General features: G+C 35.1%; 1 protein-coding gene across 2 annotated transcripts; it reads left to right on the top strand.

Moving 5' to 3' along the window:
- The first annotated feature begins 30,540 nt into the window (after nt 1–30,540).
- Nucleotides 30,541–37,218, top strand: LOC127084692 (protein EMBRYONIC FLOWER 1). Of its 2 annotated transcripts, none has more exons than XM_051025187.1 (7): nt 30,541–30,830; nt 31,813–32,013; nt 32,689–33,065; nt 33,145–33,249; nt 33,409–34,730; nt 34,979–36,637; nt 36,741–37,218. In XM_051025187.1, the coding sequence occupies exons 2-6, from the start codon at nt 31,916–31,918 to the stop codon at nt 36,611–36,613; spliced, it is 3,537 nt and encodes a 1,178-aa protein (XP_050881144.1). In that variant the 5' UTR covers nt 30,541–30,830; nt 31,813–31,915; the 3' UTR covers nt 36,614–36,637; nt 36,741–37,218. The 2 variants fall into 2 exon arrangements, with proteins under 2 accessions (XP_050881144.1, XP_050881145.1); XM_051025188.1 differs by having other exon boundaries at nt 32,684–33,065.
- The last annotated feature ends 34,871 nt before the right edge of the window (nt 37,219–72,089 follow it).

The raw sequence follows: 72,089 nt of genomic DNA, 5'->3' as shown, positions 1-72,089 counted from the left end.
CTAAAACATCCATTAATGTGTCTAGAATCAGCATGTAAAATTTCAAGTCCATTGGATTAAAAACAAGCATTTCATGATAGAAAGAGCAAGGCAAGGTCACAAATGTACACATGATCAAAGATTATAGCACAATCCAAAATTCATCCATGCACAACTTTAGAAAAAATCATCATAAAAAACTAGACATCTCAAGGAACAATTAGCAAAAAACCAGGTATTTTTTGGATCATTTTCCAATTTGTTATGAATTTTACAAGTTGGATGAAAAAAGAAAAATCAAATGAAGCATAGTATGTGAAATATGGAGGGAAAGCAAAAAATGAAATGAACATTTGAAATAATGCTGGCGCTGGGAATCGACCTGTGTAACGATTTGAATGTGGCGCGCCAGGTGCATGAAACGCACCGTTTCATTAAACCCTAAGCCTGCGCAGTTTTGGACAGTTCAAACCGTCACTATTTGCCAAAACCGACGCAATTTTTCCAGAAACCGTCACAATGCATGCATCTTCATCTTCTTCATGATGAAGATGATGAATGTTCATCCTCAAATTTCCAGAAATTCCAGAAACTTCCAGAAATCCACAAAAAGCATATCATTCAAATCCTTATTCCATGTACATCATAGATCAACTAACAATTCATTCTAAAACATCATAACAATTGTGAATCGAGCATGAACATTTTTGGATGCAAAACTTCAAATGCACATAACTCAGTCAATAATGCTCCATTTCACACGATTTTTGGCTCAGAATTCTCAACAAACAAAGATCTACACGAATATACTCATGAATTGAAGAATTATGAAGGTCGAAAATCCTACCTCTTGAAGAGCAGGTTCTTGTTTTGCACGTTCCACAGCTTGTAATGATCCAAATTCACTCCACAATGCTTGCAATGATGTTTGATGAAGAAAAGGAAGCTTGAACACGTGTAGATCTAGCTTAATCTTGAATTTCCATTTTCAACTTTATGAGCTTCAACCGCTTGATTCTTCCACGAATTCAACAAACCAGCACTTGATCTGCACTAAATCAAAGCTAGGGAACAAGAATATGAAGTAAAATTGCAATGCTATTTGAAGAAAATTTGAATTATGAATGGAAGAAAATTTTGGAGGGAGAGAGAATTTTGGATCTAGAAATGTGAATTGTGATTAACCTCCTTCAATTCTGTTATGATTAGAGTATTTATATCCTTTCCTAATCACCTTGCTAATCCATGTTTAATTTGGTTAAGTGAAATAAGGTGTTTTTGCAAATTCCAAAAATGCATAGTGCATGGGATAATTACACGTGAACAGTACCAATCCCTTGATCATTTTCACTTAAAATTATCTTTTAAACTCAATGGCAATGGTAGAAAGTCCATACAATGCACCATTTTTAAATTTTGCAATTTCCCTCCAAAAAAGGCATGGATATGCAAGTGATTATGTGATGAGATTTTATGTAATGTGATGCATGATTTGGAAATTAGAGGTCAAGAGAAGAAAAGTGAAAAAAGAACCACCAAATTTGGAGCTTTGGTTCAAAAGATATGGCCATTTGAAGTTCCATGTACACTTGGCAATGATTGGATCATATCTCCTCAACCATTCATTAGATGCTCTTGATCTTGGACTTTTTAAAAATGGGAGAGAGAGATCTTCAACTTTCATGTTGGACAAAATTTCATTTGAAGCTTCTTTGATGTTGGAAAGTTGAGTTGAAGTTGGATCAAAAACTTGCCATTTTTGGAAAGTTGAAATTATAGGTCACTTTCCATTTTTGGAAACTTTTGACTTGACCTCAAATTCTTCAACCTTGATCTTTGAAATGATGAATAAGCATAATTTGGACATGAATGGGATGAAGAAACTCAATTTCCACATTCAAAACCCACAGTTGACTTTTCAGTTGACTGCATAGGCCCTTAGATGACCTGAAAATTGCTCTGATGAATTTGGGGCCTTTGCCACTTAGGAACTTACTTCCAAAATGAACCTATAGCTCAAATAAGCTCAATGAAATGATCACATGATCCATTTCTCAATGGAAACTATCTGCTCTTGTACACAAGATTCACTTGAATTGCCTTGACTGTTGATTGCTTAAGCTGCAAGTAACAAAGGTTAATGACATATTTTTGTACATTTTGGTTAGTGATAAAAAGAAATGCAATGACATACAAATGCAAGCAATGCTTGGTGATCAAAAACCACTCTCAAGGAGATATCCCACCCACAGGGAAGGAAGCAAGGTGTCCAATGATCCTTGAGGCAATGCTATGTTATGATATGATGCCATGAGGGATCTTAGGGACAAAATTGGGGTCTTACACATAGAAGTATAAAATTAAGGATGGACACTTGCTGTTACAACACTTGTCTCACCTTCCTTCTTCTTAGAAAAGCCACCATGTGGCTTCCTAGCTATTACCTACTAAGGAACAGTACTTGCAATCTTTCCCGACTTAACCCCATTCTCAATTCTTTCTCTCATAGTCACGATATCTACGAAATTGGATGAGGAACCGCCAATCATTTTTTCAAAATAGAGACCCTGCAAGGTACCCATGAATATATCAAACAGTTCATTATCAAACAATGTCGGTCTGGCTTAAGAAGTCATCTCGTCCATCTGTACGCGTACTCTTTAAATGTTTTACTAGACTTCTGAGATTGATTATGCAATTTCAACCTAGTATGAGCCATATCCAAGTTGTATTTATATAGTTTCATAAAGGCTTCAAATAAATCTCTCCACAACCTGATCTTAGTACGTTCCAAACTCATGTACCCGTCCAGGGAAGCCCCATATAGGCTATCCTTGAAGCAATGTATCAGCAAATCATCATTACCCATGTAGGATGCCATTTTCCTATAGTACAATGTAACATGACTCTGAGAACAACTTAAGCCCTTGTACTTTGTTAAGTTTGATAACTTGAACTTTTGAGGAATCACTACACTGGCAACCAAACACATATCTTTGGCATCCATGCCAAAAGTCGAGAAACCTTCTATAGCTCTGATTTTGTCATCCAGTAACTGATAATCCATGGCCTATCCAGATTAGCATTCAGAACAACACCCTGACTGGCAAGCCGAGGAACATCTTGAGCATAAGCCTGAACAAGCACAAACTGAGGAGAAAAATGAGAAAACAACATCTGAGGTGGATATGTAAAAACAGGAGGGATAATTTGAGCAACTGGGTTTACAATATGAGGTAATTTCCCTCCAGCTTGAGAATTGGGAGCGAGAGGTGCCCTTGATTGCACATACTGGAATGCAGGATTGACTGGCATATATGGCATCACAATAGTAGATTCCCTAGGATAGGCAGTAGGTATCCTAGAGTAGGTATTATGACTAGCTTGGTACGAATTCTGGACCACAGGCTGAGCAGTCTGGGAAGGAATTTGGAAATGGAGTCGTGAGCCTCAATATTTAGTATCATTGTTGTCAAGAGTTTGAGCATCGATTGGACCAGAAGTATGATGATCATGATCTTGAAGAGTCTCAAGGTTGCCAGCATCAACCATTTGAGGAGACTGAAGCGTGGGCATGCCCCAGGAAAAAAATTCTAGCAGCAGAAGGGACATCAAAGGATTGGTGCAAAATGAAGGCACCTCCATTGGGGAACTGAGAAGCATAATTAGGAGGTAATCCCTAAGGATATGCAGCAACATGCCTATTGATAGCAGCTTAGAAAATAGGTTGAATAATAGTTGGTTGAACCACAATCTCGATAGTGGTAGCAACATCAACAACAGAGGTAGTCACATCAGTAACATTGGTGATGATAGCAACAATAGTGGGATTAACAGAGGTAGTAGTCTTATGTGCCTGAAGGTACTCCATTATGACTTCTATGTTGCCATGGAAGATATCCATTTTTCCTTGGAGTTGAGTCAAGGTTTCTTTGACAACAACATTCTCATATTCGATATTATCAATGATTCTGGATTTGTTAGCTTTGGTATAGTATCTGTGATTAGTCACCGTTACTGCGACACATCATAAGGTAATAACTTTGTTTTCTATAAGCAAAAATGCATGAATGCGTGAATGTATGCGGAATTTTTTAAATTTTTAGGTGGGTAAGAATGTCAAATTGCATATATAGTCATACAGTTACTAAAAGTAAAACAAACAGAATCATATCACAACAAAATCTTTTTTTATTCATTTGAGGAACAAATAGTACAATTTATTACAGCTTGAGAGTCTGCTCAATGAGCTACAAGAATATCATCCATAAATCTCCCAAACACAACTCTATACACTGATAAAAAATGGAAAATAGTCCAAGGAGTGTTGTGAGGAAACATGTCAGCATGAGCCTCCTTCAACAATCGGGGAAGGTCTTCAAGTGCATGGTCGACAAACTTGGTCAAGCATGCGTGACTATCACTCCAATATTGTGCATCCTTTAGAAGGTTGTGTAGCAAGGTGTAATTAGGCCCACTTAGGAGATCCTACAAAAATGTCTCCTTCTGATCCACGAGGATTTAAAGGTGACACCTATGGGTCTCCCAATGAGTGGTTTCCTACTTAAGTTGTTTCTTGTCTTCCAAATTCTTGTGTGCTTGATATTTTAATTCTAGAATCTCTTTAAACCTCTCATCGAGCTCACTCTACCATTGAGAAAGAGTAACTTCCAGCTATTTGATACAACCTTGTTCTTTTTTCAACCCCTTATGGCAATTCTCCAATTGGTATTGCAGATTTATGATCTGATCTTGATAGTTGATTTCCATTTTACAGGTTTGGTATTGGGCTTCAGCTAACTGTTTCTTCTTGGCTGCAAGGTTCTCATAGTTTCCCTTCAAAACTTCTTTTACCTTCCTCCTCTTATGTTGTTCAATCTGAATGTCAGTATCTGCTTTGAGAGCTCGTTCCCTCTTTTGATTAAGGTTGAGCTTCAAAGTTTCCTTCTCTAGTGTGACTTTTCCAAGACTATATCGAAGAACAACATTCTCTTTTTCTAGCGCTTTGATGGTCTCTTTGAGTCGACCCACTTCAGAAATAACAACAATAGGAGGTATATTAGTCTTGAAACTCATAGAGGGCTCCCATGGATACAGTAGCCTGATGGTCTTGACTATTGACTTGACCCAAGATGAACATGGTGTCATTGTAACGCAATTATTTTTACCTATCTCTTTCTTCCCAATATGATGAATCTTGCCCCAGGCGCGGCGTACTCTCTTTACCATGTTGGAATCCTTAACCCCTTCATCCATAAGCAATTCTTCCAACTGTCGGTCTTCCGTTTTTTCCTTCAACGGGTACCCCAACTAACGAAGCGAGAGAACGGGATTGTAGTTAATCAACCCCCCTTTGGCACTGATAAGAGAGACATTTTGGAAATCCCCACAGTTGAAAGTAGGCTCAACCCCACTGTAGTCACAGTTATACCAAATAACATCATCGGAATTCAAGTACATCAGTCTCTGCGACCATTTTAAAGCTCCAGCATTATCAACAAACCTCTCCTTGAAAAATGGGTTAGGATCCATTTGTGGAGTAAAAGGATACATCAATTAATAGTCCCATATTTCTTCATGTTCCTCCAATGGAAGGATAAAAATACACCAACTAACAAAGTGGGTACCAGATTCTTAGAAATGAAAGTGGTAATAGCGACCTTGCTGATAAAACCTTCAATGTTTGGGAACAACACAAAACCGTAGATAAGCAGGGAAAGATGACATATAAAGCATCCCAGCTTCCACTATTAGAAAACAAGGTGGCTTTCTTTGAAAGAAACTTCGAAGGAAAAACCTTATGTTACCCTTGGTCCAAAAGTTAGAATCAATCAAATCCTAGAGCACGTGCAATCATAGTGGAGTCTGAAAAACTATCATCATTCATGTAGGGAACCTGATCTCTGATTGGAAAATGAAGTGTGTGAGCAAATTCCTCTAGCGTCGGAGCCAAAAGGAAATCTCGTAACGTAAAACAATGCAAAGTAGGATCATAGAATTGTATAAAGGTGATAATCAGTCATGTATCCTCCTTGGTTGACAGACCCCTACCAAATTACCATATGCCTTCTTAAAGGAAATCATGTGGTCATTAATCAAAAGATCCCCAAGCTTCCTTAGTTCATCAAACTTGGACTCTCTGAGCTTGTACTGATAAGTGTTCCTCCTGTCATACTTCTCCATAATTGAATGGACTACTGCAAATGACAGACTGATAGTCCCCTAAAAATGCACATGCAAAAAATCAAATTTATGATGCCATAATGCTATATGATCCAATGAAGATGAGATATCATAGAATCAAAGCTTTGGCATATTCTAATTAACCGTATATTATGCTCGATGTAGGTTCAATGGTCCGATGTATACATCAGAAACAAGGTATGAAGGGTCTTGGTTCCCTACAAAAACCCAATATCCCCCTCACAGGTGTGTACTCTCCTTCAAGGGCAATCCTAAAACGGTTCCTAGAGTTAATGACCCATTTCGAGATACTATTGCCTGAGACGACTGACACGTCGGACAATGATGCTCTCAAAAGGATCTACTCTAGGTGTGATGTCTTGTGTCAACCGTGATTGCAGACTAACTCCACGAAGGTCAAACACAAATCTAGTCACATTAATATCATGTGTTTGCGCTCTAGATCGGGTATAAAGTTTTTCCCTTATGTAATATCTGTTGGTGTAAGCCCTAGAGGCCAATAGTTTTGGTATTTGTATCGAATTATTTATTAATAATAAAAGGCTTTTTCTTTATTATGTTTGTTTAATAAAGTCCCAAGAATAGCTAGTCCATTTAATGTTTCAAGTGTGACTTAATCATGAGATCCCATTAAACATAAGGACACTATTCTTAAAGTATCCGTAGTCGAGCTTTATTGTGAAGTGGGATAACATTAAAGCATTAAGACAATTATGTATATAGACTGATGATCACATCTTATGGATCATGGATAAGGAGTTATCAAATCTTTAAACATAAGTATGAATATTGAGAGTAATATTTATACTGGATTGATCCGCTATGGGAATACTATATAGAATGTTATGCTAAGTGTCCTAAGTTATTCTCATAGTGATAATGGTGTATACCACCCATTGACCTGAAACCACTATGTACCCTAGATGTAGAGTCGAGTGCCTTATTGCTGATCAAACATTGTCCGTAACTGGATGACTATAAAGACATTTGATGGGTACTCCACGAAGCATGCTGAGGGACATGAGTGACCTAGATGGAATTTGCCCATCCTGCGTAACAGGATAAATGTCTACGGGCCCAATATTGAACTGGACAAGGATGACACAGTCTATGCCTTGTGTTCAATATAGACATAAAGGAAAAAGGGTAATTATACACATAAGTATTATAACAAAAGGATTTGTCAGATCACATGACATTTTCGTGTCTTGGATAGTAGTGATGTGTTGCTAGATACCGCTCACTGTTTATTATGTTAAATACGTGATTTAATATAATTGCTAATGTCGCGAAAACCTACAGGGTCACACACAAAAGGACGGATTGATGAGAGATAGAGTAACTAAGGAACACCGTAAGGTACGGTGCACTTAAGTGAATTGTAAAAATTGTAAGGTACGGTGTACTTAAGTAGAATATGAAATATGGTAAGGTACCACACACTTAAGTGACTTTGGCATATCATAAGATATGGGCCACATATACTTAAGTGGGTTTTTTAGCTTGCAGCCCACACAAGTGGTTCTATAAATAGAACCCTTGTGCAGAAGCATTTGTGCAGTTGCAATTTCGTTTCTCTCTTTCTCTCTCTCTCTCTCTCTCTCTCTCTCTCTCTCTCTCTCTCTCTCTCTTTCTCTCACTCTCACTCAAAGCCTTCATTCGTAGCAGCTAGCACTGACATTAAAGGAATTCGTTTGTGTTGACTGAGTAGAGGCGTTATAACCATTCAACGTTTGTGGTCGCTCCGTGGATCTGCATCAAAGGTTTCAATCGCCATAAGAGGTAACGATTCTATCACTGATCATGCTCATTCTTAAGGATCACTAAAGGAGATTTTTTTTTAAAATTCCGCTGCGTTTTCGATCACTCTTCTCCTTCAGTGGTATCAGAGCCACTTACGAAACCATGCATCTAATTGTTGTTTATTTTCTGTATTTTATGTATTAATACGATTAAAAGACAGAATGAATCAAAGAATAAACGAGTAATTAAATTTGGCATCATGTGTGTACGATTTGGATGATTGATGTTGACTATGCTTCGGAATCCGACGTTAGTATGGTGAAGCAGCGATACATCGATCATCCATAGGTTATGCAATTGAGAATGATCAAGTTATATATATGATATAAGTAATCCTTATGCAAAATATGGTATATATGATATACTGTTTCTGTTTCGTTCATTCAAACACTTAATGGTTATTTTCCTTTGAGCGATCAATGGTCATTTGCTTCTTGATCTGACATTAGTATGGTGAAGCAATGGCGTGTTGATCAATCATACTGAATTAACAATCGAGGTGTGTTTGCCGATCGGAAATTGGTGCATTAGGGTTCATGACGGCATAAGGGTTATGCTGTCAAAGAGTTATGCGATTAGGGTTGTGACTACACAAGAGTTGTGCTTTAAAGTATCAAGTGTTGATGCGAAAAATGACGTCGATTCCAAATGAATTGTTCATTAAAATTTTGCATCGGGGCGCTGCCCCTGCAACCCCGCAAGGGGGCGCTGCCCCCTTGACCCCCGTCCGCTGAACGGTCAGCGGAACCACCGTCCACTGACCGGACAGCGAAACCCCCCGCTAACTCTACGGAGTATGATCGTTCGTTGAAATTTAATTTGGTTTTAATAAATTAACAGAATTTAAATTAATAATAATAATGCATTTATTATTATTATCTTGTGGTGATCGGTTATGGCCTTAGTTTTCCTTTATTTTGTTTTGGGATTTTAAAATATGACCTGCATGTCGTGCCTCTCTTTTAATTTCTTAATGTAACTTCTTTTCTCATCTCACTCCCTCGTATGTAAAACGAGTTTCTTTCATGTAATGTAATGTTATGAAGAAAGAGAAGAATATAATATCAAAGGAGGACAACCTTGAAGATCTTGCTTGGAGAAGCTTATATCGTTATTAGGTTAGCTTAGGTTCTCTCATTGGCTTGGGAGAACAATTGCGCTAGGGGCCATAACTGTTTCATTGTGTATATTGATGCATATGAATGTATGTTGATGCATGTGAGAGACGATTTATATGATAAATAAGCCTGTGAGATCAGAATAATTGCAAATTCCCTCAAATTAAATATTAAGTTTATGCTTTCCAAGTTTTAGCACTCATCAAGACTAGTATCAAATAATGTAGGTTTCGCCTACGCGAGGTGCATATTCTATATTAGTAAGGTGCGATGGGATAATTGTAATATCAAACTGCTAAAACAATGGGTCAAACTTAACTAAATAAATTATAATAAGATTATATATGTTTAGAAGCAAGAGTTGGAAATGATCCATGTGATGGATTGGAATAAGGAGTTATTCACCCAACTAAAATATTCGAGAGTTATATTAGATACAATTGGAAGGGGTTCCTACCTAAATAATCTAGTTTTGTGTAATCCTCCTACGCGGACTTAAAACAAAGTGAAATGTGGATCTCGACCCACTAGAAAATCTTCCAACAGGATTTTCCGAATCAAATGGCAAGGGTCATTTGTTTTGAGTAAAATAGTGGGAGCATATTTAATTAAAGGCCTAATTAAATATGTTATTGATACTTATATTTTCATTATTTTCATGTAGGTTACCATGACAACAAACACCTCTAACAACATTTTGCAATCAATCCTTGACAAGGAAATATTGTCTCGGACAAATTTTCTGGATTGGCACCGAAATTTGAGGATTATCCTCAAACATGATAGAAAGTTGTATGTCTTGGAGAAACCTGTTCTTGAAGAGGAACCTCCTAGTTCTGCACCTAAGGCAGAAATAGATGCTTATAAAAAGCATGTCGATGATGCCAATGAAACTGCTTGCCTCATGCTAGCTACCATGAACTCATAGTTGCAAAAGCAACATGAGAATATGGCAGCGTTCGATATGATCGAACACCTGAAGATGCTCTATCAAAAGCAAGCAAGGCATGAAAGGTTTGAAGTTTCAAAAGCCATTTTTCAAGCCAAGTTAGCTGAAGGAGCCCATGTAGGTAGGTCCCTATGTGCTCAAGATGATTGGGTATATGGAGAACCTTGAGAGTTTGGGTTTTCCCCTCGGAAAGGAACTTGCGACTGATTTGATCTTGCAATCGTTGCCAGATAGATTCAGTCAATTTGTCCTTAATTTCAATATGAATGACATGGACAAATCTCTTCCTGAACTGCTATCCATGTTAAGAACTGCTGAGCAGAATCTGAAGTCAAAAGGGAAGTCCATTCTGATGATCGGAAATGGAAAGAGACAGAACAAAAAAACCACCAAGCAGGGTGATAAAGGGAAAGGCAATGAAGTTGCCAAATCCAAACCCATTGTTCCTGCTTTGAAGCCTAGTTGAGGCATAGCAAAGGAAGGCACCTACTTCCATTGTGGTAAGATCGGACACTGGAAGAGAAACTGCCCAAAGTACCTAGAATATAAGAAGAATGGAGTAGAGACTTCAACTTCGGGTATTTTTGTTATTGAAATTAATTTATCTACTTCTGCATCATGGGTATTAGATACTGGATACAGTTCTCACATTTGTACCAATGTGCAGGGGCTAAAAAGGAGTAGAGATTTGGCAAAAGATGAAGTTGACCTACGAGTTGGCAATGGAACAAAGGTTACTGATTTAGCCGTAGGAACTTATGTATTGACTTTACCTAGTGGTTTAATAATTCAGTTAGACAACTGTTATTATGTACCTGCAATTAGCAGGAATATTATTTTTGTTTCTTGTTTAGACAAGTTTGGTTTTTCATTTATAATAAAGAACAATTATTGCTCCATTTATTTGAATAATATATTCTATGCTACTGCGCAAATGAACAATGGACTATATGTCCTTGATCTTGAAATTCTAATTTATAACATTAATACTAAAAGGATGAAACCTAATGAGTTAAATCCAACTTACCTTTGGCATTGTCGATTAGGCCACATAAATGAGAAACACATTTCCAAACTCCATAAAGATGGACTCTTGGACTCTTTTGATTATGAATCATATGAGACATGCAGATCTTGTTTAACTGGATAGATGACAAAGTCTCCATTCACAGGAAAAGGTGAAAGAGCTAATGGTCTTTTGTCCCTCATACATACTGATGTATGTGGACCACTAAACATACCATCTAGAGGAGGTTTTCAGTACTTCATCATATTTACTGATGATTTCAGTAGATATGGTTATGTGTATTTAATGAAACACAAATCAGAGTCCTTTGAAAAGTTCAAGGAATTCAAGAATGAAGTACAAAACCAACTAGGTAAGAATATTAAAACTCTTCGATCAGATCGAGGTGGTGAGTATTTAAGCCTAGATTTTGATGACCATCTAAAAGAGTGTGAGATCATATCCCAACTTACTCCTCCTGGAACACCCCAATGGAATGGTGTATCTGAGAGAAGAAATCGAACCTTGTTAGACATGGTCCGATCCATGATGAGTCACGTTGATCTTCCGAACTCCTTTTGGGGACATGCACTATTGACAGCAGCTTACACACTTAACCGTGTTCCATCCAAAAAGGTTGAGAAGACACCATATGAGATATGGAGTGGTAAGAAACCACATATGTCTTACATAAAGAGTTGGGGTTGCGAAGTTTATGTGAAATGAGAAATTTTAACTAAGCTTTAGCCCAAATCTGACAAATGCTTATTTGTGGGGTATCCTAAAGAAACAATAGGGTATTATTTCTACAATCCTTCTGCAGGAAAAGTGTTTGTCGCTCGAACTGGAGTTTTCCTAGAAAAGGATTTTATTTCCAAAGGAATCAGTGGGAGGAAAGTAGAGCTTGAAGAAATTCAAGAATCACAAAGCATTGATACACCTATAGAGGAATTAGAGCAGGAAACACAAGTAGTTGTGGAAGAGTAACCTGCTCAAGTAGAACAAGACCAGCGTAGGTCAAGCAGGATACGTCACCTACCTGAGAGATATGGATATCTCATAACTGATCAAGGTGATGTATTACTCATGGATCAAGATGAGCATGTGACCTACCAAGAGGCCATAACTGGTCCCGAGTCTGAGAAGTGGCTAGAAGCCATGAAATCTGAAATGGATTCCATGTACACAAACCAAGTTTGGACCTTGGTAGAGCCTCCTGTAGGAGTTAACCCTATATGATGCAAGTGGATCTTCAAAAATAAGACTGGCATGGATGGTAAGATACATACCTATAAGGCAAGACTGGTTGCAAAAGGATATAAACAAATTCATGGGGTTGACTATGATGAAACCTTTTCACCAGTTGCAATGCTTGAATCTGTTCGGATTTTACTTGCTATCCTTGCATATCATGATTATGAAATATGGCAGATGGATGTGAAAACTACTTTTCTTAATGGGAATCTTCTTGAGGATGTGTACATGACATAGCCTGAAGGATTTGACATACCAGAAGAAGCCCAAAAGATATGTAAGTTACAAAGATCAACCTATGGATTGAAGCAAGCTTCCAGAAGCTGGAATCTTCGTTTTGATGAAACAGTAAAACAATATGGACTCATCAAGAACGAAGATGAGCCTTGTGTTACAAGAAGGTTAGTGGGAGCATGATCTTTTTCCTGGTATTATATGTAGATGACATATTACTCATTGGAAACGATATCCCTACCCTGCAACAAGTAAAGTCTTGGTTGGGGAAATGCTTTTATATGAAGGACCTAGGTGAAGCAGCCTATATATTAGGAATCAGGATCTATAGAGATAGATCACAGAAACTACTTGGCCTAAGTCATAGTACATACATAGACAAAGTGCTGAGACGCTTTAATATGCATGATTCCAAGAAAGGATCCATACCTATGCAACATGGCTTGTGTCTATCAAAAACACAATCCCCTTCAACTAAGGAAGAAAGGGATCGTATGAATAAGATTCCATATGCATCTGCAATAGGATCTATCATGTATGCCATGTTATGTACTCGACCAGATGTCTCATATGCTTTAAGTGCAACGAGTAGGTACCAATCTGATCCAGATGATGCTCATTGGGTAGCTGTCAAGAATATCCTTAAGTATTTGAGAAGGACTAAGGACTCTTTCTTGATATATGGAGGTCAGGAAGAGCTTGCTGTAATTGGATACATCGATGCTAGCTTCCAGACAGATAAGGATGACTTTAGATCGCAATCTGGTTATATGTTTTACTTAAGCGTTGGCGTTGTGAGCTGGAAAAGTTCAAAGCAATATATAGTTGCTGATTCTACAATCGAGGCCGAGTATATTGCTGCCTCAAGTGAAGCAAAGGAAGTTGTTTGGATCAAAAAGTTCATTAGTGAACTTGGCATAGTTCCTAGCATTGTGGATCCCATTGGTCTCTATTGTGATAACAATGGTGCTATCGCATAAGCTAAGGAGCCTAGATCTCACCAACAATCCAAACACATACTTAGGTGTTATCACCTCATTCGAGAGATAATAGATATAGAAGATATGAAAAATATGCAGAGTACCTACACTTGACAATATTGCTGACCCACTGATAAAGCCTCTTGTGCAGCAGAAGCATGATGGCCATACTAGATCTATGGGCATTAGGGGTATGCCTGATTGGCTCTAGTGCTAGTGGGAGATTGTTGGTGTAAGCCCTAGAGGCCAATACTTTTGGTACTTATATCAAATTATTTATTAATAATAAAAGGCTTTTTCTTTATTATGTTTGTTTAATAAAGTCCCTAGAATAGCTAGTCCGTTTAATGTATCAAGTGTGACTTAATCATGAGATCTCATTAAACATAAGGACATTATTCTTAAAGTATATGTAGTTGAGCTTTGTTGTGAAGAGGGATAACATTAAAGCATTAAGACTATTATGTATATAGACTGATGATCACATCTCATGGATCATGGATAAGAAGTTATCAAGTCTTAAACATAAGTATGAATATTGAGAGTAATATTTATACTTGATTGACCCGCTATGAGAATACTATATAGAATGTTATGCTAAGTGTCATAAGTTATTCTCATGGTGATAATGGTGTATACCACCCATTGACCTGAAACCACTATGTACCCTAGATGTAGAGTCGAGTTCCTTATTGCTGATCAAACATTGTCCGTAATTGGATGACTATAAAGACAATTGATGGGTACTCCACGAAGCATGCTGAGGGACATGAGTGACCTAGATGGAATTTGCCCATCCTGCGTAACAGGATAAATGTCTACGGGCCCAATATTGAACTGGACAAGGATGACACGGTTTATGCCTTGTGTTCAATATAGACATAAGGGCAAAAGGGTAATTATACACATAAGTATTATCACAAAAGGATTTGTCAAATCACATGACATTTTCGTGTCTTCGGTAGTAGTGATGTGTTGCTAGATACCACTCACTGTTTATTATGTTAAATACGTGATTTAATATAATTGCTAATGTCACGAAAACCTACAGGGTCACACACAAAAGGACGGATTGATGAGAGATAGAGTAACTAAGGAACACCGTAAGGTACGGTGCACTTAAGTGAATTGTAGAACATCGTAAGGTACGGTGTACTTAAGTAGAATACGAAATATGGTAAGGTACCACACGCTTAAATGATTTTGGCATATCATAAGATATGGCCCACATACACTTAAGTGGACTTTTTAGCTTGCAACCCACACAAGTGGCTCTATAAATAGAACCCTTGTGCAGAGGCATTTGTACAGTTGCAATTTTGTTTCTCTCTCTCTCTCACTCAAAGCCTTCATTCGTAGCAGCTAGCACTGAGATTGAAGGAATCCGTTCATGTGGACTGAGTAGAGGCGTTGTAACCATTCAACGTTTCTGATTGCTCAGTAGATCTGCATCTAAGGTTTCAATCGCCACAAAAGGTAACGATTCTATCACTGATCATGCCCATTAGTAAGGATCACTAAAGGAGATTTTTTTAAAATTCCGCTGCATTTTGGATTGCTCTTCTCCTTCAATATCATCCTAACCCAACAACAACAAATATATAGATATCCAAAATAGTAGGATAATGCATATGCCAGACAATAAAGGAAAGTGATAAATAATATAAAACAAAGTGAGTAAAGCGTAAAGGTAAACACCTAAATAAACGAAGAAACCAAACAAAACTAGGCTCGACTCCTTTAAGAAACTAGGTTACAATCCCCAGCAGAGTCGCCAACGGAACCTAGCAGAAATATACCCGAATGCATCGCACGCTCGAAGGTACAACAGAGTCGCCATCGAACTTTATTTATTCTCGAAGGAAAGGGAAAACATCAATAAAACCCAGGGGAAAGAGAAAATGGATAACGAAGTCGGTTATCTAAGGGGGAGGTATTAACATCCCTCACATCTGTTGTACTCAACGTGAACCGTTTTGATTATTCTAGGCTAGAATAGGTGTTATCTAAGGATTACTTGCGAAAGAATAAAGGGAATGGGAAAGAAGAATATATAAAGTGCTCTGAGAGGATTAAGGCCCTCATGGCTCCGTATCCTTATAGTGCAACAAGGGATTCAGAGATCTGTAGTTCATAGAACTAATGGTGGGAGATGAAATAAGAGTGATAAAGGTATGGTTTGAACCAAAGGATAATATGGTTTGCACCCCAAAAGGTATGGAATATGAACTAGAGAGTAAAACAGACATGAACCATATGTGGGGGGCCCGAGGCATGATACCACTATATAGAAGAGCCGATAACAAAGGGAATTAAGTGCTTGGTAATAAGCCAAACAACTCTCGATTCAAAGGCAGACACTGGATGGAGCTCAATGCAATTGTATATTTGGCTCAAAAAGAGAATATATCACATGGAATGAATGAATATAGAAGATTTTGAATGAATGTAGCAAAAAGTGAATAATGGAAATGAATGGAGTGATATAGAATAATAACCCAAGTAGAAAGAATTGAAAGCTTGGGTAAAAGTGACTGAAAAGGTATAATTTGGAACCATGGGTAAGGGTATTATTGGAACCCATAGAGGAAATGGTGTTTGAAACCAAGAGTAAAGGTGGCATGAACCAATAATTGGGGGCCCTGAGACATAGTACCACTATATATGGATGGGCTGAAAACAAAGAGAATTAAGTGTTTGGCATCAAGGCAAACATCTCTTGGTACAAAGGTGGACAATTGTCCTAAAAGGGTATATGTGGAATCCTAAAGAGATATAGTGTTTGGTTCCAAAGAAAGGCAGTAAGTCACTGATATGAATGGTTCTGACTGAAGATAGATGATCGGTCATGACAAATATGAGTGATTCCCTAAGGCAGAAGAAAGAATAATTATGCTTTCCAAGGGTTCGAAGCCTTGTGCCTACATATTCTCATTGTGCAATGAGAAATTCAGAGCTCCATAGTTCGTGGAACTATGAAAACAAAGAAAGATTGATTTGATGGAAGTGATGAAAAGTATAACTTGAGCCAAAATACAATGGTAGCATGGGAACCCATAAAGGTAAATGAACTTTGAACCAAAGAGTAAAGGTGTCATGAACCAATATATGGGGGGGCCTAAGGCATGGTACCACTATATTGGAAGGTCAAAAAACAAAGAGAATTAAGTGTTTGACGATGAGACAAACAACTCTTGGTTCACAAGGTGGATAGTGATAAATTTCCCTAAAATGATATGTATGGGACCCAAATGAATATGGTGTTTGGTCCAAGGAAACAATATATCACTGCAGGGGAACAAGCAGTATGAAACCAAAGGAGAATGGCGTATTGAATCCATGAAGGAATAAACTCTGAATCAAAGAGTAAACATGAATATACCAATATGTGGGGGGCCTAAGGCATGGTACCATTAGATTAGAAGGGCCGAAAACAAAGACAATTAAATGTTTAGCAATAAGCCAAACAACTCTTGGTTCACAAGATGGGCACTTGAATTATCCTAAAAGGATATGTATGTACTCCAAAGGGATAAGGTACTTGGTTTCCAAAGATAAGTCTGTAAATCACTGATGAGGGATAATAATGATTGATGAACAAGAAAGAATAAATATGCGTGCTCGTGGAGGATCTTAATCCTCATGCCTACGTATTCTCACCATGTAATGAGAAAGTCAGAGCTCTGTAGTTCTTGGAACTAATGCAGAACAAATACAATAAGAGACTGCTAAGGAAAAAGATATGGTAATGAAAGATGAAGAAGACTTGACAGTCATCGAATGTGAACCACACTAAAGTCTATGAACAAAGGCGAATGCTTTGAGTAGATAGGGACTACGCCCCATACGCAAAGTTACTCTAGACAATGGTAGGAGAAACTCCATCTCATCATTATTCGTTACTTAAGGCTCATGGTATGTGATATTCATCATGACTAACAAGCTACTGAAGAAGAACCTCCTTGCTGAGGAAGAAGAAGACGTGACAATCATTTGATTCGCGTTGTATTAAAGTCTACAAAAGAAGATGAATGGTTTGAATAGCTAGGTCCTACGCCCCGTATGCAAAGTCACTCTAAACAAGGGTAGGAGGAACTCCATCTCATCATTCTTCGTTGCTTAAGACTTATGGCATGCAACTAGAATCAAGATTGACAATTGTTAAACTTTGTTGTGCTTGAGAAGTAGTCCATTATGTTTGCTATGCTTGACTTGTATTAGCTTTGAAGTCTTGAACTTGGATTTGAATCTTGAGGTCTTGAGCTCCTGAGATCCAACATATCCAATACAACTTGAATACAAGGGACTTGCCTTATCAAGTGATCAATGATCTTTTGATCACTTGAATATGCTTGGGGAATTGAGCATAATGCGAAGGATTTGGTTGATCAAAGTGAATTTGATCAACACTAATCAATATGAAAAGATAAGTTAATTTATGTATAAACTAATGGATGCATTAGTCAGCCTAAACCAAATGGTTCTATGCAAAACCTTAGACTAAGGGAGCATAAAAATCAATCAATTAACAAAATTCACATGAAGGACAAATGACCAATGTCTAATCAAAACCTTGATATAAGGGATCATGCATTTCAAGTTTTAAAACCCTAAGTACTAAAGTTAATGGCACAATTATGAATCAAAATCTAGTTGATAACTAAACAAACCTATTTATCTAATTAGAACTACCACTAATCAATTAAAAAATGTAATATTTCTAATTATATTCTAATAATTAAAAAATATAATTATCATTAATCTAACTAAAATTTTAAAATCTAACCAAGCTCTAAAAACTAATTAATCTAATTAATTTCTAAAATCTAATCAAGTTCTAAAATCAATTTCTAATCACAACCTAAAATAATAGGGAAAACAATTAACTAAGTGAATAAGAAATTAAAGGAGTTGTAGGCCCAGACTTGGGGATACAGTGTAGAAAGAAGCTCAATCAGATGGGCCCAGCGTTGTTGGCCCAATGATTAGGCCTGAGGTGAGTTGGGGGTGTACTGCAGGAATCAATGTGCATCAAGGAAATGCCATTGGCTTGCGTGAAGAGAGGCCCAAACCAAATTTATGAGGGGGAACTCAGTCCAATGCAAAGGGTGGAGAAGCCATTCAACATCCAATTCACTCACGTTTTCACGTGTTTCACAAGGTCAAACAAATCCAGTTTAAACTTTAATTTTCCCTCCACCTAAACAAAACCATTTTTCATTTTTATAATTGTTGTTAATAGAGTCAATGCATATGTTGTCGAGTCTTTAAGTGTGGATTCATGTTGTTTATTGAGTCTCCCTTTTTCTTGAGCCATAACAACAAATGTTGACTTTGAAAATCATTGCATGATTAGAAAGTATTAGTCTACATATGAAATTGATGATGGATTGTAGAGACTTGGGAAAATCTTACAAAATCGATATCGTTTTAACACCTTAAGTCTCCTGAATATGGAAGCCGATTTGAGTACTTATTATGTCATAGCCTTGAATATTCATCCTTTAGTAGTCCTTAAGTAGTTTATTTAGCAATCAACACCATCCTAAACACACATTACACAAGAAGTCAATGTAAATTAGTGTATGATCTTAGGCTTAAAAGAGAAAAAAGAAAGAAAAAAATGAATGAAAAAGAGTGTTCCTTCTAAGTTAGGTGACCCTCTCTCGGTCATTTAATCCAACGGTGCAAACCTCTTTAGTTGTTAATATTTGAGCTAAAGTGCAAGAAAAAGAAAAAAAAAATAACGAGATCATAGTCACTAACAAATTATCTTGCTATGAGTGTGAAAGGATAACATGCTTAAGGAGTGTGAATGTTACACACAGAAGACTCTGCCTAAAGATACTATATTTAATTTTTTTATACTTTCTTAATTAGCAGAAAATTGTTTAGAAAATACTTGTTGATAAGGTAAAATATATAGACTCGCACTTTAGAAGACACAATAAATTTTATCTCATATAACATGATAATATATCGTAACCATATTCATGAGTTCCATCCTTTTGATTTATATATTATTCTACTTATATACAACTCAAATTAACAAAATTTTAGAAAAATCATCCAAAATTTGAAAAAATAAATTGCTTTTATTAAAATTACATGTTAAATGTATTTTAATTTGTCTATATTTCATTAATTTTAAGAATCAAAATAAAATCATGTATGGAAATTTAATTATCTTTTTTATTGCCATGAGATGTTTTATGAATTAGGTTATACATATATCTCAACCAATTAATTATCCTTACATAAAAAATATTTCCCTTTCTATTGCTTTGGGAGTTTCATTAATTCTCTTTAAGATATAATATTTTCTCTAATATTGATCCGAACAACATACCTTGAATTTTTTTTACCAAAATACCTCAAATTTTAAAAAAAATCCCCAAAATAATCCTGATTTCAAAAAAAATCTCAATCTACCCCACTTTTAAGAAAAGGCGCCATACCAATTGGCGTCTCCTCTTAAACTTAGAGAGGGGGCATCAATTAGATTGACTAGGGCTCCATGTGTTGCCAATCCAATTGGCGCCCATGTGCAAAGCTTAAAGGGAGACGCCAATTGGATTGACACCTTTGTGTGTTTTGTGATTTTTTTTTGAAAAAAAGTCTATGTGATAGATAAATTTGAAATCAGACCAATTCGTATTAATATTAATTTCCGTTTACACAAAAAAGACTAATGTTGATGATCAGGATCACCTAACCGACCTACGGTCTCACATCCCCTAGCTACCCAAACCCATGGCCCTAACCCACGTTGATGATTCACCCCAGGTGTTTGAGTATCTGAGGGCCCAAGAACATCACTACCAACTGCAGGAATCGCCTGTTGAGATAGTCAGATAAATCAGCATAGTCCCGTGTATGCATCGAAGGTGTACCGCCATAGCTGAGTTCATAACCCATGCCAGAGTAGTTAGGTTGTGTTTGAGTTGTGGCAGGGCGACCGAGACAATTGAAGGGAGACATTGGTGTGAATGATGCGTCGAGGAAAGGTTGAAAAGATTGTTGTGGTGTTTGGTAGACATATGGTTGTTGAAGGTTTCAGTTTTGAGATGTTTGGGCTTCTTAGCTATGGTAGGAGGAGGGACGGTTTGTGTTAAATGATCGTTGAGTGTTTTGGCTAAGGCGGCTTTGGCAGGTTGATGTGTTGGGTGCAAAGCGACGTTGGGTCTCTAGATGATGATCTAGTTGTTGGTGGTGGTACGGGGTATGCTCTTGGTATTGTAGTTAGGTGAATGGCATGTTAGGGTTGTATGTTTGTGGAACGAAAAGTTTGACAGATATGGGATTGTGAGTACCCGGTCTGACAATGTTGTTAGGGGTTAGATGTTGAGGCCTCTGGTGTGTAAGTTTCCTGGCGTGGGTCATATAGGTACATATCATCGACGATGAACTCAAAACCAACGGATCTGTACCAAGCCATATAATTATGACTTGGTTTTTCTTCAGTTGGCATCATAGCGTCAGTTAAGACATGGTCATGACGGTGCTTCCATTTACGACACTCAGATCTAGCGAAGCTTTGCCACGGATTAAAGTTCCATTGGTCATTAACTTTGCGTAGATGCCATTCTCCTAGGGTTGCTGGGGGATCTGGGATATGTTGAAGCATATCGAACTGCAACTTTACACGATCATTATTATGTATCTCCGCAGTGGTGAATCTTATGATCGGTGTGCATGCATTCCAAACGACTGCGTCTTGTTCGTTGATTTCATGGTCATGATCCAAATTTAGATATGGACGCCAAATGAACTGAAATGTGAACATATGTTAGATTATAAATTTGGTAGAAGAAACTAAAAAATTATTACAAAATAGTTAGGTTAATAGCCATGCATTTGCCGGTCGAAGGTGATCCAAGAGATTGTGATATCGGGTAATACAGTGTCTAGGACATTTGTTATAACTCATACCACGCGCCGACCATCTGCACCATAAAGGTAAAAATATTATTTAGAGATAATAACCGGTAAAGTAAGTAAATATAGTCCATTTTTAAGAACTTACTTTTGTGCATACGGGAATGTGAATGGGTTGTTGTTGACGGGCGTTAGGGATGGTAGTCTGGACCAACCCCATGCTTGGAGCAAAACAGCATATCCAGAAAAGCTAGATGTGTCTTTGTGTGAATTTTTACACAAAGAGCTATAAAGATAAGCCAGACAAGCGGATCCCCAACTGTAACTTCCTATTCTATCTACATGTCTTAGTAAAGGTAAATACATAACATGCATACTAGAACCACTACCTTCGGGAAATAAAAATGAACCAATTAAAAGAATAATGTAAACCTATTTTTTATTATTCGATCCTCTTCGGTCGAATTCTCATCTAATTGTAAGTTGTTATAATATGCCTTAAGGCGTGAAAGGTCCATGCAAATTGAATTCGCATTGTTGGTTTTACCATTTACCGCCTTACCTTTGATAGGTCGTCCCAATAGCATGTAGACGTCTTCTAACGTCACGGTACACTCACCGGTTGGAAACCAGAATGTGTGTGTCTCGAGACGCCATCTTTCACATAATACAAGAATGAATTTATTATCCACCGACCAAAACATTATTTTGCTTATATGCCCAAAACCGATGAGTTCGACATACAGTTGAATCATCGGGTCCATGTGTACATATTCGTGGACCCGAGTTCGAAACCTTGAAACATCCTGTAAAAGAAACAACAAAACACGTTACTTTATAAAAGATAAACGAAAAATTAAGTATCGTTATTAAAAGGTATTCTATACAAATAACAAAAGAATTAAACGCTTACATAAGTTGCTATATTTGCAACGGTTCCTCTGTGTGATTCACCCATTGTGAGGATAAACATTTTGTCGAAGATGAAAAAGGTTGTTGCAAATGAAAGAGGTTGTTGCAGATGAAAGAGTTGATATTGTTGAGGAAGAAGTGAGTGTTGGTGTGGGAAAAATATGAGAGTTTGATGCTTATTTATAAGGTGTGGCATGCAAAAGTGTGGAAGCTTGGAAAGTTGTGATTGCATGTGCTAGCCAAATGAATTAGCACCCATGTGCATTTGCTACATGCTAGCGCCAATCAAATTGGCGCCTCCCCTAGGCTCATGCATGCTACATCTTGACCTAGTCTGGCACATGTATGACTCTGCATGCTTGGCTACGAGGTCTGCATGCAAGACACGGTGTCGCCAATTGGACTGGCGCCCATGTGTAGGCATTACAAGCTAGTGCCAATTGGATTGGCGCTAGGGCTTGCATGTTTGACACGTGGCTTCCCTCTGACTTTCATGCTTGATACATCACTTCCGTCTAGCTTGCATGTTTGACACATCACTTCTGACTTGCTTGCATGTTTGACAAATCACTTCTGTCTAGCTTTGCATCTTTGACAAATCACTTACCTATTTAAGTGTCTTACTATCTACATCCAACAACCAACACAAATTCATCTACACCCAAACATTAATTTTCATCTGCACAAGAAATATTACAATGTCATCTTCACCAAAATATAGGATCAATGTTCACTGCAATAGTGAGACATATGAGTCTGAGTTATACTGGTTTTGTTTTCGAAACATCGATACCATCCGACTTACGATCAAGAGAAATTCAAATTTCTTGCATTTGAAAAAACGAATTGAATCCTGCATAGGATCTGGTATTGTGTCAAAGATCACGTATCAAAATCCAATTATTTTTTAGAACAGTCAATGCAAAATTTTCCCGCTAAAGGTACGAGATGATGAAGATGTTGAATATATGTTTGTTAGTCACGAACATTATGGTTCAACTCTATTGAGTTGTATATTACTCTTCAATCAAGTATACCATCTCAACAATCTCAGTTAACTAATCAAGTTGAATCTGATGAATTTGATTCAGAAAACTCAGATGACGCCGACCTAGAAGCAGAAGCAGAAGTCAATGTCGTTGATGAAGAATAAGAAGAGATCGAGACATATATCGATCATATGTTGAACAACAACATTGAAGATGATGATCAACCAGCGTCATTACCTCCAAGTCATGTATATAATCTGCCTGAATATATGACAAACATGGATTTGAATGACGATGAAACATCCAACAGTGTTTTTTATAACCTGTATCCACGATCAGAAGGTGAGTTAAAGGTGGGAGACATGTTCCGCACTAAAGAAGAATGTGTGCGAGCAATCAAAAAATTTCACATGAATAACTCTGCTGATTCCACTGTGAAGCGCACTGATTCGAGAAGATATGTCATCGAATGTCGCAACATCCTTTGTAAGTTTCAGTTGGATGCGTCTCACAAAAAGAAAAGCGACTCTTGGGAGATAGCTTCAATAGACCCACCTCACAGTTGCATTGCAACTAACATTGAACAAGATCACCGTAAATTAAGTGCTGCATTGATATGTCAAGACATTTCGCCGCTTGTTAACAAAGACCCATCAGTGAAGGTGAGTATAATAATATCTCATATAAGAACAAGATATAATTATACTCCATCTTACAAGAAAGCGTGGATTGTGAGGACAAAGGTTGTTGAACAGGTATTCGACAACTGGGAGGATTCATACAAAGAATTGCCACGGTTTTTATGGGCCCTAAAAACATACGTACCAAGAACTATTGTAATTATGGAGACATTTCCAGCATTTACGCCAGACGGAACCTGTGTTGCTGGAAATAGAATCTTTCACCTCCTCTTTTGGGCGTTTGATCCGTGCATCAAAGGTTTTTCATTCTGCTAACCTATTATTAAAATTGATGGAACATGGTTATACGACAAATACAAGGGTACTTTGCTTATGACGGTTTCACAAGACGACAACAACAATGTCTTTCTCATTTCCTTTGCTCTGATTGAAGGTGAAACTGCTGGTGGTTGGGGTTTCTTTCTTCGACATCTCAGAACACATGTGGCTCCAAAATCCAATCTCTGTTTGATTTATGATAGACATGCTTCCATTGAGAGTGCTTACAATAACCATGACAACGAATGGCATGATCCTCCTTCTACCCATGTCTATTGCATTAGACATATCGCACAAAACTTCATGCGTGCAATCAAAGATAAGAACCTTCTCAAAAAAGTGGTGAATGCTGGGTATGCTCTAACTCAATCGTCATTTCAATATTACCGTGATGAAATTAGACTGTCTAATGCAAATGCAGGAATATGGGTGGATAACATACCAGTAGAGCAGTGGACAAGGGCATTTGGCGGAGGTTGTCGATGGGGCCACATGACAATAAACTTTGTGGAATGCATGGACGACGTATTCAAAGGCATTAGAAATCTACCAATAACCGCTTTGGTCAAAACAACCTATTATAAGTTGGCTTCTACCTTCGCAACCAGAGGTGAAAGATGGAGTGTAGTGTTAATGTAGGGTCAAGTATTCAGTGAATGTTATATAAAAGTGATGAAAGAGGAGAGTATCAAAGCTAGCACACACGGGATAATAATCTTTGAGCGTCATAGGCAAAGTTTCAGCGTACATGAAAATAATGGACCACAATGAGGGGAGGCCAAATTTATCCTATGCTATCAAACTAAACAGAAGTTGGTGCGACTGTGGAAAGTTCCAGGCCTTCCGTATTCCTTGCTCCTATCTCATTGCGGCATGCGCACATACTCTCCAGGATGCTTAAAGCCATCTATCTGATGTTTACAAGGCCATTACCGTCATGAATATGTATAACAAAAGCTTCTCAATGATACCAATGGAGGAATACTGGCCTCCATATGAAGGTGACATAGTTTGGCACAACGAGGAGATGCGAAGAAAGAAAAAAGGACATCCAAACAACACGCGTATTAGAACAAAAATAAATACGACTGATAAAATGATTAGACTATGTAGTATATATTGTCAACCAGGACACAATAAGAATAACTGTCCCAATCTAGGAGCAACATCTGCATCATAAGATAGTATCTCCTTTTAAATTTTGTAACCTTGGATTTTTATATATCATTATCTTTTTGTTACAATAAGGTCAACAACAAACATCACTACAACATAAGCAAACTTAATACAGAACATTCCTAATTGATTACAACAATCAAATTAATGTCATCTCGTCCAAACATCATTTCTCTAGCATCCTTATCAGTTTTGACTCGTACCCAACCAAATATACTATCGAGCCTATCAATAATTCTATTTGTTCCCCCTTCTGGTATTTTTCCATCTAACCAACAAACCAACTCCCTCTTCAGTTGATCGAAACTAGTGATGTTCCAGAAGAGCATCAACATCAAAGGTTTGTCTCTCGAATAAACCACATTTCCATAGCGACGACGAACACCAAACATGTTTGCAAAATGATGAAATGAGATATGGAAAAATGATTCACACAACACCTTTATCTATAACACAAAAAATTGCACTTTACACTGAGGCGTCAGACCAATTGGCGCCTCCTCTTCAAACTAACACATGGGCGCCAATTGGATTGGGCAGCACCATATGCTATAGCCAATCCAATTGGCGCCTCCTCTCTAACTTTAGGAGCTAGCGCCAATTGGTCTGACGCCTCCTCTAAAAGGTGGGGTAAAAGTGGGGTAGATTGGGAATTGTTTTGAAATCAGGGTTATTTTGTTTTTTTATTTAAAAATAGGGGTACTTTGGTAAAAAATTCACATACCTTTACCCTAAAATTTTAATAACAACTATTCATCTATGTATTTTCTATGCGATAATGGTTCTTCTCTCTCTTTCTCAACATATATATGGGCTTATGTATCTTATAATAGTATTTTTTTTAATAAATGAATTATGAAACTGTAGTGTAGTTAGTTATGATTGGAGGACAATATGTTTTCTTAATAAAAAAGCATATTCACAAAGTATAATTCTTTTATTAATCGAAAAAATCATTAACATTTTTTCTATTACTACCACTATTGATTTAGGAAAGAATATAAATACCATTAATCGAAAAAATCATTAACATTTTTTCATTAACAAGTTTAATGTGATTGCGCTAGAAAGAAAAATGACGAAAAACAGGATGAGTAAGTTAGACTTGATTATAATAATATGATTCAGATTGGTTTGCATATGAATATTTGAATGTTTGAATGCAATTGTTTTTCATAAGTCTTGACATCAGATGCTGCAGTTTTCAAAAGTTTTTTCATATGCGTAGCAACATTGCTTGAGGACAAGCAAATGTTTAAGTATGAGGGAGTTTGATAATACTGGAATTTATATCATTTTCCGACTCAATACACATGCATTTTTATCCATTTTTACATCCATTTTATGTTTGTATGTAGTGTTATGTTGGTGTTTTGATTGTGTTGCAAAGATTTCCCATTTGGAGTTGGCGTGAGATAAAATGAAACAAAATTGGCCTAAAAATGGAGAAAGGGACACATAAGTATGAAGCATTCAAAAATGAGCGTTTTTAGCTTGTGGCATTCACCACAGGGGCATGACGCTTGCTATGGCCCTCTCACTTTCCACGTCACCCACGCTGAACTCATGGAAAATGCCATGAGGCAATGATGAGCGCCATGGACTTCGTGCCCAGATTTTTAGCAACTGCATGAAATGAGTTTCTTCCACTTCCCATACTTTTCTCTCACTTCCTTAGCACGAATTCTGGACGTTTTCTACTAGTTGAAGCACTATAATAGGTTTAATTTTTAGGTTTTAGGAATCCAAGTTCCTTAGTGTGAAGTAGTCAGATAAATCACTTATTGTAAAAGTGGTTAATTGCTCACATTGAGTAATAAGCACATCATAGTTGTTTGTACTTAGATCATTCATTGTTTAAACTTACCGTCAATTTAATTCCAGAAGTTTTCATTCAAGTTTTTTGATTTTTAATTTCCGCACTATGTTTATTTTTCGTAAGCACTTTCTGCTTTAATTTTCTGTACTTATTTATTTTAAGTTTTTAATATTGCAATTGTTATTTTTAATTGTTCTGTCCATTCCTATTGTTATTGTTTTTAGTTTCTAACTGCTACATATCCTTGCCATCTAATATATATATATATATATATATATATATATATATATATATATATATATATATATATTATATATATATATATATATATATATATATATATATATATATATATATATATATATATATATATATATATATATATATATATATATTGCATTGCTACTATTTGTATTCATTATTACTATCTTATCCATGTGTCTTTTTTGCATGCATAATAATAATAATAATAATAATAATAATAATGAGTTTTGTTTCAATTATGTCCCATTAAAATTCTTAGAGTCCGAATGTGAGGACCATCATTCTGACGAAATTCAATAAATCAAATTTGTGTATAATTTCAATATTATTTTAATTTTTCGGTTCTGATTTTTCAAGTGCTGGTCAACAACGCGACAGTGTGAGATCGGTCACCCAATCGTAAAAATTGGATTTAATTTCTAAAAATAGTGACAACGTTTTAGTCATTAGTTATGATTTATTAGTTTTAAAAAAATATTTCAAAGTTGTAATCTGTGGAACAACAACATGACTTTTACGATTTCGAAACATAACACAGGTTAGGTGAAAGTGAGTAGTGTTTTTAAATTAATAATTTATTTCGAAAAAATATTTTAAAAAACAAAATAAACGCCAAAGATTTATTGAGTCTTAGAAAAATGATTGGAAATTACATTTTGATCTCATTTTTATTAATATTTTTTTAAACAAGCTTTATTTTATATTTTAATTCAACTTCTCATTCAAAATCTGATTAGCCTTGGAGTTACAAAGAACAATAGACAATGAAAAGAGTGACTATCGTTTATAGTGTTAATTTGGTTGACTTGATTCAACTTAGATTTTTGAGTGTGTTTCTTACCTTTGAGCACTATTGTTCTCTTTGTTCCAAATGTACCCTTTGTAAACTTGTACTCCACTTTTTTATTTATATGATTTCGTCTTTGTTATTTAGAGAAACTGCATGCGTATTATCTATAGATAGTAACTAAAAGATTATCTTGGATTGAAAATTAAAAATGACTATTATTTGTGTTCAAAAACTATACAAAAACTGTGTGATAAATTATTGAAAAGAAAGAGAAAAAGCCAAAATGCATGGACCTTTTCGGATGTAATCTTTTTTACACAAGTTTTTAAAGTGGAAATAATCATATCCTAAATGCTTCTCCATATTTCACTATATTGTATGAGTTTAACTCATTCCACAAAACCCAGCTACTATACCGTGCATTCATTGTTTTAATCACTCTTTGATATTTAATTTAGTGTCAAGACAATCTTATGAATATATTTGATATTTGATTTTGTGGATTGGTTATATATATATATATATATATATATATATATATATATATATATATATATATATATATATATATATGGATTAAATGAGAATACTGATCAGAAGCAAAGTTGTACAAATTAAAGTGACAGAGAAAAGCATAAGATTCCACTATAGGATAAATATAAATTATATCAAGGACAAAATAAATGAAACTTTTGGGTTATATAGATGGGTCGTTTTATTTGGGTATAATATGATGGTATGTGGGGTAGGTGTAGAGGTTTTTGACAAGTGTGAAATTTTTTGTACTGCTTTCTTTAATTACATTGGTTTCATTTCATGTATGTCACATGGGCCATGCAGCCACTTCCTTGTATTTTTGTATGTACATATATTTTTTTAAGTAAAACAATATTATTTTACACTTACCATTAAAATCAAGATTGATTGTAATTTATCTAAGGCTAGGTAACTTTTTTTAGCATTAGGAAATTAAAGTGATGTATGAGTGATTTATATATGTATTGCATTTTAAATTTTATATAGAAATTGTAGTTTAATTAGTAGTATTTGAGTGTGAATGTTACATACAGAAGACTCTGCCAAAAAAAATATTATTATATTAAATTTTTTTATATTTTTTAATTAGCAAAAAATTGTTTAGAAAAAATTTGTTGATAAAGTAAAATATACACTCATTGGAAGACACAGTAAATTTTATCTCATGTTATATAATATAGGGTAATCATATTCAGTATTCCGTCCTTTTGATTTATATATTATTCTACTTGTATACAACTCAAACTAACAAAATTTTAGAAAAATCATCAGAAATTTGGAAAAATAATTTTTTTAATGAAAATTACATGTTAAATGATTTAATTTGTTTATATTTCATTAATTTTAAGAATCAAAATAAAATTATGTATGAAAATTTAATTATCTTTTTTATTGTCATGAGATGTTTTATGAATTAGGTTTACATATATCTCAACCGATTAAATATCCTTACATAAAAAATATTTACCTTTCTATTATTTCGGAAGTTTTATTAATTCTCTTTAAGATCTGAGATTTTCTCCCAACATGATACCTTTATCCTAAATTTTTAATAAGGACAACTATTCATCTATATATTTTCTCTCTCTTTCTCAACGTATATGGGCTTATGTATCTTGTAATAGTAATATTTTTTATAATAAATGAATTATGAAACTGTAGTGTAGTTAATTATGATTTGAGGACAATATATTTTCTTAATAAAAAAGCATACTCAGAGTATGATTCTTTTATTAATCGAAAAAATCATTAACATTTTTTCTATTACTACCACCACTGGTTTAGGACAGAATATAAATACTATGTGCTGGAACATGTTTAGGGTTAAACGTGCCTTAGCCTCCGTTACCCTCTAAAAGTAATACCAAAATTTTATCTAGGGTTTCAAATAAAGTCTAGAACACTACCCATACCCACTCTCAGAGAGAGGCGGTGAAAAAAGAATCGCGTGAGATCAACGCGCGAATACTTTTTTTTACCCTTCTATCTAGGGTTTCCTCGCCGTCCACAACACAAAGTCCATTATAAATTGTTAGTGATAAGAGCCGCACATACCGACACGTGGGAGTTTTTCATTGGATCTAATCTTCTCTCTCTTTCTACATAGACATGGTGTTTCCCTTTTCTCTCTTTTTTCTATTATTTTCTTTCTTTTTTCTAATTTTATATTTCATTTATTACAAAATATTACAAAATACAAACACATCTTCTTACAAGATAAAAATTCTCTCTCATCTATATCTTCACTCACTCTCTCTCTCTTTCTCTCTCTATACCGAAAGAATCGAAAGCCCTCTCTTTTCTCTCTAGGGTTTCTGCATATTTCGCCCTCAAATTATGCCGGCGGTGTAGCGAATCACAGCTCCGAGCTGAGCTTTATTGCTTCTCTGGCGAATGGTCTTTCATTCGGTGTTATTTTCATGGGAAGCCGTTGAGAATCGGTTAAGCAGCTGGAAGAGATCGTGTACGGTGATCCACAGGTGAGTTCGCGTGTGCCTTCTTCTTTAGATCAATCGTTTTCGCTTTCTGTTCATAATTTGGTGATTGATTCCGTGGTGATCGGGAACTTGTTCTCTGATAAATCTCTGAGATTTTGGTTTGATAATATTAAGCTCACTGTACTGTTTACGGTGTGTCCACTTCAGCTTTTACTTTGCATTTTTCCTTTTTTTTCTCTCTTCTGCTTTATTGCTACCGTTTCATGCTCTTTTTTTTTCAAATTCTTTTCTTCTCTCGTTTTCTATACTTGTTAATTCGAACCGAGTTAATTAATTTTTTCCTATTGATGAGAGAGAAATTCACTTTGAACGGTGAACCCTAGGATATTAATTGGCTTCTTGGATATTTGTGCATCGTTTCATCATCTGGTTTCTCAGCTCCTTATTACATGCGATTTTTGCGGTTAGTTTCTCGCCACGCATCAATTCTTAAAATTCGATGATATTTTTGCTATAAGATGACCATTTTCTCCTCTAGTAAAACCCTAATCTTTGCTTGGTTTTGTTAACTGTCTCTATCGTTGAACTAATCATAATGGTTGGCATGGTTACTCGTTATTGCAGTTGCGTTACAATTGTTCTATTATTAACTTTGAGAGTTTTTTTGGTTGGTTTTATTATATTAGACCTAGGGTTTAGGAACTTTCATAAAGTTTAGTTTTGTCATTTTATGTGATTAATAACTGTGTTTTGAGTTTTCATTGCTTCTATATTGCTTTATCTTGGACTTTGACTTTGTTGACCTTGTCTTTCATTTCCACATGTTACTAAATTTGCATGAACCCTAATAGTTTTCTTCAAAGCTTGATTAAGATGTTATCATGTTACTAGTGTTTTATTTACATTGGCACATGCCTGCAACTATTTGTTTGACTAAAAATAATAATTTGACTTGAGCGTTTGACATTTTGACCAATTGTTTACATTTTGAACTTTAATTTGAGTTTAATATTTGTGTAAATAGGAAGCATATTGGTGCTTCTAGCTGCTGTTACTTGTGCTGTGCAGATGTGCATGCACAGTAGTGGAGAATTATTTGCCAGGTGATTCTAATATTGTCAGAGTTCATGGGATCGTCATATATCGAGATCGACTCAATCACTATTGATCTTGCCAGTTCTATTAGTAAGAGGGATGCGGGAAAATGTGAACATTTCTCAATACGGTAAGTGTTGAGGCCACATATATTTTTTTAAAAACATATTATACTTCTGTTAGTTTATAGTATAGAATCAGTACAGTGTAGTTTATAGTATAGAGTTCCTTATAGTTTATCTTCGTTAATCCTTAACATAGTATACCTTATAGTACTATCTTGTAGCTGATGTCTATTGTTGATTACACTGCCTGAATTAGAGGAGCTCCTACTATATTTTTATCCACTGTAAGACAATACTGTAATGTGTATGTTTTATGCTTGAAGTTGGAACCCTTTCAGTTTTTATTGCATGCAATTATGACTTATCAAGAGAAACCTGGTTGTTTTGGTGCCTTGTCTGGCTGTATAGTTTTATGTTTTCCCTAAATTCTTTTGTAATTTGTGCTGGAGTATCTATGCTACTCTCTCACATTTCTTTTTTTGAATATATTCAATTTCTTTTGCTGTAAAGAAAAAAAGAGAAAATAGTTGGTTGGTTGATGCATAAATTTAGAAAGTTCTGGATATTGTCCGAATTATGTTAAGAAGGGTTCGGTTATGTAATTAATTTAGGAGGGGTTGATATGCCATACTTTCTCTTTGGAATAAAACTAAAGATTAGAGTATTTTAAGTGGAATGATAAACTGTCTCTTGATTTCCTTTCAGAATCTTTAACACTATCTTAATTATTGTTAGTGCAGTGAATATGTCTCGGAAGTTCGAAAAAAAGACTGGAAACTTTGTTGGCCATTTCCAATAGACGAGTCTGAAAAGCAACCATCATTTCCACCATTAGACGTCCCAAAACACCGTAGTCCAAACTCTCAAATAGAAAATGCTGCCAAAGACTTTCCTAAAGATAACCAAGCAGACAATAATTGCTGTATTACTGGATGCAGATCTGATACCAACTGTAGTAATACAGCTCTCAAACCTTGTATTCAGAAAGATCCAATGTCTAGCATTATTGTGAGAAGAGATATTGATCTTAATACCAAACTGAGTGGTTTCGATGGCTGTCTATCAATTAGTATTGAGAAAGAAAAGAAAGTCGGAGTTGAACTCAATAGAAGAACCGGTAATGTCAATATCAGTTATATAAGAGTATCTTGTTTATTGTTTTAAGTAGATGGTTTAATTTTGTTTATTTCCTTCAGACCTTGAGAACGGATTGGAGGATAATCTCAATCACCAAGTAGAAAATGTTTTATCCCCAAAAGTTTATCCAAGCTTTGCACAAGAAGAGCACACAACTAAAAGAGGTAGTTTCAACTGAATAGGATATTTAAATGTAAAACATCAGTACTCTTATTTTATTTTATTTGGAATTATTGGAATGACAAGTTTGTATTAATTATAGTAATTATGTTCTTGATTTCAAAAAGTTCAATTCAGCTAAAAGTTTTTTTTTATTGGGACAGGCTGTGAAAGTAATGGAGTTTCTAATGTTCAGTTTTCTAACAATCTTACATACACGGATAAGAATTCTGCTGAGGTTTGTAATGGAGGAACACCTTCTGCAGATCAAAGACAGAAAGAATTAGTAGCAACAGCCGTGGAGGCAGATGATAAATGTGATCACACAACTGGACCACCTATTGAATCATTTGCTTGTAATCAAGAAGTGCCTGCAGGAAGTACAGACAATATGGCTGAAGATGATTTTCAGGATAATCATTCAGAAAAGTCCATGGGTGTGTCTCGTAGGAGACCTAGGAAGGTGCGTTTGATGACTGACTTGTTGCGTGAAAATGCTGAATCAAAGACAGAAAAAACTGCTATACAAGAATCCCCATTCTATGGCATTTCCAATACTTCTGTAGCTTCACAGGCACACTTAGTTTTTCCAGGAAAGGTGGATTTTCAAGGAGATCTGACTTTAACAAATATGGGTCAGAGTAGAAAAAGGAAAATTGTCCTAGATGAAGTACGGAGTACGGAAAATATGCATTTTCAGAGGGATGGATTTGAAGCTCAAAATTTAGAGGGGAATGCAAAAACAACTGTTACGCTTTTCAATAAGAAGTCCAATTCCAAAGGTGTACTAGCAGGAACAGGTTCACAGGTTGCTGAGAAAGGCAACTGGTGTAAATCTGAACCTGAAAGAAGCCATAATGTGGGTAAGAAGAAGAACAAAAGGAATAAAGTTGTAGACAATTACTTGATTCCTGAGCCACAAGGACAGAGAAGACAAAATGAGGACACCGTGTATACTACAGATAATGCATTTGGATCTAAAACTATTTCTTCTAGATTAACTCCTTCCGTGTTTACAAAGAAAGGGATGGATAATTTTCCTCTCCACACCCTAAGAATAGAAAATGAGTTCAATCCATCCAAAGAAAAAGGGAAAATGCTGCAAACCGATGAAGAACTTAATTCTTTTTCCTGCTACAGAAATGACATGATTGTCAGAGATTCATTTGCATATTCAGGCATAAAAATTAGGTCTAATGTGCCTGCAGATGTTCCAATTCCTTCGGTCCAAGGGGTGATGAATGGAAAAGGACTGGAGGAGGGGTTGCATCTTTCTTTAAACAATCATATGTCAGAACATGGTTACAACAAAAAATGCATCCATCAAATAGAAAATCGCCTTCCCTTCTCATTGCCTTTTCAAGAGAGCACTTCAAGAGTGCCTAATCTTAATAGAAAAGACAGTGAAACCAATGTTTTTGGAGGACCAAGCATTCCTTTCATGCACACAACAAATACTAATTCTGGAAAGGGAAATCACTATGAAGTAAGTTGCGTAAAAAGTCATCAGAGAATATTTTTCATGATTAGTTGAATAAGTATGCCTCTTGGATAATGATGAAATCATTTATATGACCAGCTAATGGTATTCTGTAATTTTTAATTTGTGTGAGCATTTCCCACTGACCAGAGTCTAGTGTTTTAATCAGTATTGCAGTTCTATAGATTTTCTATTTGAATCATTTTGACTTCTTTAAACATGTTTCTGGGAAGATCATGATTTCTTTTTTGCAGGAAATTACTGGTGCAAGAGATACAGGAAAAACTGTTGAAGCTGCGGAACAGCTAGGTATTAATAAAACATACAATGAGCAAGCAGCTGAGGTGTCTGAGCAGGGAACACTAGATGATATACCCATGGAAATTGTGGAACTCATGGCAAAGAATCAGTATGAGAGGTGTCTTCCTGACGTAGAAAATAGATGCTCAATATTTGAAAAATCCTCTAACAGTAGGAATGCACAGATGACATCTGGTACTGCTGTTTACGGCAAAGGGAAGATGAACTTGTTAAAAGAAGGGCAGAAGGAGAAATCAAAGGGAAGACCTAAGAAAAATAACATGGTCATAAGAGGAGAGAATGTGAAACCTTGCAAAAGAAAGCCAAATCATTACTTTTCTCCATTCAATGGAAGTAATTTGGGAGTGAATAATCCGTATCCACCGCAACCATCCTTTGGATTCGAAGTTCCGCAGTCCCAAAAGAAGCTATCGAATGAATTCCAGTTTTCGCCTATGATTTCTAACCAGCTTGGTAGTGCACGAAATATCAAGTTTAATGGGAATCTTGAAGAGCGTGCACCCTCTAGTGCTACTTTGCAAGCCCTGGGAGGATGTAGCTTACACAAGAATATATTACAGCAGGATAATGAAGCTTCTCGCATTTGGGCATCCTTGGCCTCGAATCGCACTTCCTTAGGGTATGATGTATCACAAAAGGTTGCTTCTCAACCTAGTAGTAATAGCAACATGGACATAACTTCACTCCGATCTGGTGCAGTACATATGCAGAACTCGGGGAGGGATATTGATCTTAACTACACAAATATCAATGCTACATGCCAAGACAAGCAAGGTAGTAGGAATACAGGTGCTGGAGTCTTCAGCAGGATGAATGGAGAATACTCATTTCCTTGCAAGCATAATGGAATAGAGCCTCATCAAAATTTGAGGGGATCTTTGGATTTGTATTCTAATGAGACAATACCTGCCATGCATTTACTTAGCCTTATGGATGCCGGAATGCAGTCGCGTACACCCTTCAATGTTGGTGTTAATGCCCAAATGCTCAATAGACCCTCTTATCCTGGTGATTGCAATACCAAGATGGAGATAAGTTCTAAGGCCAATGGTACCCTGAAAAGGCAGTCATCTGATTATTACAACAGAAGCTACTTATCGGATAAATCCCATGGCTGTTTAATTGGCTCTCAAACCTTTGGCGGGTCTTCGTCAGCTCAGCATGGAAAGAAGTTTACAAAAGATGCGGGATCCAATGATCAAAACTCAACAAAGTTTGGAAAGAAAGAAAAGATGAGGAGTTCCAACGCACCCCTGCAGAGTAGATTTCTTAAGCAGTGTAGCTTGTCTTATAACGAAACAAAAACTTCCCAGCAACACAGATTGGAAGCTCACGGTACTCATACCTCTGTGCAATTAAAGATCACACCCGGTGTCTCATGTACAGTGAACAGAAATCCAGCTGAGTTCACCATTCCGGAAACAGGGAATGTCTATATGATCAGAGGAGAGGATCTCAAATTTTTTAATAGTATTCCCCAAAACAAACATTTTTTCCCTATTCCATGTGGACACAAGCAGCAGAGGAGTTTAAAAGGAACTAAAATGAAAGAACATTCACAACATTGAAGTCCTCCTTTATTCAGTGATTTGGTAGCTCTTTAGAATCTTCTGAGTTTTACTGTTAAGCTACGAATTTGCAATTCAGTATTTCTTTGATAAACCTTGTTTTTTCTGTCTTTCTCAAATATTTCAGTAGGCCGAGTCTTTAATGCAATGCAAGAATAGCAAATGATTTTCATCTCAGTTTAGAAGGTGATCTTTGACTTGGAATCTGAAATTGATTGACTCGGGAAGGAGTTAGCGAGATGCCACGGTGAAAGCTGAATAGAAAGACAATCATGCAACTAACCTGTTGTATTTAGGAAAAGTTACGTGCTTCATATGTAATGTTGGGTGTTGTAAAATTTATGGGGGGAGCCTATCTATAGCCCCTTAATATTTTAATGTTGTAAGATGTCATAAAGTTTATGGGGAAAACTCAAAATAGTCCCGTATAGACTTAATATACTATGGTTACAATTCATACAAGTGCCTCTACTAAGGCAAAAGATCCTGTATGTTGCTGCGATGTAAGTTTTTCCCACAAAACCTGGAAGGAAAATAATGTATGTCTCTGACAAAAATTTACAAAAGGATTCGGAAGAATGTGGTTCATCTCTTTCAACCTCTAACTTACGTGGTTTCTACCAAAGACTGAATTAAATGCTGGTTGTACTTTTAAAAAATGTACATGCAGAGTTTGGTGCATTTCTTTCTTTGTAAAATTATTTCATAACAAATAACATGGCTAAACCTATAACATAAGGATACTATTAATATCGGGGCTAAAGCAGATTTTCCCTATTTGCTCATTGCATTTTTATTAATTCTCCTGTGTGCGTGACAAAATTACGAGCTACTCTGGGTGATGCTAAAAAGGAAGTTCTATATACTAGAAGATATCATACCTGACTTTTATTTCTAAAGAAAAATTATGCCGACCACTTAATTGCCATTGAAAATAATGTTGGTGATGATACATATTAGAGTGAAAGAAAGGAAGAAGAGAAAATAGAGAGAGAGAAGAGAGAGAAAGTAGATCTGAATTCTGTTATTGTATTGATTCTATTTGTTATATATTTCTGTTACAGTGAATAGGATATATATAAGTATCCTAACCTGTGTCACGACTAGACTAACATGCACCACACACGCTAACTAACTACACCTTAGTTATGATGACATGGCACTCTAGAATATACACTAATACTCCCCCACAAGTTCAAGGTGGCTACAAAGTCAGACTTGAGGCAGACGGGTTGAGCTTGCTTTTGAGCTCCAGAAATCTTAAACTTGAGAAAGGCTTCGTGAGGATGTCAACTTTTTGGTCAAGACCTGGAATATGGCAAACAACGAGAGTCTTGTTGAGGACCTTTTCTCTCACAAAGAAGAGGTCAATCTCCATGCATTTGGTTCTTGCATGAAGAACAGGGTTATGTGCCATAACAACAGTACTTTGATTGTCACAGAAAATAGATGGAGTTGTAAATGGAACCTTCAGCTCTACTAGTAGTGTTTGAACCCACAAAACCTCTGTTGTTGTTTGTGCTAAACCGCAATATTCTGCCTCTGCACTAGAACGAGCAACAACAATTTTCTTTTTGGACCACCAAGAAATCAAATTAGGACATAAGTACACTGTTGACCCGGAAGTGGATCTTCTATCATTGGGATCAGCAACCCAGTCTGCATCACAATAGGCTTAAAGAGGAAAGGTTGAACAGGGGAAGCAGGGGTGAATAATAACCCAGAGGAAACAATGCCTTTAAGATAACGCAGAATGCGTTTAACAACAAGCCAATGAGAATCCAACGAGTGTGCCATAAACTGACACACTTTATTAATTGCATAGTAGATCTCAGGACGAGTAATAGTGGCATACTGCAGGGCCCCTACAATGGACTTATAGTGGAAGGGATCAGAGAAGGCATCAAAACCAATTTTGGGGAGTTTGGTAGTGGAAGCCATATGAGTAGCAACGAGATTGGAATCACACATGTCAGTTTTGATAAGCAAATCTCTGAGATATTTGGATTGAGTGAGAAGCATATTGCCATTAGGCAACTTCGTTACTTCAAGGCCAATAAAATAATCTAAGTCCCCAAGTTGCTTGAGAGAAAACACATGATTAAGCTTTTGAGTGACCTGCTGAATGAGAGCAGTAGAGTTACCTATGATGATTATATCATCAACATAAACGAACATGTAGACAACAACACTTTGGTGTTTGTAGATAAACAGAGAAGTGTCACACTTGCTGTTCAGAAAACCAAAGGACAGAAGGGTTGTTTTGAGTCTCTCAAACCACTGTCTTGGGGCCTACTTGAGGCCATACAAGGCCTTGTGTAGGTGACATACCAAGGATGAGTTGTTTGATGTAAATCCAGGAGGTTGCATCATATAAACCTCTTCGTCAAGGAAACCATTAAGAAACACATTATTGATGTCCATCTGTTGTACATACCATTTGTAAGTGAGAGCCAATGTGAGAATAATTCGAATGGTTACAAGTTCGATAACAGGGGAAAAAGTTTCATTAAAGTCAAACCCATGGACTTGATGAAACCCCTTTGCAACAAGCCTAGCTTTGTATTTATTTACTGACCCATCAGCATTTTCCTTGACACGAAAAATCCACTTGCATCCTATAGCTTTTCTGTTAGGAGGCAGTGGTACCAATGACCAGGTTTTGTTTCTTTCTAAGGCATCATACTCCTCTTGCATAGCAGTAAACCACTTAGGATCTTGGAGTGCTACCTTAACACTCTTAGGCTCAAAATGAAGAAGGAAAATAAAAGGATTAAGGCGAGGTAAAGGGACACCAGACTTAGTTCTAGTTGTCATGGGATATGAATTAGTAGGCAAAGGTTGAAGGGAAGGATCCCTAGGAGTAGAGATTGAAGAAGAAGATGGTGAACTAGGAGCATTGGATGGAGAATTAATCATGGAAGGGAGGAGATAGAGTGGAAACAAGGCCAATAGGTGCAGAGGGAGATGACACAGGGGCAACAAAATTGTTACCAGGACTGTAATAGGAAGAAGAAGAGCTGAAGGCCATGGAAACCTCAGTAGGAGGAGGACCGATAGGTAGAACATGGGTGTTGAGAGTGACCATGGATGAGGAGGAAGACGGAATAGAGGTTGAGGAGGAAGATTAAGTAGAGGGAAGGGGAATCTTGATTCATTAAAAAGGACATCCTTAGAAATGAAAATTCTGCCACTTGGTGAGAGACATTTGTAACCTTTATGAGCCGTGGAGTACCCTAAAAAGAGGCACTCATGTGATCTAAAATTAATTTTTTGAGAATTATAGGGGTGAAGTAAGGGAAAACAAGCACAACCAAACACCCTAAGAAACTTATAGTCAGGATTTTGGTTAAAAGGACAGCATATGGTATATTTTGATTGAGAGACATGGTTGGTAGGCGATTAATAAGATAGACAACAATTAAGAATGCATGGTCTCAAAATTTAAGGGGAAGAGAGGCATGACTAAGAAGTGTGAGGCCAAGGTCAACAATGTGCCTATGCTTTCGCTCAACCACATCATTTTGGTGATGAGTATGGGGACAAATCAGACGGTGTATGATGCCAAGATGAGTAATAAACTTAGTGAATGGGCGAAATTCACCACCCCAATCAGTTTGAACAAATTTAATAGGAAAGTCAAATTGCAATTCAGCCATGACTTTGAATTGTTTGAAAATTGTTAATGCCTCAGATTTGGTTTTAAGCATATAGATCCAAGTAAATCTTGTATATGCATCAACAAAGGTGGTGTAATAGGTAAAGTTTTGTGAGGAGTTGACTGGAGTTAGGCCCTAAAGGTCACTAAAAATTAATTCAAGAGGTGAGTGATATTGTGTTTGGGATTCAAGGGAATGCAATCTATGAGCTTTCCCCATACAGCAGGCTGAACAAAACATGGAGTTAGCTTTATTAGAGTAAGGAATATTACATTGAGCTAAAACAAGTTTCATAGTATTAGAATTGGGATGATCAAGGCGTAAATGCCAAGTAAAATGAGAATTACATGAATTATTTTCAGATACATTTTGATTAGAAAGAGAAACTCTATCACTGGTGCTGGAACTGGAGCTGGAAACAGGAGCACTTGAGGCTAGGGTAAGACAAGCAATTTGGTTTGTTATAGGAGACTTGAAGAGCTGAAGGTGAGGAAATTGATATAGGCCATCTTTTCCAACATGACCTCGGAGCAGAATTTCATTGGAAGCCTGAGATTTGACATAACACATGTCAGAATGAAACTCAAAAAATACATTGTTATCAAGGCAAAACTTACTGACACTGATGAGATTCTTTGTGATGGAAGGAACATGCAGTAAATTATGAAGAGCTAAAGATGTATTAGGTTGAGATTAAGATGGAAAGAATGATGAGCCTGAAGAGTGAATGTGCAAACCTTGACCATTACCAATGAAGATTTGATCAGGACCTTCAAAGGATGTGGATTGTTGTATGTTTTGAGAAGCGTTGGTGACATGGAAAGAAGCCCCTGAGTCTGGAAACCAAGAACTGCTTGGAGCTGAGCCAATCTTGGTAAAGGTGCAAGTCTTGGTTGATAACTTGGACGAGGCCAGATGTTAGGCACATGCTGAGCAAATTGAGGTCCACCAATAGGCTGAAAGGGATTGTAGAAAATTTGTAGATTCATAGATTGAAAATCAGCAGGTATATGAGGTTGAAATGCTGATTAAAATTGTGGTAGCAGTTGACAGCAAGGTGTCCATAGTTGAAGCAAACCTGACATTGTATGTTGCTGAAACTGCCTCTTCCACGACTGTGTCCTCCACTATGACCAACTGCACGACCTCCTCTTGAGAAAAAGGTTGAATTTATAGCTTGTTCAATGTTCTTAGCATTGGAAACCTCTGTTTCAGTTTGAGGATTAGCTTGAGTGAGATTCACTGAAGCAACTACCTCCATTTGCAAATGTTTCTTGTATTTGTTGGACCTCATTTCATGTGCTAGAAGAAGAGCTTCCACTTCTTCAAGTTGCACAAAGTCGAATTTGCTTTCAATCACAGAGATAACAGATGCGAAATCTTGAGGAAGACCTTCAAGAATGACATCAATGTATTATTGATCTGGAACTGGATCTCCAACTGAGGCAAGCACATCAACAAGAGCTTTGATTCGAACCAGATAATCGTCAACAGATTTATCTTCCAACGTTGTAGATCTGAGTTTCGCTCGTAGCTGCCTTGCTTTCGCACATCTTAGCTTTTGAAAGTGTGCAAGAATGCGTTCCCAGAGTTCGTACGAGTGAACACATCCAAGAATGCGTGAGAGAATCGAAGGCGATAGTGTGGACTGGAGCCACGTCATAAGCCACTGATCTTGCGTGATCCAGATGCGATACGCAGGGTTCTCGCGATTGGTTGTGCGATCGTCGTCGGTGAGAAATTTGTTAGGTATGTCGCGAAGATAAAAATGGTTTTGGAGTTGTTCGCATTGACGAACGGGTCTACCTGCTGACGCCATAGCAAGAAATTCTTTTCATCAAGTTTTTCAGTAATTTTTAGTTGAAACGACATGGATGTCGTCGTAGCCACGGTGGCCGGAGCTGTTGTTGAAGACGCTGCCGGAATACTAGCCATGGATAGAACCTAAGCTCTATGATACCATATTAGAGTGAAAGAAAGGAAGAAGAGAGAAGAGAGAGAAAGTAGATCTGAATTCTGTTATTGTATTGATTCTATTTATTATATATTTCTGTTACAGCGAATAGGATATATATAAGTATCCTAACCTGTGTCACTACTAGACTAACCTACACCACACACACTAACTAACTACACGTTAGTTAAGATGACATGACACTCTAGAATATACACTAATAATACACAAGTTTATTATGATAGATAATGTGCATTGAAGACATACTTTATGTTTTTTTTGGCACAACCATATTTGCGGACAAAAGTGTGATTTATGTCGATGTTGTCTACCTTAACTACTTCATGGACTTGTAGAGGATTCAACAGTATTATTGAGGATTATTATCAAGAAGTTTTCGTTAGGATGTATGCAGAAAGGGTTTGAGGGATTCGTTACGAAATCAAGATATCGTTGTTCATCCATGAGTGAAGAGAAAAAGATGAAACTAGAATCAGAGTAAACTAAATTTTAGGATTCAAGAAAATTGGATGATTTGAGAGTGATTTCAAAGGGTTGGGGAGGAAAATGGTTGAGATATGGGGAGAATATGCGAGGTGAAGATGAATTTCTGGGTAATTCGGTTAATTTTTCTTTCGAAGGTGGAAGAAGAAGGCGGGAAGGAAAAGATGAATTCGCAGAGAACGGCGTTGAAGGAAGTTAAGAATTTTATTGTATTGATCTTGACTCGTTAGATTGAAGGGATTATTAGTAACAAAGGTATAAACTTAAAAATGATATAAACTTACTAAAGCTCATGAAAATATGCTTTAGTATTGTTTTTTAAATGATATAAACTTAAAAATATATTATAATTAATATATATTTTATATTATATTTATAATTAATATTATGAGATTTATATTTATTTATTTATAAGAATAATAAAAATTAACCCGTTTAAACCCACAATATTAGGGGGGTTTGAATAATATATCTTGGTTTTATAAATCTCAAGGCTAGTCATAAATTAGGGCTCTATTTTGTCCTCTCTAGTACTATCTCCGTTTTTTTTTATTATAAGTCGTTTTTGACTTTTCACACATTAAAAAATATAATAATTATGGTAAAAAAAGAAAAATTACAAAGTCTTTTACAAAATTATCCTTCATTAAAAATATTGAAAAAATAAATTGATTAATTGAAAGAAGAAAGAATAATAAATATTTAAGGGTATAATAAAAAAAATAATATTAATAATTAATTAATATTATAAAACGACTTATAATATACTACAAAATATTTTCCCAAAGTGACTTATAATAAAAAAAAACGGAGATAGTAACGATATTCCCTTAGTGATAAGTTTATCTCTCCTACAAAACAAATTCCACCTAGTCAAAATTTTGTTACCACAATGACCATATTTGATATAAAAATTCAAAATATTTAAAAAATAGTCCTTATTAAAATATTGGAAAACCACCTATATATCCACCAATTAGACACAATTTTTCGTCAAAATAGTATGGAATGAGTAACAGTTTAGACACTTTCAATATAGTAAAGACATGTATATATAGGTTACATTAATTAAAATGTTGCATAATATTATTTAATTAAAAGTGAGTTACGACAAATCTATCAAATAATTGAATAATCGCTGCAAGATAGTTTCATATCAAATTTTAATGATCATCAAAATTGTAATCATGAAACATACACGACCAGCTTCTAAATCTATACAAGTACCTTTTATTCAAATTTTAGTAACAATAATATCCCTTATTCACATAACGTTGACAATTATTTTGTAACTACATTTATGTTTATAATAATAATAATAATAAAATAGTTTACTGATGTAATCCTATTTAATTAGTTTTTGACCGTGACAAAAATTTATCAAAAGTCTCTGACACCTTCTAAAAAAATATGCTTTTATATGTGTAAGTTTCATATATTTGTATCGATATTTATAATTATATTTAATTAATTTATTTTTTAAATTATTATCTATATTACAACAGTGTCGAGATTGGATATTGAATGTCATTGTTTTTCATAGTTTATTTATGGTAGAATAGGAGGCCATGAAAAAAAATAGATGCCAATATATGTAGATATAATTAGTGACTGTTTTCCTTTTCATAATTTATGAAAATAGAAGAAAAAATTGTTTATTACGTCATTATTGATATGGTAGTGAGAAAAAGAAATACATTGCTGTTAAACATGTAATTATAGTAGCAGCTTTAGTATTTTCTTGAATCAGTGAAGATGTCAAAATAAAACCAGATATTCACAGGTGCAAGCTTATATATATATATATATATATATATATATATATATATATATATATATATATATATATATGGTAGTATGTGAGGAACCAAAAAGAAAAACTATATAGTGCAGGGTTTAAAAAACTATATATTGCAGGGTTTAAGAAACGGTCTGACCACGACAAAATAGTATCCGCAGATGTCGATACTAATATTGATATCAATACTATTTTTATTGTTTTTTATATTAAAGAATAAATCGTGATTAATTCACACCACACATCAGTATCTCAACACCTATATTTGCGAAAATCGCAAACAATGTATAGTGTATACTTCTAGTGTAGCACTAATATAAGAGGCATGTAGTATGTTTTTGAAGAAATAAGTAGCTAGCTATAAACTTTAGTATATACTAGCTTTGTTGTTGACAAGACCTTGTATTGGATGCAAAAATGAAAAATATAACAACACCCATTTATATCCTTGTCGTGACTCTGACCAATTAACTTTCTCTGTTAAGTTGACAAATTTCGCTTCTCTACCCATCAAGTGTGTTGCTAGGTTTACAGAGAAAAAGTAATAGAGAAATCAGAGACTTCATGATATAGCTACCTAGATCGCTCCTATTAGGTTGTCACAGAAGAATGGCATGCCATAGAGAAATCAGAGATACATGTATGCAGGATTCTCTGAATTATAGACGGTTAATCATGGAAGGACTTAGATTTCATACTCATGTTTCGGATTTTGAACTTATTTTCGTATGATTCACTACAATTTTCTTTTTTTATATTTTGGACTTTGAAATTTATTTTACTTTGTATATTTTAGAGTGAAACTTTTTTTACACCTCTGTGTGAAGGTTCTTGATGGGTCATTATAGGTTGCTACGTGTGTGGCTCCCATATATAAGAGGCATTTAGATTAAAAAACTAGTTGGCTAGCTGGAATAAGAGTACTTCTGCACAACAAAATGCTTCGTTTTTATGCCATCCAGTTAATGCCAGCAAATTCTTTCCACTTTGAATTGCATGCTCTATATATATATCTACATATGTTCAAATCATCATCAGCACCAAAAATATTGTAGCTACCTAAGTTATACTACTACTCCTTTTAATTTAATCCATTAAACTTATGGAAACCATAATTATCATTAGTCGTAATTATATCATATTTTTTTAGTACTAAATTCTGATTATTTATAGGGTAGTGAAAAATGCTAACGAATATCCTCTCTTTAATTAATATTTTCAATTTATAATAATTAAAACGTACAAATAATTATATTATATATTTATAACACTTATTTGACTAAGAAACAAATATCTTATATGGCCAAATTTAACAGATATTCTACATTAATTATGTATATAAATTCTCTTGTGATTTTCAGCCTATTTAGATTCAGAGGTACAGTTAAATTAATAGTTGGGAACTAGGGATAGGTAAATATCTAGATATTGAAATATTATACATTAAATCACAATATATTGGTGAGATCCTTTTTCTCTCTTTTTATGAACATTTCTATCACTTGCTTGCTGCTACTGGAAAAGATATGTCCTTCAAATATTTTTTTTTTTATTTTAATTATGAATCCTTTTCGTGCCTCGTTTGCAAATTCGTGCCATTATTTTTGCTGCATTCTTCTTTCCATTTGGAAAGAAATTCTATTTGTTGTTTTGAATTTATTGCCTTCATAGACAACGATGGAGTAATGAGTTACTTTGAAATATAAATTTTATATTGTGATTTTGTGCTGGTGAGTTTTTACTGTCTTGTATGTCTAGTGTGTACGGCTAGGTCGTCATATGCATTATGGTGCTCTAATTCAAACAGGAAATGATTTTTGAAAGAGAAATATGTTAGATTGAGTTGAAAAAATGAATTCAAGACATAAATGGTTGAGTTTGTCTTCCCTTCTTATGTGGAGAAAGACCTAAATATGATTAGTCTATTTGTATCATCTATTTAAGTGGAGATGATCAATTTAGGATTGAGAGAGATAGAGAGAAAATAAAGATTCAAAAGAGAGAAAAAAGAAGATAAATTTATTCCTGTTTTTTCTGAAATCAGACTTACCAAGTCGACGATCCCCGATTCGTTTACCATTGGATCTAACTCAAATTTGGATGACATGTTCGTAACACATGTATCTAATTTTTGACCGTTCAGAGTTTTAAAACAAGGTATGAGGTGAGAGATATCGGCTTCGCACAGAAGCTGCAGATTTGGGAAAATTTTCAACTTCTTATTTGTAAGGTAATTTGCTTTGTGATTTGTGGTTGTTAATAATAGTTTGTGAATCACTTTAAGACTATATTATACCATTAATTGATTATAATGAACTTATTTCTTTGGTCTGGACGACTCGTGGGTTGTACTCTCATATTGAGGGGGGTTTCCACATTAAAAATATCGATGTTTACCAGTTTTTAGTTCTACAAAGCTAGATTTTGTGTCCGATGAAGAATGGGAGTTTGAAAATCAACAAGTATATGATTTTATTCAACAACGTGTAGAAGATAATGTTTATAATCATATTGCTAATGAGACACATGCAAAAAATTTGTGGGAGAAGACAGAGTCTTTGTATGCCTCTAAATCAGAGAATAATAAATTGTTCTTGTTAAACAACTTCATAAATTTGAAGTATAAGGAGGGGACTTCTATTTCATATCACTTGAGTGAATTTCGAGGGCTCATTAATCAGATGTCAAGAATAAGTATCAAATTTGACGATACAATTTTGGGACTATTTCTATAGCTATATTTACTAGAGTCTTGGGAGATGTTATAGGTTTATAGTAAAGATAACTATCTTTACTAGAGTCTTGGGAGGATTTTCACTGACAATCAGATAAGGAAAGAAAGGATCATGGCACAGATTGATAATGTGACAAAGGAAAGTGAATAAAGTCAATAAAAGCTGAAGGGTGAATTAAAGGTTGAGATGCAGAATTCTGAAGCTCGAGTGATTGCTCAAGTGGAGTCTATGAGAGCTGCTGTAGACGATCTGGGTAAATCAAACGTCATTCTTAATATTGATTCTCCTGATATTAATGCAGATCTAGATTTCACAGCTACTGCACCACCTTTTAAGTGATGCAGTTACCATTCCACGAATTTTCTCTTTTTTCTTTCCATGCATAGAATAACATGTATGGATATTTATGTTACTTTATTTGTATGATTATTTTATGACATTTGGCTACTATTTTAGGATATGTATCTTTGTGACAAGTTTTAGTCAAATATGTAGGATATCTCTGGTATTCATTTTTTGTTATCCTATTCTTGATATTTTTTTGCTAAATTGTGTATTTGTGATAGTTAATTTCGTATGCAATTTGTATGGTGTTTGTTAGTTCACTAAGTATGACATTTTTTTTTGTTTTTACTTTATCTTGGATTTATCTGTTTGCGTGTGCTTTCTCTTTATATTTTCTTTTTTTGAAATTTGTCAAATGGGAACAAGGCATAGAGAGATTATCAATATTCACGCACATTAAGTGTTTAATGCATGTGGAGATTTATAACTTTTACAACTCAAGCAAAGTATTATTTTAGTTCACCGGATTCATTTCATGCATCAAATTCCAAAGAATGCTTCGAATAAATGATCAACAATAATATCTCAAATTCCCAAAACATAAAAAAGGGAGAGACTGAAAGTGCAGTCACGATGTTGTATGGTATCGCTTATGTGTTTTTGATGTTTTTGTCAATTTGAATATAGGTTCTATAGTCTATTTGCGTATTTGTAATTTTCCTCTCATTTAATATTCATGTACTTGTACGTTATTCTTATTTCATCTGTATTGTAATTGCTTTGGCTATTATGTTATATACCATTAAGAATCCTCTTTGCTCAATTGAATAAGAGTGTTTTTGATCCATGATATTATTTCTTTTTTAGCCTAGCATGTTGCTACTTTATTGTTTCATCATTCGTGGCTTGAATTGTAACAATCCAATTTTAGTAATTATTTTTTATGTTAGTATTACTATATTTTATTTTATTTATTTGGAGTGTTAATTAATTAATTGGTTGTTAGGTAGTACAATAATTGATTATATTAATTAATTTGGTGTGTTAATTAATTATTTAGTTGATATGAGATATAATGAATAATTGAATTAATTAACGTGGTGTGCATATTGTGTTAGTTTAATTTAATTGAACTAATTAGAGATATTTAAATATTAGGTCTTATTGGACCTATTAAATAAATTAGAGGTATCACTCTTTAAGCCCAAATATAATAATATAAATAGTAAGAGGTGAGGAGAGTGAGAAGTAGGATTCATTTGATCATTGACGGTAATAGAGAAGGAGAAGAAGGGAAGAACAAGAGAGAAGCTAGGGTTTCCAGAAAATTGAAGAGGTAAGGGGGGAATCCTTATTATTATGGGTTAGTATGATCGGGTCAATGGGTAGATGTATGTTTAGGTTAAAATCCCTAATTTTGTATGGTTGTTTAAAATTGTTAGGTTTGATGAGTATTCTTGATTTATGGTGATTTGATTGTGTTAAGCTGTAAATTAACATTATATACTTAGAGTAGTGTATGAGTCATAATTTTCTGAACGTTTGGCTTTTTACGGAATCGAAATCGGAGGTCCGAAAGTCCTCTAACGATGAAAAACGTAGAAAATTCTGCATTCTGTTTTGTGTTAATGCAGGAATAGCATTCTGTTTTTGCGTTAACCGGTTAACCAAATGCGTTAACCGGTTAACGCTGTTGAAAATCTGCCAGGAATTTCTTTCTGTTTTGCGTTAACCGGTTACCCAAATGCGTTAGCTGGTTAACACTGTTGAAATTTGCCAAGAAGTGCATTCTGTGTCGCGTTAACCGGTTACCCAAATGCGTTAACCGGTTAACACTGTTTGAAAAGTGGAAAAATGGAGATTTTAAATGCTGTATTCGTTTTGGAATGAAATCTAAGTGTGCGTATTTTATGATTAGCCTATATTTGTGAATGATATATTGTTATGAATGTGTATATGTACCATTGGTGGATAATTCATAGAGTTGAATTATGGTGATATGTGGAATGTTAAGATGGTAGAGATGATCTTAATTGCATATGTATTGGTATTTGTACATTCATTCATGGCATGGTCGGCTTCATAGTGGAAGCGGTGAAACTGTGGGTTCACATGGTATTAGACGTTGATCCTTGAATGGAAATAGGCATAGCAGACGTTGATCCTTAATTGGAAATAGGCGTGGTGGCTTTGATCTTGTCCGGATCGGAAGCGTGGCTCGGATTCTAGATATTGAATCGGAAAGCGGTGAAACGTTGGGTTCACATTGAGGTACCGCATGCATAGAGTCACATGTCTTGCATTGAGTCACATTAGAGTTATGTGATAATTGAGTGTATGCATTGTTGTGATTGTGATGTGTGTATGAGATATGGTAATTGAATTTGGTGATGTTTGAGTACATAACTTGGCAAAATATGTGATTATATGATAATTGTAGTTATGTGTATTTTTGGGAATATAGTATTGGATTTTAATATTGTACTCCTTGAGTTTTGATGGATGTTTGAAACATGTGAAATAAATGTTGATGAATATTATTTACATGGTTATACGAAGTGTGATGAATTCCTTTAATTGTTGATTTCATCATTGTGCCTTATTATACTTCTTCATAATGATTTGAATTCTCACCCTTTCTGTTTGAATGTTACCTTTACATGGGTATCGTGCAGATACTCCAGAGTAGTATTGCTGAAGTAAGTGGACGGTAGCTCACTCGAGATTTAGCTGGAGAGTTTCCGTGTTTCAGTTTAGAGACTAAGTAGTGAGTCAATGCTCTGGTCATGTAACACTGGGTAGATTAGTAGTATTGAACTCATATCTTATTTGGATATGCATTATGTTATTACTTGTTTTATTTTATCTTGAAGAGATTATTGAGAGATGATCATGGTATGGGACATGAATCATTTTATGAAATGCATGAGTATTCACTATTTTCCGCTGCGAACGCATATTCTTGAATATTCATGATAATTGAAATGTGTTATTTTAAATGACCAGGTGTATTGTATGTCGGTGATGAATGATGTTGGTTTTTGAAAGCTTTTAGTTTTTGAAAACGTCGATGTGACGCCCTTTTGCTTATATGCGTGCTTATTTACTCTGATTATATGTTAAATATTTTGGGATAGAAAAAGGGGTGTTACATGAATCATAAGTTAGAACTCTTAAAATATGTATTTTTCAGTTGCTTGATTTGAATCAAGTGTAAAACATGACTCAAAATAGAAACTGTGTGAAACATGGGAATTTCCTATGGACCATTTGATTTGAATCACAAAATAAACATGATTCGAATCATAACCTCGTGTTATTTGAATCAAGTGTAAACATTTATTTGAATCAATCGTCTTTATGAAGCCATATTTGGGCTTTGCACAAATTGATTTGAATAAAAGTTTCTTCTTGATTCGAATCAAAGCTTCAAAAAACTCATTTTTCATCCTTGATTTAAATAGTTGTTTCTTTGGTGAAAGTAAATAGTGTGTGTGAAACTTGTGGGTGAAACCCATATAGAAGAATATCTAATTTTGTATTCTCTTATTAGTGTGTCTATACCCATCACCATGAATCTCTCTCTTCTTCTCTAGAATAATCTCTTGAGTGTAATCCATGTCAAACTCAGTTTTTTGTTGTTGTACATTATTCTTGTGCAATTTTGTTGTTGTTGCTTGTGAGTTTGGGAGAGTAAGTTGATTAATATTGTATGTTTATCATGATTAATCAAGGTCATGATAACAATTAAGAACCAAGAGTCATTTACATAGAAATTTGAGAGAAACTTGTGTGTGTGTGTGTGTGTGTGTTCTTCATTCACATTCATCTAATTTCTTGACTAACACCTTGTGTCTTTAGATTAGTTTGTGAGATATTCTGGGATTATTCATCATCTTCATCCTTAGTCTTTTCCATTGTTGAGGACCTTCATCTCTAAAGATTGAGTGATTCAAGGAGACTAATGGTACATTAGAGTATCTTCATCCTTAGTTTTTTCCTTAGTTTTTTGTGTGAAGTTTGCTGTTTGTAACAGGCGCATGTATCATTTCTTGAATTCAATTTGGTTTTCTTTGTTATTGATAAAGAAGGGAGTTTTTTAATATACTCCTAGGAAAACTTTAGTGAGATCAAGTATCAATGATTCTTAAGGCAGAGTTAGAAGTTGACTTTCTTTGGTGTTGTTGGATAAAGATTGCTCGCAAACAAAGTTGGGAGTTGTCAAATATATGCCCAGTCAATGGAAATCGCCCAGACTTGAAATCAGTGGGATCAAGGGAATTGCCACACACGAATACTTGGAGCAAATTATTGTGGATATCGAGGTTATTAGATCAAGATCGTGAGGGATCTTCTTTTTGTTAGCAATTTGAGTATCTACATCAACAAAGAGAATTATCGTGTGATAGCTTATTGTGACCAAAATGACTGTATAAAACTTATCAAAATAGTGGAAGATCGTGATTATTTTCCAGTGGATAATTAACACCATTAAAGAGTGGAGTAGACAGAGCGAGGACGAACGCCGGACCATTATATATCTTTGTGTATCTTTTCTTCTTCCCTTAACTCCTTTATTTTACTGGCATTCATTAATATTGTTATTGCCTATATTGCATACGTCCATTAATTGTATTCCACATAAGATAGAATTGTCTTATAGAGATTTCATGTATAAGCTTAGGTCTATTGTGTATCAATATTATAAAATTATCATTAATCCAATTATGGTTTGATAGAATATCGATGTGAATAATTTTTAAATTTCTTTGTTTAAAGCAACTTTAGTGTTCTTGTGATTGACTTGCATTAGAGTCAATCCAGCTCTTAGTAATATCTCGTATTATTTCACTTGGTCTAATTCATTGAGGTGCTTCCAAGCACTCTTGCTATTGTGTTTTGCTTCCAAGCTTTTTAAAGTCTTTGATTTCGTTTTTGAGACCTAAAATGTTTTTGAAATTGTCTTAAGGGAAAAAAGTCTATTCAATCCCCCCTTCTAGACCTCTTTGAATACATATTCTCACCTAAAATTGGCATCATGGCCTATCTCTTGATCAAAGTCTTATGACTCCAAAATTTGAGGATATGGTTCCTCCGATCCTAGACGAATTTTTCTAATTGTTTTGAAGCTTATGCAATTCATTGAATTCAAATGAATATTTATTGATTTACTAATGTATGATTATTCATTACATGAATTACATAGATTAAGTTAAAGTAAAACCTTACTAGAATATCCTTCAAAATTAATTTTATTTAAGATATTCTCTAAGTTTTGATTCATCCAGGATTGAAATGAAAATATTTTGAGGTATGTGCAGTGTAACTGGAAACCTGACACTATGTCTTGAAGTTTTCTCTTGATTGATCCTAATCAAATATGAACATGCATTCACATTACAATATACTAAAAGTTTAGTGATATAAAAAATAAAGAAACAAAAAACATCTTCTAAGTGATCTATTCTTCGAAGGTTATCGTAAAAAGAGATGAAGGCGGTTTTATGATTATTGACAATGATTCTACTAAGTTTCAAGAACTACAAAAGATTCAAGGATAAAGTATGCTCCTTTAAGTGCTATTGCTCATCAAAGATTTGAATCGATTATTCAAGATTGAAAAGTTATGTCAGTTAGTGATAGTCAAATCATCATTGTTCAAAGTTTATTTGAAGCCTTTTGAGAGTGAGTCTGATAGTATTCTTTAGACATGCAAATGGAGATTGTATCCGAGTATCATATGATTGTTTGTATTTTGAAGCTTATGATATTCTTGTAGTTGATTACTTATCGTTCTTGTGTGCAGCAAGTTAAGCCTAGACCGTCAAAATTGGTATGATCGTTCCAACCCTCTTTTAATTCTTTTTGAGTATACATGATTGTATTTCTTCAATTGACTAAATGTGTTGTATGTTTGAAACATTTTTGTGTATGTGGTATGTTTGTACATTTCTTACCTTAATCATTCAAACATTCAATGCATCAGTGTAATATTTTATCTCGTCCGTTCATTACATTCATATGCATCATTCATGCATTCATGCATAACCATTAAATTTCTTGTGCATTAAAATTATTTTTGCATTCACATCAAATGTATCAGGTATTAAAAAATTATTTTGAACATTTGCATTAAAATGAATCAAGTTGTTTACATTCATGCATAACATTAAGATTTGTTTTCATTTGTATTAAATATGTTTTCCATCATTAAAATGTTTTTAATTTGAAAAATCTCAATTAATCAAGTTTTAAAAAACAAACAAACTACTTGATTCGAATCACGACATTTTGCCTTTGCATGTGATTCGAATCAAAATCCTGAAACTTGAAACATTTTGGGGTTGTTTAAAATGATTTGAGTCAGCAAATGCACTTGATTACAATCAAAGTGCTTTTCTATTAAAAAATAAAACTCGTGATTCGAATCAAGTTTTACACATGATTCGAATCAAAATTGAAAAGCCACACTCATTTTGAGTTACATTCGATTTTATTTTCATCTTCAAAACATTTATATTTTCAAAACCCCAAAACTCTCTTGAGCGAAAATCACTACATCATCATCAAACATTCATCTCATCATTTCATCTTCATCAATCATCATCACCAAAACCCATTTATCTCAACTTCAACAATGGCTTCTCAATTTCCCCAAAAGAGCTTCTCTGAAAAATAACAGGAAATCGACCTGTGTCGTCTTTAAACATCTCTCCTCCTCAATTTCCTAAGAGAGCAAGAACAAAGGTTAAGGCAAGAAAGGATACTCCTGATGCCAAAGTGGCAAAGAAAAAGCGTAGTAAGAGTTAAACTACTGAAGCTCTGTGTCATAAGGTAAAATATCTTCTTCCCGAGGATAGTTTACAAGTTTATCAAGAATTTTTTTTGAACAAACCAATTGATCTTGAGTATTATGTTGACTCATATGCTGAAGTAGAACTGAGAGCTAAAATTTTGAAACCATTTCCTTTTCATCATATGTTAAAATTTATTGGGCTAAATAAGAAATACAATCAGGATTATGTTAAAGTTTTCTATTATAATCTGGTACAAACCCTTGATGGGCTTGAAAGTAGGTTCAAAGATAAGGTTATTAAGTTCAATTACATGGATTTCTCTAAGTACATTGGTTTGACATTTGGTGGTTATGATATTGCTATTGCTAGATCATATGATTATGATAGGATTTCTTTTGTTCTCTCCATCTCTAAGTTTGTTTGTAAAAACCATGCCATATAAAACTATGGCATAAGTCAAGTCAAGTTTGACATGCGCCTGCTGCTTTGGATTATTGTCAAAATTCTTTACAAGAAACCAAAGAATTGGGGAAGAGCCGATATTAATGATCTCTACTTGATGTGGGCTCTCATTACTGATAGTGGACTCAATTAGGTAAAGTTCATTGTCGATAGGATGCTTCATTGTAGGGATAATACAAAGTAACCTTTGTTTTTCTCTTCCTTTGTGTAGATGGTCCTTGAGATTACTAAGATTGTTTCAAAAGAAGAAGACTCGGCTGAGGCACCAAAAGTTCTTGATTATGCTGGTGTTTCTAAAATGAGATATTTCAGGGACTCCAATGGTGACTATTACTACCTTGAGGAATCTGGTCGAAAATTATATGATGATGAGGCTATGGAGTTTGCTAAGGATCCATATGTTGAAGCTGCTGGTTGTTCTTCGTCTTCTAGTTCACTTTCTTCTAATTTGAAACCCTACCTTGATGAGTTGGTTCGGAGGATTTCGGCTGACAATTAGATAATGACAATCATATAAGGTAAGAAAGGATCATGACACACATTGATAGTGTGGCCAAGGAAAGTGAAAAAGTCAAGAAAAACTTAAGGGTGAATTGAAGGTTGATATGCATAATTTTGAAGCTCGAGTGATTGCTCACGTAGAGTCTGTTAGAGTTACTGTTGTCATACCCCAAAATTTGACCTACTTTTTTATTATTCAATTCCCCTAGCTTATGGTTTTGTTCATTTGCATACTTTGCTTCTATTTGATCATGCATTCATCGACATTTGCATATGGTAACAAATTTATGCCAAAGGTTCGATGATAAATGATTTAATCAGTTTAAGTGGATTTTCGAGGTGGATATTACTTGGTAATTATTCAGGTTTATTTCCCATATTACTTATGGTGGAGATCATCTCTTTATTTGAGATTCATGGTTATCAGGACAGATTGAAACAATCATCAATTAATTTCGAGGTTTGCTTGGAGGAAAGGGCAAAGTTGGAATAAAAGGGAAATTTCATTCATTTAGTGGAAAATATGACTTCTCAAAAGTTTTAAAAGTCATGGTTAAGCCACTCAAACTTCAAGCCAAAAGTGGTAGAAAAATCAAAGCAAATGCATGAAAATTCAAGTTCAATTACTAGTGACTCTTTGCCTTACATCCTAACTTGGTACTTTTGCTAAACTCCAACACCATTGGTCTTTAACTATCCTAAACTACCTATTTCTCTACAAGCCATCCATTTACCTAATTACCCTTAACTGCCATAACTTTCAAACTAACACAAAAATTTCAAATAAACACAAATCTCAACTTCCATTTTTTTTACTCAATCCTAGCCACTCTTAACATTTAATCCTATGGTCGAAATTGGTGATCCGCAACTAATGATTAAATTAACTCCTAACAATTGATAAACCAATTACTTGGATCATAATCCAAGGGTGATTATTCACCTACCAATTTTATATAAACATGTTATTTTTCACATTTTGGGGGTTAACTAACCTAACTTGGAAAATTCACAATTAATCATTATTTTTTTACCACTTTTTCTTCTCAATTTCTCTCTCAATATTTATCTTCTCCCTCACCCTCACTAAAGTTCATCTTCATCACTATTTAGAACTTCACATTGAAGTTCTAAAATGATGGAACTTAGCCACAATCCAATTTCAATAAATCATCAATAACAATTCAAGCATTATCATCAACAATCATCATCTAAAGTTTATCAAGATTTATCAACAATCATCATTAAAGATTCATCAATTCAAACTTGTTCATCAATATTCTACATTCATGATTCATCTTCTACATTCATTCATCATCAAGAATAATTATCAAAACTTGGAAGTTAATTGGATTAATGGAGCTTATTCTTGAAGTTTTCCGGGTTTCTTTTCGACGCTTCGATTTTCAACACTAACCAGAGCAAATCTCCGCTTCGTTGGTAATCCTTTATCTCTTTCACACATTTGCCATGAATTATTGGATTTTTGCTTGTTGATCAATTTTAGCTACTGTTTTGAATGTTGCTTATTAAATAAACACTTATTTTACATAAAACACATAAACTTAAAAATAGTGATTTTTTAATTCTTAACCATTAATTACGTATGAATATATCATTAGAAACAATTTTTCATCACGATTTTGAATATGTGATTATGTTTTCACGAATTTTTATAACGAGTACGAATCGATCGATTCTTTACATACTTTGTTTTTCACCTTTTTGCCCGATTCTTCAAAATTCGTGGCTCATTTGCAAAATTCGATCGTATATTTGGATTCTTCTTGAAAAACCGAGTCCGGTGATATACAATTTGCATATTAATTTTTTGATTTGTTAATTTTTAGTAGATCAAAATTCAAGATTGTGTGTAGTTAACTAATGAACAATTATTGATTAAACTCAGAACTTCCAGAATCGTGACACGTGTCCTACCTCTGTTTCCTTTTTTCACTTTTCTAGACAGCGCCATGTGTCGCAGCATAATTGGTTCAACATGGCATATAAAACAAAAAAACATATACGACAAAACAGGAATAAGACAAAACTGATTATGTGAGTCTTTGGGGCTATTGGACCTTATTTTAATTGATTTTTACACCCCCAATCTGAGTCCATTATTCCTTCTGTTCTTGATTCATTTTGTTGTTTAGTTTTATTTTTATTAATTAGGCCATTTAGAGTTTTTTAGGATTAGTTTAATTAATTTAGATTTTTAAGACTAATTAATTAGAATTATGATTTTTAATTAGAATAAAAATTAGAATTAATTAGAATATTAATTATTTTTTTAGTTTAGTTAGATTTCTAAAAATAATTAGGTTTCTTTGATTTGATTAAAATAGTTTTCTTAGAACTTGATTAATTTTTAGGTTTTAGTTAGGGTATTGATTATGATTTAATTTTGTCCTTAAATTGAATATTCATGTGAAATGATCATTTTGCCCCTTAAAAGGCTTATTTTATCATTTTAAATGCATGTTCCTTTAGGATTAGATTTTGACTTAGAATTTTAAATAATTTTAATGAAGTTTTTGACTAACAAATGCATGTTCCTTTATGATTAGATTTTGATTTAGAATTTTAAATAGTGTGTGTTCCCCTTAGGAATAACTTGTGAATTCCAACCCTTAGTTTAAGATTAGTCATAAGTTTCAAATCAACTCAAACCCTACGATTCAAGTTGATCAAAAGCAATTTTGATCAATTAAATCCTTTGATCATGTATAATCCCGTAGTCCGTTCAAGTGATCAAAAGTCACTTGATCACTTGATAGGACTAATTCTAACGATGTGGATCTCTAAACTTCAAGACCAGTCTTTCATGCAAGATATCTCAGTCGCATTGAGCATCAAATTATACAAGATAAATCAGAGGTCAACACTTGGTAAATACGATTCAAATTGTACGACTCGAGCCTTAAGTAATAAGGAATGATGAGACATAGTTTCTCCTACCCTTGTCTAGAGTGACTATGTGTATGAGGCGTATGCCCTAGCTATTCAAAGCATTCACCCTTATTCATTGACTTTAGTGCAATGTGAATCGAGTAAACTACCAAGTCTTCTTCATACAAAGCAACATCAACTCGAGGAGCATCAATGAGGACTCTTCTCCAACAACTTGTCAGTTATGATAAATATCGCATGCCACGAGCCTTAAGTAGTAAGTAATGATGAGACAAAGTTTCTCCTACCCTTGTCTAGAGTGGCTTTGTGTACGGGGCGTAGGCCCTATCTATTCAAAGCCTTCGTCCTTGTTCATAGACTTTAGCGCAATTTGAATCATAAAAGTGTCAAGTCTTCTTCAAGCATCAATCATTCAACACTTAAATATTGGAGCACTTTTGCTATTAGCACCTTGTGGTTGTACACCCTCTTTCATTCAACTCTTTCCTGCCTATGAGGTGATAGACCTTGGCATTCCATTTTCCTTGTAGGGTTGTGGACCCAGGCAATTCAATCTTTCCCGCCTATGAGGTGATAGACCTTGGTATTCCTTTTGCCTTGTATGGTTGTGGACCCAAGTAATTCAATTTTTCTTACCTATAAGGTGATATACCTTGGAAATCTTTCTTTGCCCTTCGAGGTAGTGGACCTTGGCAAACTCTTTTTGTGCTTATGGAGTTATAGACTTTAGCACTTGGTTATAGACCTTGATGATTCCTTTGAGTATCCTTGTAAAGTCGTGGACTCTTGGAAATCCCCTTTCCTATCAGGTTATGGACCTTGGCAGTGCTTTTCTTTGCCTTGAGAGTTATGGACTCTGGCATCCTTTCTCTTTGCCTTTTGGGTTATAAACCTTGGCAGTTCAGTTCCTTGTCATGAGAGTTATAGACTATGGTAGTGATCCCTTGCCTAGTAGGTTGTGAATCTTGGCACTCCTTTTTCTGCCTTGAAGGGTTGTGTACCCTGGAAATCCATCTATCTTCCTTTGTTTCAGTCGTAGTAGGCTGAACTACGAAAGCTATGACTTTCTCATTGCACAATGAGGATACATAGGCAGGAGAATTCAGATTCTTCGCGAGCTACCTTATTTATTAATCCATCACTCTTCATTCATTCAATCAATATCATATATTTGAGATCAAATATCACTTTTCCTTGGATTCCATGTACATCCTTTTTGGATGACCTAATCAAAGTTCGCCTTATGAACCAAGAGTTGTTTGGCTTATCGCCAGACAATTAATTCCTTTATTTTGGTTATTCCAATACAATGATACCATGCCTCGGGCCCCTCACTTGTTGGTTCATACCAGGTTTACTCTTAGGATTAGAGTTTATTCCTTCATGGATCCAAGATATCATTCTCCTTTGATTTCAAATTGTTTGTTCCCCAGCAAGTGATATATTTTTCTTATGCCAATCAATACTTCCTTTTGGGTTCCATATTCACCCTTTTAGGACGACCTAATCAATGTCCACCTTTGTATCAAGAGTTGTTTGGCTTATTGTTAGACATTTATTTCTCTTTGTTTCCAATCATTCCACTACAGTGATACCATGCCTCACGCCCCTCACTTGTTGGTGTGTTTATTCACTCTTTGATTCAAAGCCAATTTGCCTTTATGGATTTCCCATGTTACCATTATGTTGGTACAAGTTACATTATTCATCACTTCAATCATACCCCTTTAGTTGTTTGTCTTGCCAGTCCTTGTTGCTTAGACAAACACTTTTTTCATTCTCTTTCCTTTTGTTTTCATGGTTCTACGAACTACGATTGCTCTGACTTTCTCATTGCATAGTGAGAACACGTAGGCACGAGGATGCGAATCCTTGGCGAGCATACTTCTAATTATTCCTTGTTACGCCTTAGGGCACCATTCATATCTTTCACGATCCAATATCTACCTTCAATCATTAAACCGTTCACCCTAGTGACATATTGTTCCTTTGAAACCGAAATACAATTTTCTTTGAAATTCCATATATACCATTTTAGGATGCCTAATGGAAAGTCTGCATTTGTACCTAGAGTTGTTTGGCTTGTACCCAAACATTTAATTGGCCCACCTATACAATGATACCATGTCTTAGACCCCTCACTTGTGGTTTGTGCCTCCTTCCCTCTGTGGTACAAATTCCATTTCTCTTATGGATTCCAATATACCAATATCTTTAGTTTCAAACTATACCATTCCAGTCGTTGTTATCAAACCCTTCATTTTCGTGACTTTGGTCATTCATTCCATCCATCTCCATGATACATTCATATCCTACCTCCATTCACTTCATGTGATATACCCTATTCTTTGAGCCAAATACACTATCCCTTTGAGTTCTATTTTGTACCTCTTTGTGAACCAAGAGACGATTTGTTTGTCTTGTCAAACCTCGTTGCTTAGATGAACATCTCCTTACTTACTTTGCAGCCTTATCCAGGCAACCTTTCTTTTCAGTGATTCCAATACAGTGATACCATGTCTTAGACCTCTCACTTGTTGATTCTTACCATTTTTACTCTTTGGTTCATATTCCACCCCTTTTTGGAGTTCAAACGACATTATCCTTTGGTTTAGACCATACTTTGATCACAACTTCTTTTCATCTCCCACCACTAGTTCTTTGAACTATGGAGCTCTGAATTCCTCATTGCACTATGAGGATACGTAGGCATGAGGGCCCCAATCCTCACCGAACACTTTATCTATTTCTTTTCCTTTTCTCATTCTTTTGCAAGTAATCTCTAGATCTCACACCTATTCGAGCGAGAATAATCAGAACGGTTCCCATGGAGTACCGTGGATGCTAGGGGTTTTAATACCTTCCCCTTGCATAATCGACTTCCTTACCCATCATATCTTTTTCCCCCGGGTTTTATCGATGTTTTCCCTTTCCTTAGGGAATAAATAAAGTTCAATGACGACTCTGTTGTATGTTTGAGCGTGCGATACGTTCGAGTATATTTCCACTAGCTTCAGATGGCGACTCTGTCGGGGAACTCTGCTGCTTGGAGTGTTTCCTAGTCGCTAAAAGATGTCGAGCCTAGTTTTGATTGCTTCTCCGTTTTCTTGGGTGTTTACCTTTATGTTTTACTCGCTTTATTTATCACATTCTTTATTGATTGAAATATTTTTTATATTGGACATATGTTATACTCTTTGTTGGGTTAGGGCTATGCTATATGAGAGAAAAGTTTTATACCCGAGCTTGAGCACATACATAGGATAGTAATGTGACTAGAGTCGTGTTTGACCTCCGTGGAGTTATTATGCGATCATGGTTGACACGAGACATCACACTTAGAGTAGATACTTTTGAGAGCGTCATTGTCCGTTGAGTCAGTCGTCTATGGCATTGGTATCTTGAAATGGGTCGTTAACTCTAGTAACCTTTCTAGGTTGCCTTTGAAGACTAGAACCTACCTGTGAGGGGGATATGGGATTTCTCTGCAGGAAACCATAAACTCTATGTACCTTTATTCTCATGGATACGCCTAACCTTCGATTCTGCATCAGGCAGTATACACAAATAATCCATATGTATTTTGTGTTATTAACATATATTATTGTATAAATATTATTGCATTGTTGTATATATGCCTGAGTTTTAAACCTGAGTTATTACACCATCAATGCTTTGAATCTATGGATGTTGCATAACTATTTTCATTCCATCCCCAACATATGCATTCCTTCATTTGCATCTCATGCATGTCAACAAAAAACTCACCTTATCCATTCCTCCGTCAGAAAGACAACGATTCACCGACACCGATCATCGAAGAGTCATGGAAAAGGGTAAGAACACTGTGTATAAGAGGGGGTTGAATCACAATCAAGACAGAGCTGACTTGGTCTTGGGGATATTCTTGGATAACATGACAATGGATTGCCTAAATCAGGTTGCAATTGATGAATAACTCGAGAACAGTTCGAAGAGGGATAACAAACATATTTCAACTGTAGGCATTCTATCGATTCTTCCTCAAGAACAATATCTCTAATCACATCAGAGGCCCACTCAATGCAATCAAAAACCAAAGCAGAGACAAATCAACAAGGGAAACAACAACCAAGAAAGGAGATGTCCTCGCTATGACCCAGTTCCTATGTCTTATGCACATATGCTACCTATATTTATTTATGTTGTGGAAATGGTGCCTAAACAGATCAAGCATGTCAAACTTCGCAACATTAGACTGCTCAATCATTTGCATTTGTAATCTTTTCTTTTTTGTCATTTGTTGTTCATTTATAAAACTTGTTTGGTTTTCAAATGATAATAATAATGAAATACACATGCATGTTTTGTTTAAATCCATTCGTGTTCACTCAAGCAAAATAGAAAAAATGATGCAATTAAAATGCGCAATATCGCTACCTGTATGCTTTTGAATAAAATCCTACTGATGATGTAAGGCATTGTTCAATCCCTAAACACCAGAGATATAAGGAAGATAATCCATAGTCAACCATTTAGGCCTTGAAGTATGAGTTTTCTTTCTTTACACATAAAACCCTCATGTTAAACCAGGGGCAGGGTAGTCTTCAATTAGTTTGAACTTGCACTCAAATTTCAGAAGGAGAATATCCCATCAAGTGATCAATCAAATCAGATCCCTTTCAAGAGGATGAAATCACAAAGTCATAATGGTTATCCCTTACCAACAAAAGGAGTGAGATAGTCACAAACCTTATAATAAATCAAACAAGCAAGTGTCACAAGGTTTGCTCTAATACAAAAGAAAAAATGAAAAAAAATAAAAAGCAAGTGAAAATCCCACTAAGTCAAAAGCTTGAAAACAAGATTGACTTAGGAAAAAGTTAGGGCATCCCGGTGGGCTGGAAACCCAAAGGATCAACCTATGCAAAAATAAGGGAAAGTAAAGCAAAACAAAAGAATCAGAGGATCAATATCAAAATCCTCAGCAAGAGTAAATCTCTGTGACTGCAAACAAAAGTAGAAGGTTAGTGGTTATCACTCCAAAATCTCATGGGTTCCTTAACCATCATTGATGATATCCAAAATCCTTTTCTGAAAGATGGACGCTTGCTTCAAGCTAACTGAATGTAGGACTGGAGAACAACGCGGAGAATGGGTGGGTTAGAATAGGTTTTGAGCCTTATATCCTTTCTTTCTGAAACCGTGAACCAGGCCACGTTACAACCCTCAAAAGACCTAATTGAAGTAGGGTTTATTTCGAAAGCATACTATGGTAAGATCGCATTAAGCTAACTCCTAAAGGTTTTCTTGTCATTTATATTAATACTGACATGGCATTCTAATTAGTGATTCGTTTACTATATGTCATAATCTTAGTGAACACACTTGAGTTTCAAAACTTGCATGAGCATGACATTACAATTATCATTTTCAAAATGAGCATGTTTACTTGCGAACAATCATTTGGCATCAAAGAGGCTTACATAATGGGAAGGTTGAAAGTTCGTTATGATATCCCATAACTCAGATCTCTTCAAGAGTCAGTCAATCTGAGGAAACCATGTAGAGATTCTACAAATCTCTCTCAATCATCCGAATATGGGAAAAGTTACTTCAAGGCTCATATTGGGGCAGGACACTTCAAGACCACGAGAAGTCAGTCATTCCTAGAATGGTGACTCAAGAGAATACAGTTTCAAGACACTAGGGCAAGCCAATTGGAGATCTTCAGATGATGAGACTACTCTATAACTTGTGATTGGGGCAGTTGGTGCAGACACCCAGTATATTAGGGCGGAGGCAGGCTACGCAGGTACAAGCTATCGCTATGTTTCAGACCAAGTCCAGAGGGGTGATAATAGTTGTTCAACTTGAAGTAGGTGTTGGAGAGTCATGTCTGTATGACCATTATCCTAGCCTGAAATTCCCACTTGCCCTCTATATAATCATATGGCTTAACCATTGCATAAATCATCGTCATGCATAAATCACATTGTTTCAGTCATGCATATCATTCATATAGCATAACATGAAATCGTGCAAATGAGAAAAACCCAAAATACCAGCTTATTGACTCAACCAAAACCCAATCTTTGCTCGACAAACTACGACACTCTTATTACATTACATCCATTCTCAATGGGCAAATTTTTGGATATTTTTATATTTAATCCTCTTCTACCTTGAATACCCAAAAAGATGTCTCAATTCATATATTCAGGTTCAAGAAGATTAAATAGGGGCAACTATCATACCCCAAAATTTGCCCTACTTTTTATTATTATTCAATTCCCCTAGCTTATGGTTTTGTTGATTTGCATACTTTGTTTCTATTTGATCATGCATTCATCGACATTTGTATATGGTAACAAATTTATGCCAAAGATTCGATGATAAATTATGTAATTAGTTTAAGTGGATTTTTGAGGTGAATATTATTTGGTAATTATTCGGGTTTATTTCCCGTATTACTTATGATGGGGATCATCTCTTTATTTGAGATTCATGGTTATCAGGAGAGATTGAAACGATCATCAATTAATTTGGAGGTTTGCTTGGAGGAAAGGGAAAAGTTTGAATAAAAGGGAAATTTCATTCATTTAGTAGAAAATATCCCTTCTCAAAAGTATTAAAAGTCATGGGTTAAGCCACTCAAAATTCAAGTCAAAAATGGTAAAAAAAAATCAAGGCAATGCATGAAAATTCAAGTTCCATTACTAGTGACTATTTGCCTTAGATCATAACTTAGTACTTTTCCTAACTCCAACACCATTGGTCTTTAACTATCCTTAACTACCTATTTCTCCATAAGTCATCCATTTACCTAATTACCCTTAACTATCATAACTTCCAAACTAACACAAAAATTTCAAACAAACACAAATCTCAACTTCCATTTTTTTCACTCAGTCCTAGCCACTCTTAACATTTAATCGTATGGTCGAAATTGGTGATCCACAACTAAGAATTAAATTAACTCCTAACCGTTGATAAACTAATTACTTGGATCATAATCCAAGGGTGACCATTTACTACCAATTTTATATAAACATGTTATTTTTCACATTTTAGGGGTTAACTAACCTAACTTGGAAAATTCACAATTAATCATTATTTTTCTACCACTTTTTCTTCTCAATTTCTCTCTCAATATTTGTCTTCTTCCTCATCCTCACTAAAGTCCATCTTCATCACCATTTAGAACTTCACATTGAAGTTCTAAAATGGTGGAACTTAGCCACAATCCAATTTCAATAAATCATCAATCAACAAAATCAAGCATTATCATCAACAATCATCATCTAAAGTTTATCAAGACTTATCAACAATCATCATCAAAGATTCGTCAATTCAAACTTATTCATCAATATTCTACATTCATGATTCATCGTCTACATTCATTCATCATCAAGAATAATTATCAAAGCTTGAAAGTTAATTGGATTAATGAAACTTATTCTTGAAGTTTTCCGGGTTTCTTTTCGACGCTTCGATTTTCAACACCAACCGGAGCAAATCTCTGCTTCGTTGGCAATCCTTTATCTTTTTCACACATTTGCCATGAATTATTGGATTTTTGCTTATTGATCAATTTTAGCTACTGTTTTGAGTGTTGCTTATTAAATAAACACTTATTTTACATAAAACACATAAACTTAAAAAATAGTGATTTTTTAATTCTTAACCGTTACTTACGTATGAATATATCAGTAGAAGCAATTTTTTGTCATGATTCTGAATATATGATTACTTTTTCACGAATCACTATAACGAATATGAATCGATCAATTCTTTTCATACTTTGTTTTTCAACTTTTTGCCCGATTCTTCAAAATTCGTGACTTATTTGCAAAATTCGATCGCATATTTGGATTCCTCGCGAAAAATCAAGTCCAGTGACATATAATTCGCATATTAATTTTTTTATTTATTAATTTTTAGTCGATAAAAATTCAAGATTGTGTGTAGTTAATTAATGAACAATTATTGATTAAACTCAGAACTCCCATAATCGTGACACATGTCCGACCTCTTTTTCCTTTTTCTCACTTTTCTAGACAGCGCCTGTGATTGGTTCATCAACATATAAAACAAAACAACATATACAACAAAATAGGAATAAGACAAAACTGATTATGTGGGTCTTTTGGGCCATTGAACCTTATTTTAATTGCTTCTTACACCCCTAATCTGAGCTCATTATTCCTTTTGTTCTTGATTCAATTTGTTGTTTAGTTTTATTTTTATTAATTAGGTCATTTAGAGTTTTTTAGGATTAGTTTAATTAAGTTAGATTTTTAGGACTAATTAGAATTAATATTTTTAATTAGAATAAAAATTAGAATTGATTAGAATATTAATTGTTGTTTTAGTTTAGTTAAATTTCTAAAAATAATTAGGTTTCTTTGATTTGATTAAAATAGTTTTCTTAGAACTTGATTAATTTTTAGGTTTTAGTTAGGATATTGATTATGATTTAATTTTGTCCTTAAATTGAATATTCATGTGAAATGACCATTTTGCCCCTTAAAGGGCTTATTTTACCATTTTAAATGCATGTTCCTTTAGGATTAGATTTTGACTTATAATTTTGAAAAGTTTTAATTAAGTTTTTTACTAACAAATGCATGTTCCTTTAGTATTAGATTTTGATTTAGAATTTTAAATAGTGTGTGTTCCCCTTAGGAATAGCTTATGAATTCTAACCCTTAGTTTAGGATTAGTCATAAGTTTCAAATAAACTTAAACACTACGATTCAATTTGATCAAAAGCAATTTTGATCAATTAAATCCTTTGATCATGTATAACCCCACAGTCCGTTCAAGTGATCAAAAGTCATTTGATCACTTGATAGGACTAATTCTAACGATGTGGATCTCCAAGCTTCAAGACCAGTCTTTCATGCAAGATATCCCAGTCGTATTGAGCAGCGAATTATACAAGATAAATCAAAGGTCAACACTTGGTAAATACAAGTCAAATTGTACGGCTCGAGCCTTAAGTAATAAGGAATGATGAGACAAAATTTCTCCTATTCTTGTTTAGAGTGACTTTGCGTACGGGGCGTATGCCCTAGCTATTCAAAGCATTCACCCTTATTCATAGACTTTAGTGCAATTTGAATCGAGTAAACTACCAAGTCTTCTTCATATAAAGCAACATCAACTCGAGGAGCATCAATGAGGACTCTTCTCCAACAACTTGTCAGTTATGATAAATATCGTATGCCACGAGCCTTAAGTAATGAGAAATGATGAGACAAAGTTTCTCCTACCCTTGTCTAGAGTGGCTTTGCGTACGGGATGTAGGCCCTCACTATTCAAAGCATTCATCCTTGTTCATAGACTTTAGTGCAATTTGAATCATAAAAGTGATAAGTCTTCTTAAAGCATCAATCATTTAACACTTTAATGTTGGAGAACTTTTTCTATTAGCACCTTGTGGTTGTACACCCTCTTTCATTCACCTCTTTCCTGCCTATGGGGTGATAGATCTTAGCATTCCATTTTCCTTGGAGGGTTATGGACCCATGAAATTCAATCTTTCCCGCCTATGAGGTGACAGAACTTGGTATTCCTTTTGCCTTGTGGGGTTGTGGACCCAAGCAATTCAATCTTTCTTACCTATAAGGTGATAGACCTTGGCAATCTTTATTTGCCGTTCGATATGGTAGACCTTGGCAAACTCATTTTGTGTCTATGGAGTTATAGACTTTGGCACTTGGTTATAGACCTTGACGATCCCTTTGATTAGCCTTATAGAGTTGTGAACTCTTGGAAATCCCCTTGCCTATCAGGTTATGGATCTTGGCAGTGCTTTATTTTTCCTTGAGAGTTATGGACTCTAACATCCTTTCTCTTTGCCTTTTAGGTTATAGACATTGGCAGTTCAGTTCCTTGTCATGAGAGTTATAGACTATGGTAGTGATCCCTTGCCTAGTAGGTTGTGAATCTTTGCACTACTTTTTATGCCTTGAAGGGTTGTGTACCCTGGCAGTCCATCTATATTCCTTTGTTTCCACCGTATTAGGCTAAACTACGAAAGCTCTAACTTTCTCATTGCACGATGAGGATATGTAGACAGGAGAATTCAGATTCTTCGCGAGCTACCTTATTTATTAATCCATCACTCTTCATTCATTCAATCAATACCATCTTTTTGAGATCAAATACCACTTTTCCTTGGATTCCTTGCACATCCTTTTTGGACGACCTAATCAAAGTCCACCTTATGAACCAAGAGTTGTTTGGCTTATTGCCAGACAATGAATTCCTTTATTTTGGTTATTCCAATACAATGATACCATGCCTCGGGCCCCTCACTTGTTGGTTCATACCAGGTTTACTCTTTGGTTCAAAGTTTATTCCTTCATGGATCCAAGATATCATTCTCCTTTAATTTTAAATTGTTTGTTCCCCAATAAGTGGTATCTTTTCCTTGTACTAATCAATACTTCCTTTTGGGTTTCATATTCACCCTTTTAGGACAACCTAATCAATGTCCACCTTTGTATCAAGAGTTGTTTGGCTTATTGCTAGACATTTAATTCTCTTTGTTTCCAGTCATTCCACTACAGTGATACCATGCCTCGGGCCCCTCACTTGTTGGTGTGTTTGTTCACTCTTTGATTCAAAGCCAATTTGCCTTTATGGATTTCCCATGTTACCATTCTGTTGGTATAAGTTACATTGCTCATCACTTCAATCATACCCCTTTAGTTGTTTGTCTTGCCAGTCCTTGTTGCTTAGACAAACACTTTTTTCATTCTCTTTCCTTTTGTTTTCATGGTTCCATAAACTACGATTGCTTTGACTTTCTCATTGCATAGTGAGAATACCTAGGCACGAGGATACAAATCCTTGACGAGCATACTTATACTTATTCCTTCTTCCGCCTTAGGGCATCATTCATACCTTTCATGATCCAGTATCTACCTTCAATCATTAAATTGTTCACCCTAGTGACATATTGTTTCTTTGAAACCGAAATATAATTTTATTTGAAATTACATATATACCCTTTTAGGATGCCTAATGAAATGTCTGCATTTGTACCTAAAGTTGTTTGGCTTGTACCCAGACATTTAATTCTTCTTTTTTCGGCCCAACCATATAGCGATACCATGTCTTAGACCCCTCACTTGTGGTTTGTGCCTCCTTCCCTTTGTGGTACAAATTCCATTTCTCCTATGGATTCTAATATACCCATATCTTTGGTTTCAAACTATACCATTCTAGTCGTTGTTACCAAACCCTTCATTTCCGTGACTTTGGTCATTCATTCCATCAATCTCCATGATACATTCATATTCTACCTTAATTCACTTCATTTGATATACCCTATTCTTTGAGCCAAATACACTGTCCCTTTGAGCTTCATCTTGTACCTCTTTGTGAACCAAGAGCCGATTTGTTTGTCTTGTCAGACCTCTTTGTGATATACCCTTACTTACTTTGCATCCGTATTCAGGAAACCTTTATTTTCGGTTATTCCTATACAGTGATACCATATCTTAGACCCCTCACTTGTTGATTCTTACCAGTTTTACTCTTCGGTTTATATTCCACCCCTTTTTGGAGTTCAAACGACATTGTCCTTTGGTTTAGACCATACTTTGATCACAAATTCTTTTCATTTCCCACCACTAGTTCTTTGAAATACGGAGCTCTGAATTCCTCATTACACTATGAGGATATGTAGGCATGAGGGCCCCAATCCTCACCAAACACTTTATATATTTCTTTTCCTTTTCTCATTCTTTTGCAAGTAACCTTTATATCTCACACCTATTCGAGCGAGAACAATTAGAACGGTTCCCATGGAGTACCATGGATGCTAGGGATGCTAATACCTTCCCCTTGCATAAACGACTTTCTTACCCAGCATATCTCTCTCGCTCGGATTTTATCAATGTTTTCCCTTTCCTTCGGGAATAAATAAAGTTCGATGATGACTATGTTGTATATTCGAGCGTGCGATACATTCAGGTATGTTTCCGCTAACTTTAGCTGTAGACCACCTGGGTGATCCACATCATTCTTAATATTGATTCTCCTTATATTAATGCAAATCCATATTTTACAGCTACTACACCACCTTCTGATGATGCAACTACCATTCCATGATTTTTCTCTCTTTTCTTTCCATGCATAGCATAACATATATGGATATTTATGTTACTTTGATTGTATGATTATTTTGTGACATTTAATTACTATTTTGGGATATGTATATTGTGACAAGTTTTAATCACGTATGTATATTGTTTTCTTTGTTATTGATAAAGAAGAGAGTTTTTAAATATACTCCAAAGAAGACTTCGTCGAGATCATGTGTCAAGGGTTCGTAAGGCACAATTGGAAGTTGTCTTTCTTTGGTGGCGTTGAAGAAAGATTGATCGTAGAAAAAGTTGGGAGTTGTCTAATATATGCTTAGTTAATGGCAATCGCTCAGACAAGAAATCTGTGGGATCCGGAGGATTGCCACACATGAATACTTGGATCAGGTTATTATGGATATCAAGGTTATTAAATCAAGATCTTGAGAGATCTTTTTTTGTTATCAGTTTGAGTTTCTGCATCAACAAAGGAAATTATCGTGTGATAGTTCGTTGTAACCAAAATGATTGTTTCAAACTTATCAAAATAGTGGAAGATCGTGATTATTTTCCAGTGGTTAATTAATCTCATTGAAGAGTGCAGTGGGCAAAGCGATGACGAAAATCGAACCACTATATATTTTTGTGCATCTTTTCTTCTTCCCTTAAATCCTTTATTTTACTATCATCCATCAATATTGTTATTGCATATATTGCATAACTGCATTAATCACATGCCACATAAGATAGACTTTTCTTATAGAGATTTCATGTATAAGCTTAGGTTTGTGGTGTATCAATATTATAGATTTTTCATGAATCCAATTATGGCTTCATATAATATCTTGTGAAGATTTTTAGATTGCTTTGTTTAAAGTAACTTTAGTTGTCTTATGATTGACTTGCATTCGAAGCAATCAAGCCCTTAGTAATACCTTGTATTATTTCAATTGGTCTATTGAGGTGCTTCTAAGCTCTATTGTTGTATTTTGCTTCCGCACTTTTAAATATTTCTGATTTCGATTTTGGGACTTAAAATGTTTTTAAAATTGTCTTAAGGAAAAATGGTCTATTCAACTCCCCCCTTCTAGACCTATTTGTATTCATATTCTCACCCAATAATTGCCATCAGAGTCTGACTTTCGATCCAAGTCTTGCGATTCCAAAAATTAAGGATATGGTTCCTTCGATCCTAAGAAATTTTTTCTAATTGTTTGGAAGCTTATGAAATTCACTGAATTCCAATGAATATAAATTGATTTACTAATGTATGATTATTCGTTGCTTGCATTACATAAATTAACTTAAAGTAAAACCTTACTAGAATATCCTTTAAAAATTAATTGTATTTAAGATACTCTCTAAGTTTTTATTCATCCAAGATTAAACTAATAATATTTTGAGGTATGTGCAGTGTAACCGAAAATCTGACACTATGTCTTGAAGTTTGCATTTGATTGATCCTAATCAAATACGAACATGCACTCACACTACAATATGGTGGAAGTTTTGTGAGATAAAAAGGAAGAAACAAAAAGCATCTTCTAAGTGACCTATTCTTCCAAGGTTATCGTAAAAAGAAGATGAAGGCAATTTTATGATTATTGGCAATGATTCTCCGAAGTTTCAACAACTACAAAAGATTCAAGGTTAAAGTATGCTCCTTGAAGTGCTATTGATCATCAAAGAGTTGAATCAATTATTCAGGATTGACAAGTTGTGTCAATAAGTGATAATCAAATCATCGTAGTTCAAAGTTTATTTGAAGTCTTATGAAAGAGAGTCTGA

This window comes from Lathyrus oleraceus, chromosome 5, assembly GCF_024323335.1.
Source record: "Lathyrus oleraceus cultivar Zhongwan6 chromosome 5, CAAS_Psat_ZW6_1.0, whole genome shotgun sequence".
NCBI classification, from domain to species: domain Eukaryota; kingdom Viridiplantae; phylum Streptophyta; class Magnoliopsida; order Fabales; family Fabaceae; genus Lathyrus; species Lathyrus oleraceus.
The sequence above is the reverse complement of the archived record's forward strand: the minus strand, read 5'-3'. Positions and strand labels throughout refer to the sequence as shown.

What these genes read in the sequence shown, in the direction of transcription:
- LOC127084692 (XM_051025187.1), top strand. Translation starts at nt 31,916, where the DNA reads ATGGGATCGTCATATATCGAGATCGACTCAATCACTATTGATCTTGCC. An exon ending in TGAACTCAATAGAAGAACCG is followed by an intron (nt 33,066 to 33,144) that starts GTAATGTCAATA and finishes TATTTCCTTCAG; the next exon opens with ACCTTGAGAACGGATTGGAG. An exon ending in GAAAGGGAAATCACTATGAA is followed by an intron (nt 34,731 to 34,978) that starts GTAAGTTGCGTA and finishes TCTTTTTTGCAG; the next exon opens with GAAATTACTGGTGCAAGAGA.